Source organism: Phoenix dactylifera, chromosome 14 (genome assembly GCF_051530095.1).
Source record: "Phoenix dactylifera cultivar Ajwa chromosome 14, Ajwa_hap1_PhDact_Kaust_v1.1, whole genome shotgun sequence".
NCBI classification, from domain to species: Eukaryota; Viridiplantae; Streptophyta; class Magnoliopsida; order Arecales; family Arecaceae; genus Phoenix; species Phoenix dactylifera.
Genome location: NC_143203.1, coordinates 16246756 through 16307703, shown reverse-complemented (window position 1 = coordinate 16307703; position 60948 = coordinate 16246756). Strand labels below are relative to the sequence as shown.

General features: G+C 36.7%; 3 protein-coding genes across 9 annotated transcripts; 1 reads left to right on the top strand and 2 right to left on the bottom strand.

Moving 5' to 3' along the window:
- Positions 1-2628: 2628 nt before the first annotated feature.
- Positions 2629-3714, top strand: LOC103723340 (8-hydroxygeraniol dehydrogenase-like). Its single transcript, XM_008814227.5, has 3 exons — positions 2629-2913; positions 3013-3166; positions 3276-3714. The coding sequence occupies exons 1-3, from the start codon at positions 2710-2712 to the stop codon at positions 3476-3478; spliced, it is 561 nt and encodes a 186-aa protein (XP_008812449.2). The 5' UTR covers positions 2629-2709; the 3' UTR covers positions 3479-3714.
- A 12018-nt stretch (positions 3715-15732) lies between these two features.
- Positions 15733-33623, bottom strand: LOC103723339 (GTP-binding family protein). Of its 4 annotated transcripts, none has more exons than XM_026800046.3 (9): positions 33004-33623; positions 30802-30891; positions 28176-28324; positions 23032-23190; positions 22888-22954; positions 17401-17508; positions 17180-17319; positions 16628-16767; positions 15733-16168 (listed from the first exon to the last, which is right to left on the bottom strand). In XM_026800046.3, the coding sequence occupies exons 1-8, from the start codon at positions 33553-33555 to the stop codon at positions 16668-16670; spliced, it is 1365 nt and encodes a 454-aa protein (XP_026655847.2). In that variant the 5' UTR covers positions 33556-33623; the 3' UTR covers positions 15733-16168; positions 16628-16667. The 4 variants fall into 4 exon arrangements, with proteins under 4 accessions (XP_026655847.2, XP_026655848.2, XP_038988493.1 ...); XM_026800047.3 differs by having other exon boundaries at positions 15733-16165; XM_039132565.2 differs by having other exon boundaries at positions 16698-16767.
- A 4990-nt stretch (positions 33624-38613) lies between these two features.
- Positions 38614-57986, bottom strand: LOC103723336 (protein SUPPRESSOR OF FRI 4). 4 transcript variants are annotated; one of them, XR_606610.4, is made up of 8 exons: positions 57582-57986; positions 53021-53118; positions 49067-49193; positions 48478-48902; positions 40167-40324; positions 39994-40047; positions 39015-39252; positions 38614-38889 (listed from the first exon to the last, which is right to left on the bottom strand). XR_606610.4 is itself a non-coding variant. In XM_008814223.3 (7 exons), the coding sequence occupies exons 1-7, from the start codon at positions 57770-57772 to the stop codon at positions 39181-39183; spliced, it is 1125 nt and encodes a 374-aa protein (XP_008812445.1). In that variant the 5' UTR covers positions 57773-57986; the 3' UTR covers positions 38614-39180. The 4 variants fall into 4 exon arrangements, 2 of the variants coding, with proteins under 2 accessions (XP_008812445.1, XP_008812444.1); XR_015973090.1 differs by having other exon boundaries at positions 39015-40047; XM_008814223.3 differs by having other exon boundaries at positions 38614-39252.
- Between the last annotated feature and the right edge of the window lie 2962 nt (positions 57987-60948).

Genomic DNA, 60948 nt, shown 5'->3' with positions numbered 1-60948 from the left:
TTTATTTAGTAGATGTTAATATGTAGGGCCCTATACCTAGGTTAGGAAATATCTTGCTTATTTTATTTTTGAGTTGGGTAATTTGGTTGAGCCCATGGAAATTTGGTTGAGCCCATTGAATATTTGCTTTGAGTAGGTTGTGTGCAGGATAGATTGATCAAGTTGCACTATATTTACTACGTTATGCAACTAATTGTGAAACATAACATCAACACTCCTTGAATTAAATGTTAACTAATCCATGGATCTTTGTAATAACTCAGGACCTTGAATTAATTGTTTTTAATTGTGGACCACCTCATGGATAACTGTATATATATTCTGTTTATTCTTTTAAGGTCCATGTATCCACAGACCGCACCTTAATTTGCTCTGAATTTGGGCTGCCAAATTTAATTCCCATAGTTGAGTTGATGATTGATGGTCTTTGTGACTTTTGGAACCGTAGGACAAAGCTCAGCAAAATCACTGCAGCACAAAAAAGAAATTAGTTTTCCATGATCCTCGTTATTCAGTATTTTATCTGAGTAATGTCTTTAAAAGTTAGTTATTGCAGGTGAAACTCTTTGTTGAAATTTTGGCGACCTTGCCATTTTATTATGTGGCCTACTAAATATTTGAACTGTCAGGAGTTGATGATTTTTAATCTTCCATCAATGTTGTGGTTGCTCACAAATTTGTATTTTTTATGAATGGAACCTCGAATTATATTTAATAAATGTGTGAATGAGTAGTTAATAGTGATATATTTAATGGTCTGCAGGAATAATGGAGATTGTGATGTCACCATTAAGATACTGTTCTGTGGGATCTGCCACTCCGACCTTCACAGCATTAAGAATGAATGGAAAAATACCATCTTCCCAATTATTCCAGGGTATGCAACTTTTAACACCATGAAGCTTTTCATATTTCCAAAGTAATATTGTATTCAGGCTTCTGTGCTGGCTGTTTGTGGCTGAGGACCATGACCACCTGCTGCAAAATATTTCATGTATGTCTGCTTTATGATCCTTTTGCAGCTGGTGATCTTCTGTCCAAAGTTGGTAATTTTTTCTGAACACATTAAAAGAATAACATGGATGACTTTTTAATGAAGAAACTCACTTTCTGATTGGAATTCTATTTGCTATATTTTCAGTTCTGTAGACTTTATTCGCTCTTTACTACTCATGTTACTGTTTTCTCAGGAAAACTGATCAAAAGTTCGCTTGTAGTTTCGGCTGTTATTACTAGCTCCAGGAGCTGGGCGTAAACCTCGTTTTAATTTATAAATTTTACTTCCCATTTGGTCCATGTCCCTACTCATACAAACGCGTAAATCCTGAGTAGTTTACGAGGTGCAGGCAAATTTGACTGCTTGTAAGTTTTTGGTCAGGGAGAACATGACATGACTGAACTCTTTTACTCTTTTTTCCCCTGCCTTGGAACAACAACTGATGGAACTGCATTTTCACGATTACCTTTGGAGTGGGAAGCCTTTTTGTCTGTTTTCTTTTCGGTGAACTCTTTTCTCGTTTTCCTTTTCTCAAACTACGAATGAAAATTTTTAAGGCAGAACTTTTTCATCCGGTTCATGTTTTGATCTAGCCTGCTATTCTCTTATGACTCCTTAAAATGAATTTAAAGAATATAAAAGCCTGCAATTTTGGAACTACTCCCAAAACTGTTAGCATTCTTCTCTTGATGATAAAGTTGCAAGATCTAACTATCTTCTCCAACTTGCTTAAATAATGGAGAAATTATTTATTTACTTACTGCCAGCCTGGTCTTAACCAGTGCTTTCAGCATATTGCTCGAATCTATTGGAAAACTAATTCTAGTGCCAATTCTAACTCAAGGGTTTTTACTGCATGACACAGTGGATAACAAAAGCTTGCTCCGAATTATGTCTCCACAATCCATTATAAAGCAGGATGGTGAAGTGGCTTCTCGGCGATTGTATCTTATTATTACATAAAACATTGTTTTGGCTGTGGACATGCATGGACATCAAACTACTTTTCAATCTTTGCCCAAGAAAATAAGACCTCGAGTGTCAGGAAACAGTAATCATTATTCATTTGTTATCCTAATTCAGGTTGAATACAGTTGGATAGGCTTAGTATTTTTTTCACTTGTTAGTAGGTAATAGTGGTTAATGAGTTTCTCAAACTCTCAGTTCGCTAAATTTGTCAGTTATGAGGCCTAGAAATTAAACCTGAATGACTGGGAAAGTTCTCATCAAAACAGAGTAGTGCTTAGAGGAGCAGAAGTACTCAAAATTGCTTCACTCTCCAACACATTCATGAAGAAGTACAAATCAACTCCCACCAATATATCAAGCAAATTCCTAATATCAGCCATAGCCCTGAAAAGCACGAAGCTTTGGTGGTTTACTATAAAGAACTGCACATGGGTTGTTCTTTTGCGGGCATCATTACTGAGGTAGGGCGCAAGGTGCGGAAGTTCAAGGTCGGAGACAAGGTGGGGGTAGGGTGCATGGTTAATTCTTGCCACTCCTGTGACAGCTGCAAACAGGGATTTGAGAACTACTGTCCTAGAATGATACTTACTTACAATTCCATCGACACTGATGGAACGAAGACATTTGGAGGTTTTTCTGATATGATCGTCGTTAATGAGCACTTCGTCATTCGGTTCCCTGAAAATTTGCCCCTAGACAAGGGTGCACCGCTGCTATGCGCAGGGATCACGGTGTACAGCCCGATGAAATATTTCGGACTCAACGAAGCAGGAAAGCATCTTGGGGTGGTTGGTCTTGGTGGCCTTGGCCATGTGGCTGTGAAGTTTGGTAAGGCCCTTGGGATGAAGGTCACAGTGATCAGCTCATCCCAGCGCAAAGAGAAGGAAGCAATTGAAAGGTTGGGTGCTGACTTTTTCTTGGTCAGCAGTAACACTGAGCAAATGAAGGTATGAAATGAATGCAGACTTAAACATACATGATTTCTCCTGCTGCCTCATGTTCTCCTCTCTATCTGTCATTCATATGTGTTGTCATTGTGCTGTTAGGCTGCTATGGGCACCATGGATGGCATTATCAACACTGTGTCTGCAGACCATTCCCTCATGCCATTGCTCTTACTGCTGAAGGCCCATGGGAAGATGATCATGGTCGGTTTGCCGGAGAAGCCATTGGAGCTACCAATTTTTCCTTTGGTTGGGGGTAAGTATACAAGCCGCCAGCTTCGCTTAAATATGATGCAAGATTACTGGTTTCTTTCGTTTCATCTGATGTGAGTTTGATGAGGGGAATTACGTTGACCTGTGAACAGGTGGGAAGTTCGTGGCAGGCAGTTGCATTGGAGGAATAAAGGATACGCAGGAGATGATAGACTTTGCTGGAAAGAACAATATAACAGCAGAGATTGAGCTCATTGATATGGATTATGTGAATAAGGCAATGGAGCGGCTTGCCAAGGCAGATATCAAATATCGATTCGTCATCAATGTAGCCAACAGCTTAACTGCTGCTTAGTTTTGAGTCCCATGGACTCCTACACCAACATTTGCAACTATGGTTGTCGTTTTATGTTGATTTCCAATAATTGGTCCTTAGATTGTCCAATCCCCGAGTTGTACTCTTTAGGGCATAATTCCAAGTATTTTCTTCTCAGACTTTGAAGAAGCGCTATCAGGTGCTCATCAGTACAAAATATAATATGAGGCTGATGCTCGCCAAAGCATGGAAAATTAAATAATCTTTAAGCATATGCTATATAGTTCAACATGTCTTGATGACCATATAACACATGCTCGGTGGTATATGCAATACCATTAACGGTTGAGTACTAGTATGCGATATGGAAGACATACCGACACTTGGTATGCCGAACTAGTTCTTGTAACAGGTGGAGCACTGACATAGCAACAAAGTGGCACCTATATGGAATCCGATACCGAGAAGGCGTACTTTGGTAATATGTGTTAGATATTGTGGCAGATTTTCCACAAATGAAGCATTGTTTGTGCAGCAAATTGGCTGAACCAGGTTGATTTGTTATAGTTGGTCAAAGTAGATTATCATGAAGTGTCATTAGCAAGAGCAAATTATTGTTACCAATATTATGTCGAGTATCTTTGTTGGAAAAAGATCCAGCTAGCCATTATTGTACTTTATAGTACCAATTGTGTCACCATCCAATGCTTCAATGCCTTATCACTTAAGGCAAGGGGACGGGGTTTAATTCAGAAGAGTGTCATCCCTTGATTCGTCCTCTTATTATGTCACACCTCAAACCCAAACCCATCATCCAGGTCGATCACAATGACTGCACACTCTCTAAGGTAGGACTCTAGAGAATATGTTAGGCCTCAAAATAAAATCAAATACATTAATAGGAAATACACCTATTTATAGTATTCGAAACTTCTAAAAAAAATTTCTTAGCTCACTCCAACAACATGAAAGATAGAAAAATTCTACTCTAATAATTAGCAGCAAAGCTAAAAGTGCTATCATATTTACATCCATATCAAGTTTGAACTTCCAAGTGATTTAAACAACGTATAAACAAATAAACACGTATAACCAACTTAGATTAAACCTTTCTTATCATGATAAGAGATATAAATCATCTAGTCCTTCCGTACTCATCGTATACCAAACCCAATGCATGCATTTTATCACAATGCATGGTGATCATGCACCTAAGCTCAAAATTTATTTCTACTACTTTTGTTATGTCCCAAGTGATCATAATATTAATATTTGATCTATATCTATCACAATCTCCAATAATCTTAAACTCATGCTCCGATACTACTTCTGTCACGCCCCAAACCTGACACTTAGATCAGGCCACGTGACACGACAGCATACTCCTAAGGGCAGGGCCCTAGAAAATCAAAACAAAAAGGGTACAACATGAGGACTTTCTAGGAGGTCACCCATCCTCATACTAATATCGCCCAAGTATGCTTAATTGTCGAGTTCTGATAAGATCCGATGCATAAGAAATAAATATATCATTACTAGTTTCTTAATTTTGAAGCTCTAAGAAGCTCAAAGGGGGTGGTACGAAGTGGTCGTAGAGTCTCCTTCATGTGGCGCGAGATTGGGAGGTACTTGTCGGCTGCGACGGCAAACACCAGATGGTTGATAGGCAATGGGTGGAGTATTGATGTGACCGGCGATCCGTGGGTGGATACCCTTCCCCTGAGGAGTTGGCCGACCATGGTTGATACTGAGGTAGTGGAGGGGCTGCAGGTGTGCGATTGTGATAGCAGTTCGGGGTACATCTTGCTGAGAGGATCCGGTCCCTTCCGGTACCGGGATGCACGGGGCCAGATGTCAGAGTTTGGGGTATCTCGTGCAGGACCAGTGTCAGATTGGAAGATCTCTTCCGTGTTATCCAGCGGGAGCACGAGCCAGGGCTGGACTGCACTTAGATCTAGAGGTCCGAGCTTCACCCAAGGGCAGCACTTTTCTTATGGAAGGTGACGTGGGACCGCCTTCCGACGACAGCAGTGTTGAGCAGACGTGGCTTGGGGATCCTCGCAGAGTGCGGGACGTGTGGGGCAGAGGAGAGCGCAGGATGACTCCGAGGTTTGTTGTTGAGTTCACTCGAGTGCAGGCGACGGAGATCGAGCCCACTTTCTCTTCAGATAGACTTTTGACAGCTCGGGACACCTGGGGTTCCCTCTCTGCTCGGACAGCTCCTCAGACGGTGTTCTTCACCTGGGAGCCCCCATCTCAAGCTTCTTTAAGGTCAACTTTGACGGGTCTATGCTGGATGGAGGTGCGCGAGGAGGTGCGGGCTTTGTTATACGAGACCCGCACTCTAGGATGGTGGCAGCAGGCGGCTGCCAAGTGTTTGACGCATCGGTTTTCGGGATAAAGTTGCGGGCTGCTTAGGCAAGTCTTCGACATGCGCAGCAGGTGTTGCAGGCCAGTTCGATTATCCTAGAGGACGATTCGGCCACGATTATCAAGTAGATTCAGGGGGTCCGAGGGATGAGAGCACGGACCACCCCCTGATCCGGGATATAGAAATGATGACGCGGGTGGGGTAGCCTTCCAAGACATGCATGTATTTAAAGAGGCCAATGGGGCCACTGATTGGGTGGCTGCCTACGCAGCTCACCACTCAGGGTACATCCTATGGTCAGGAGAGGAGGAGCTGCCACGAGCACTCCGGGAGATTGTGTTTTTTGATTTTATTGGGTGTATTCGTACATGCATTGTATGAAAAACCCGCCAAAGCAAAAATAAAATAAAATAAAGATCTAATATCCAAATTACTCTTAAATCTAATATTCCTATCCTACATACTTCGAGATTAAATAAATAATTAAGAAATTAGAGTTCTACCATGATTAAAGAAATAGAGCATAAAATCTTTTTGGGCTTTTTTTTAATCTAGATGACTGCACCCCTATACAAGACCAATGCTGACCATAAAAACAGATTTACATAGAAAGAAAGACAAAGTCATTGGCTGGCACCAGCCAGATTCAGTAAGCATGGTGTATAACAATTCATCTGATCAAGAAAAAAATCGATCTCCAATCAAAGCAAGAGTAAAATGTCAAATTGTTAGATGAGTGACAAAGACCGGAGTGGAAGAAGGATAGGGCCAACCAGGTAGTAACATCTTGGTGTTCGGATGGATCGAATCCGAGCAGTCTTACAAGTCAACTCATGAACAAGAATCGGGCTATAATATAGATAGCTCAATAAAAATTGATGATGATAATGATGATGAAATTCAAACATGCTCAACAAATACCATGGTGGGAGGGGGGCATATATATGCTGCACGGCTACATGGGGCATTCGTAATGTCAGTCCAAGATCTGCCATGGGGTTAACCAAGGAACATGGAGAGGAACAAAGGAGAGGGAGGGATTCTCTATTGGGTCCACTTAGAAGCATACATAGAGAGAGGAAGAAGAGAGAGAAGAGGAAGAGGGAAGAGAAGAGAAGAAAGAGGAGAGAAAGAAGAGAGTGGCTCTCTTCTTCTTCCCCAATATAGGGGAAGAGCCCATCTTTTCCTCCTTTTCTTTGAATCAGGAACGGCAGCAGCTAGGCTGGTCGAGCTCTGGTGGTGGCGGCTAAGGGCGGTCCCTCCACCAAAGCATCATTGGCAACGGTGGTCGGCCGGTGCAGAAAAAAGGAGAGAAAAATCAAGATGAAGCATGGGATATCCACAACAACTCGGCCTAGATCATGGTTCATCTTCCTAACTGACGGCCACTATCTCAGAGATCTTGGGAGACGGTGAAGCTTGGCCTATTCCAACGACCGGCGATGGTGAACAAGGAAGAAGGTGACCGAAACAAGGCACCCCTGCTTCAAGGGGATTCCGGCAACTTGCCGGCTTGAATCAAGATGGATCATCGGCTAGAAAACCAAAAAAAGAAAGAGAAAAAGGCATTGGGTGATTACCTCGGTCCGACGAGGTGGTCTAATGACTATTTCGGCAGAGAATCGAGGGAGAACTCAGAGAAGAATTATTGGGATCGATGATGATTGTTGGAGAAGGATCTTTAATAGATGAGATCCTAGAGCTTATCCAGTGTTTGGATCAGCTTAGGACTCTCAAAGTCCGGCGAGATCGGGGGAAGAAGAAGACTCGGGTTGGGAGTCTTCCCTGCTTCCCTCATGCCACATAGCATAATTGGCCTTGGGCTCCAAGCCTACAAGCCCAATTTCACGAGCATTAAGGAGCATGGGGTGGCTGTAATCCTAGAAATCTAGGAGAAATTAGGGGACTGTTGGAGTCAATATAGTAGAGACATTTACAATCTAAGGCCTATTTGGATGCCAGTTCCCCACATGAGCTATCAAGGGGAAATATGATATTGTGAAAGTGGTTTTTGAGAAATCATAGTGTATATTTAAACACTTTAAATTAGATGACATAAAAAAGACTCTAAACATGCATACTCTTAGGCTAGTTCGCAAGCAGGATAAGAGATTAGGGGATAACTTGTTATCTCCAATAGATGCGGACAGTTTTGGAATGATAATTCAAAATTGCATTTGGAATAAAGTTTTTTAATCCTCATTTGATCATTTCCTAGTATTATAGTACATATGCAATGTTATTATTTATATAAAACGACAACTATGCCATTGTTTTTATTATTTTTGTATTGCACTAACCAAGCATGGATAAAATGTAGGGATAGTGAAATTCTAAGAACCCTAGGGAACCACTAATCCCTGGTTAATTCATAGTTCGCATTGTTGGGGATCCCATAATTTCACTTATTGGGCATTTATCCCAGAGATAAGATAGGATAAATGCCTTATCCCACCTTCTATACATAGTTTCCAAACTAGAAGTAAATTAACATATAACTTGTGCGATGCTCAGGATATGATTTTTTTCTCCTTTGTTTCAGCTGTTCTTGAAATGTAATATAACAATGTTATGGATTATAATAACTAAAAAGCTGTGATAGCTAATTTTTTATAGTATCATTTAATATCAGCTATAACTATAAATAATTCAAATGCTATCAAGTTCTATCAAAGTTCAGCATTTGTATACATGAAAACAAGTATTCTACAACAATAACAAGATCAGCTCTTGATAATGGATTAGATTGAACTAATAGTACCCTATTTTCCCCGTTCAGGATCGAAGTAAAGAATGTCAATATTTGAAACTTTTGATACCATCATATTGTTTTCATAATGTTCTGGTCTCCTTTTTCTAACCCAAGATTTTGAAGTACATAAAAGGTGGTGCCACAATCCTATATGCCTTTGGGAATAAACTCTTTTCATCTATTTTGTAAAGTCAAAGTTAATCTGGTAGAGTGACTCCACTGCTGAATCGATGAAGGGGCTTGAGTATGTTTGTGATTTGTACGAAATAACGGAGAGCAATTTCATGCGTCAAAAATTGCCACTTGATTCAAGCTAATGAACAAGAGTACCTATTTGGTTGATTCTAAGTTTCAGCATATTTGAGATCAGCCATTCCTAATATGCTTGTATTTAGATAAGTGCAATTAGTTTGCCAAATGATTATTAAGAATCATTGCTAATTTATTCTACAAAAAATTTTTTAGTAATGATAAGTTTTATCTTTATCCTTTAGTAGTAATAAGTCTTATCGTTATCTATTAGTAGTGATAAGTCTTATCCTTATCCTTTAGTATTGATAAGTCTTATTTTTTAGTGGATGTTTAATTTGAGTAGTAATCAAACATCCAACTCTATCTAAAAAGAGACCTTTGGTGTGGCTAGAGAAAAAAGAGTGGCTTGAGAAAAGGAGGGTGGTGTGAGAAAAGAGAGAAAAGGAGAGAGTGAGAGTTATTCTTCTTAATGAGGAATGAGAGAGAGCTTTTTCGTGTAGCTATTTTTTTTTAATAAAGTATTTTTTCTCTTTCCTAAGTATTTTTCTTTGAGAGTCTCTTTTTTATTTTTTGTTTGGCATTTGTTCTAAATCTTGGGCCAGCACGGTCGATCTACTCTGCGTAGCCTGCCATTCTACATGGTATCATAGCCAGATTGGATAGTGGTTGAGCAGTTTGCAGCTTCATTCAATTTTTTTCAAAGCTTAGTTTTGGAGCGGCGACTTGATTGTTGGTGGTTCGTGTGTTCGTAACTCAACGTGGTTGAAGATCTTCCAAAAATTCGTTGTGCAGTAGTGCAAGCATATGGACTCTTGTTTGGTGATTCAAAAGATGAATCATTATGGTTGATGCTACTATCTTATCTCTCTATGAGTTCAACATGTTTAACCTAACCAACATTAATATGAAAGCTTTTGCTATTACCACTTCTCTCCATAAATCTAAGAACACCAGTTATCTAATTTGGAAGGCTATTGTCAAGTCTTATTTGAAAGGACAAGATTTATAGGATATCTTGGATGAGTCAAAGATGATGTTGATAGATACTCTAAACGACGAGGTTGCGAGAAGAAAGTAGAATCTGAAATCTAGAAAGGCGATGTGGATTATTCAAATTTCAGTTGATAAAAAAAAATTATCTCTACATCTAGGATATACAAAGAGCCAAAACAAGTGTGAGATATTCTTGCGGTTGTCCACTCCAATTCTAACAAGGTGAGAAATATTATCCAAAAGTTACCTGAAGAGTGGATTTTGGTTCTAGATCTTTCTAAAAATTTGGAAGAAGATCAGAATTGGTTTAAAGATAAAAATTTGAAATAGCAGAAGCTTGATCAGTTAGAGACTGGTTCATATTTTGAAGATTCTAAGCATAGCAAAATTGATCAGTCTGAGGGTCAATCAGGTCTAAAAGAAAATCTAGAATAGGAGCAGCTTGATCACATGGATGCTATATCAAGTTCAGAAGATATCATTATTGAAGTTGCTCAGGAAGAGTCAAAGGATGCTACAGTTGATCCATCTATAGAGATCCATAATGAGAAATCAAATAATGCAGAAGAGTTTTGTGCTGAAGCTATCAAGATATGGATATTTATAGAGATTTAGTTAGCCATGAGGTTGAAAAGCTGACTAATTTTGAAGTAGTTTTAGTGATCAAACAGAAACAAGACATGCTTGGTGGAGATGATTCATGTTATGCCTTGGTACTCGAGAAGATTTTTTTAGTATACCAATGATTTTGAAGCAACTCCAAAGTTCGAGCTTTTAGAAGATTCTATGAATGAAAATTTAATTTTTATGTAAAAGCCAATTGTATGCAGATACTTGAAGCTGCTCGAGTAGAGGTATGTGAATATAGCAAAAGCTTTACTGTTAATTTTACAAGTGTGCAAGTAACAGCCAATGTTTTGGTAAGCAGCGATTATAACTAGCAACCAAATATTCATTTGAATAAGTTGGATGCTCAATAGAATCTTGACATTATGATCGTAGAGTCAATGTTGAAAAGAAGTGTTGGAGGATATCGTCGATTTTGATATATGCATTAAAAATGATGAGCAAGCAAAAAAGTTAATATTCAAGCCAATAAAGGAATTCTACTATTTAATTATTGGTTTGACAAGTTATTACATATTGTTATTGTAGTAATAATAGCAAAGGTGGTTGTGGCATTTCACAACATCAGCAAGCTCAGCATTGTCAACATGGACTTCGCAATAAGGCGGAGTGTTGAGAATCATTGCTAGTTTTATTCTACAAGAATTCTTTAATAGTAATAAGTCTTATCTTTATTCTTTAGTAGTGATAGGTCTTATCCTTATCCTTTAGTAGTGAAAAGTCTTATCATTATCCTTTAGTAGTGATAAGTCTTATCCTTATCCTTTAATAGTGATAAGTCTTATCTTTTAGTGGGTGTTGAATTTGAGTAGTAATCAAACATCCCACTCTACCTAAAGAGATCTTAGGTGTCTCCTTTGGTGTGCCCAGAGAAAAGTAGAGTGGGTGAGAGAGAAGGAGAATGGCGTGAGAAAAGAGAGAAAAAGAGAGAGTGAGAGTTGTTCTTCTTGGTGAGAAGTGAGAGAGAACTTTTTTGTGTAGCTCATTCTTTTTAATTAAATATTTTTTTCTCTCTTCTAATTATTTTTCTTCCAACATCTCTTCTCTGTTTTTCTTGTTTGGTGTTTGTTCTAAATCTGAGGTTGGCACGGTCAATCTACACAGAGTAGATCTACTGTGCCGACCTAAGATCTAAAACAAACACCAAACAAGAAAAATAGAAAAGTGATGCTGGAAGAAAAATAATTAAGAAAAAAAATTTAATTTAAAAAAATTCAATCACACGAAAAGACTCTCTCTCAGTCCTCACCAAGAAGGACAACTCTCACTCCCTCCTTCTCTCTCTTTTCTCACACCATACTAAAAGAAACACCAACGGCTCCTTTAAATAGAGCATCGCTAGGTGGGATGTTTGATTCCTACTCAAATTCAATACCCACTAAAAATAAGACTTATCACTATCAAAAAATAAAGATAACTATCATTCACTAAAAGATAAAAACTTATCACTACTAAAGGATAAGGATAACTATCACCCACTAAAAGATAAGACTTGATAACTACTAAAGGATAAGTATTCTAGTAGAATAAAACTAGGAATAAAATCTTAGAGTCATTAAAACAAATAACCAATTAAACAAGAATTCTAATCGGATTAGGACTTGGCAATGAATCACAACACCCCCCCCCCCCCCCCCACACACACACATTGCGATGTCCATACCAACAATATTGAACCTGTCGATGTCGTGAAACGCCACAACAACCTTTGCCATTATTGTTGCAGTAATAATATGTAATAACTTATCAAACTAATGATTGAATAGTAGAACTCCTTCATTAGCTCGAGCGATAACTTCTTTGTTGGCTCGTCCTTTTCAATGCATATGTCGAAATCGGCGATGTCCTCTGGCATTTTTCTTCAGCATTAACTCTATGGTTATAGTGTCAAGATTCCATAGAATGTCCGGCTTACACCAACAATCATCAAGTTGCCAATTGCAATAAAAGTGAACATCGACCATTACCTCTACTTGAGTAGCTTCAAGTATCTGCATATAATTGCTCCATCATACAAAATCAAATTGTCGTGCATAGAGTCTTCTAATGGTTCGAACTTTGGAGTAGCTTCAAAATCAATTGGTACCCTAAAAATCTTGTTGAGTACCAAGGTATAACATGAATCATCTCCACCAAGCATGTCTTCTTGCTTGATCACTAAAACTACTTTAAAATCAGGGAAGCCTGGAACCAAAATCCACTCTTCAAGCAACTTTTGTTTAAGATATCTCACCTTGCTAGAACTTGAGTGGACAACTACAAGAATATCCTATGCTTGCTTTGGCTCTTGTATATTCTGGATATGAAGATAATTTTTTCTATTAATTGAAACTTGAAAAATCTACATCACCTTTTTAGGTTTTAGAATTTACTTTCTTCTCGCAACCTCGTCGCTGAGAGTATCTATTGGCATCATCTTTGACTCATTCAAGATAGCCCACAAATTTTGTTCTTTCAAATAATACTTGACAATAGCCTTCCAAAATGGATAACAGGTGTTGTTCAACTTACGAAGAGAAGCGGTGGTAGCAAAAGTAGCCATATTGATGTTAGTGAGGTCAGGCATATTAAACTTATTAAGAGAGCAGATAGTAGCATCAGCCATGATGATTCATCTTTTGAATTACTAAAACAAGAGTCCACATGCTTGCACCACTGCACAACGAATTACTGAAAACTCTTCAACTACGCTAAGTTACGAACCCACGAACCACTAACAATCAAGTTGCAGCTCCAAATACTACACTTCGAATAAATCTGATCAAAGTTACAAACCGCTCAACCACTGTTCTAACTTGTCTTTGATACCATGTAGAATGACACGCTACGCGGAGTAGATCAATCGTGCTAGCCCAAGATCTAAAACGAACACCAAGCAAGAAAAATCCAAAAGAGACACTGGAAGGCTCTCTCTCACTTCTCACCAAAAAGGACAACTCTCACTCTCTTCTTCTCTCTCTTTTCTCACGCCATACTAAAGGAAACACCAACAGTCCCTTTAAATAGAGCATCAATGGGTGAGATGTTTAATTCTTACTCAAATTTAACACTCACTAAAAGATAAGACTTATCACTACTAAAGAATAAGGATAACTATCACCCACTAAAAGATATGACTTATCACTACTAAAGAATAAGAATAATTATCACTCACTAAAAGATAAGACTTAATAACTACTAAAAGATATGTATTCTAGTAGAATAAAACTAAGAATAGAATCCTAAAGTCATTAAAACTAATAACCAACTAAACATGAATGCTGATAGAATCTCAACAATGATGACAGCTCTATGTTATTTTACAATTTTTAGTTAATGTCATCATCACTAATTCAATGAGATCTTACATGTCCAGGTATCATACCATAAAGCATATGCACTTTGCCTCTTTTTTTTTTATGGAAATGGTTGCTAAGGTTGCTAAGGCACCATTAGCCACCAAATTCTATTAAAATATAAAAGAAGCCTGTACAAACATGCTTACATGGTAATGAAATTACAGAGAGAAACCAAAACAGTGAAAGCAGTAGCAGAAAATGACCAGTAAGATCAACATACAGGGGTAATAGACAAACGAGAAGTCCCAGATTTGGATCTCGAGAAGTTTAGTGCCCTCCACAAGTCCCAGATGGATCCTTGATCAGAAAAACGAGTGCTACATGGATCATTTATTCATCAGGTATCTGCAGACACATCTAGAAATCAAGTTCACTGATCTGAGTTGCAGAAAAAATCATTAAATCAGGATCCTCCATTGGATCTAGTTGATATTTTAAATCGAAAAAGTTTATCAAATTCCTTTCACGAGCTTCAAATGGATTTCTGATCGCATCAACGGGGAAGGTTCTACAAGCATCTGAATCATCAGCTATCAAGAACTGCAACTGTATCTCAGCTCAAGTGGTCTAATGGATTTGGATGCTGAAAAAGTTTTGACACCAGTCCTTGTCGAGTTAGGTTCGAGCTCTCTACATAATACAAGGTTATTTCAGTAGCAACCGATACATGTTTTATACAGAATTATGAATCGGCGTAAATAAACATAGTCAACGAGCAATCAAGTGAAAAATGTATATTACTTGTTCTAATGCTTTAATGGGGTGAACCATACACAATCACTTAATTAGCTTCAAATCATTGTTATTTCACAGAGAAGAGAAATGAAAACAGAAATAGAAGTATGAAGTTAATGAAAAATTTAAATACCGACCAATAGAAAGATGCATGAAGTAGGAAGCTCTCTTTTAGGTCCCCATAGTATCCATAGAAAGAAAATATCACTAGCAAATTTCATGACTCAAGTTTAACTCCCAACTTCTCTCTGAATTCCAACTTTTGAGGAAAATAACAGAATAGCATGCAACTCCTAAATCTTTCTACTCAAGCTAGCCAACATGAGTTCGTTGCCTGCACCATCTTGCACCGCCATGGATGGCCAGATGGAGCGGAGGGAGATGAAGCCGAGCACCTCCTGCCACGGCCATGGTGGTAAAAGACCTTGATGAAGTTGATGTGTAGGGGTGGCAATGCTTAACACGTTTAACCTGATTCTCTTGTAAGTCGGCTTGGCTGTTTGATAAAATGGTTAGGTTCAAGTTTGGATTTTTGACACATTGAATAAACAGGTCAGGTTCAATTTGATAGATTTTTAACCTATCTTGAATCTGACCCAACCTGTATCTAATTCGACCCGACCCGATTGCCGCTCTTAGATGTGGTCTACGAAACGCACGAAGAAGAGAAGGATTTAACATAGAAAAGAGCTCTCTTGGATTCGCCATGGAGACCGACAGATGTGTGGTTTCTACTCAAAGGAGCTGGCCGAGGTACAAGGATTTACATATTTGGAATGGTTGGGTTTGGATTGGGGCTGTCACATCCACGGAGCCTAGCCCCCATAACTTAAACCAGGCTCAAAGATTTTTCTTCATATATATCCAATTTATATTATTTAGTGGGTGACACTAATTGAGTTTTGATGTAAATCGTGCTGCTTTTTGTTTGTCATTTCTCGGCATGCATCAGTGCATTCTACAAAGCTTTCTTTTCCATAGTGGGGAACACTAATTGAGCACGCATGCATAGTCATAACTATATCATGTCATTTTCCTTGTTCATTCTCTCAAAAACCACTTTCCAACAAATATCACACCTTTCTTTTTTAGCTTGTTCATTCTCCCAAAAGCCATTCTTCCACAAGGAATATCCCACAACCAAATCATGTGTATATTTATTCCCACAAAAGTTCGAGTTAGAGGTTGTAATGTGAAGGTCTTCACCTTTACCAACAGCATAAAGTACATCGAATTCTTTAGTATAAAAATATATCGATCATGCCATGATGAAATACAGCATAGATAACATATTTTCAGCAAATTAATCTGGGACCAGTTCCTGGATCACCATACAAACATGCAATACATCGTAAGAAACACAAAGGCCATATATTATAATAATTAATTGAATGAACATTTGAGAAGATCACTAATCCAAGCCCTCACGCCATCCAAAGCAGGCTATGAGTTCAGAGCTGGAGATTGGACAGAGTAATGTTAAATAGAACCCTTTGGATTGAATGATCATGATTCTTGACTCCAGCAGTGCTCTGATTACAGAGGAGTTGAGGGAGTACATGTGGCTTGCAACATGGCACTAGATTCACCCCATGCAAATATGAGCCATGGTATTGGCATAACTTTGATAAATTCCTCAGTGCAGACCCACTGCCAAACTGCTGCAAGACATAATAACTTGCATAAGCATTTTTGAATTGGTTTGATAAAAAAATAAAATAAGAATTTGATGTTTTATAAGCTGTAATAACATGCATTACATTATTAATTATCATAATTGTCTAATATCACCAAGCCATGTTGCATGAGTCATTTTCAATCATTTGGTTCGCTATCTGCCTTTTGTTCTACTTAGTATTGAATAATCTAGACCATGACCGCAACCAAAAGCACTACTTCTCAGCTTACAATACATGTAGGTGCTAAAAGAAAAACAGGTGATGAAGGCTAGATATAAAATTCATTGATGCACAGGTGGACAGAAATTTTCAGTTCTCCCATGATAAATGTGCAAGGTGAGATTTTTTCTTGGCATGGAGGTTTAAAGAATAATTAAAACAACATAGGAAGTCTTCAATGATATGTAAAACTAACCAGCTAGAGTAAGTATTTTCACTCACTTGGTATCAGGTGTGATACATAGAAATGTCTATGAACAATTCATGCACTCTTTCTTCGAGCAACTCTAACCTGGAGAATGAGATGCACCTGCCTCCTGAATATGGATCTCAACTCTTCATTGGCTTCGATGCCTATTCTCCTGATTATTTAACATAGAAACAAACTTATTACATCAATGAGGTCAACTTTATGCCTATTTAGTATCATTGCCAAATACGCCATTTGGATATCTGGCATCAAACCGGTAATATTAAAAGAGCAGCAAAAGAATAATTCCTGAATAGTTCAAAAATCATACTAGTGATTTCAACATTGTGTACTACAGTAAAGAAAAATGAAAAGGAATATAACTAATATGTCCTCCTATAGGCATGCCCACCCACCACAATGTGTGCGCGCGCGTGCGCCCACACAAACACACAGAGAGAGAGAGAGAGGTTAACGAGCCGCATAGTAAAAATTCACAAAACAACTATGAATTACTAATTTAGAGAATGATGACTGCCTAGAAAACATTAAAAGAGATACATAAACATGGAAGGCCGCGATACCCTATCTTGGAACCATTTTTTCCAACAAGAATTTGGCGCTGGCTGTGTTTTGGAGTGATAAAGTGCTGCTCTATCCTAAGAGAGCCATCTCTTAGTTCCTTCCAATCCATTAATCGATGTTCAATAACATAGGGAATTTCCTGAAATAAATGTTACGTTGGTGCAAGCTCTCTGAGAGGGAAAGAAATCATGCTGATATTAGCAGGGGAATTTGAGTATACCTGATGAATATGATCCAACATCTTCTCTCGAACAACCTCCAAAGCTATGTTTTTCATTATCTCTTCACTCATGATGGTGGGATCTTCATCCCAAGGTCTTTTAACTGCCTACACATAAAGAAGGCAAAAGACTTTCCAAATTAGGTATACAAAAAGCGCAGAGAACTGATTTCTTTGAAAAAACAATATATAAATATAAAAAAATAAAGAAATTCAGGTGTATTGTCTAAACCCCGATGAACAGGTTAAAGTAATGGCTGTTACTTAAATGGCAAATATACTACTTAAAAAATGAATTTTTTAATTCTTGTAATTTTCTATAAATAAAATCCAAAATTAAGGATCTGTTGAATTGCAAAATAAAAAAGTATACTTTTGTACAAGCAAGTTGAACTTGCTAATCACAAAGCAATTTTGCGATGACCCTATTATAATTGTTCATGTTTTATTTTATTAAAAATTTCATTTTGGTTAGAAAATTTATTACAGTATCAATACTAATGTACTAGAAGATACTAGTTTACTATGCAAACAAACACAAAACAAACACAGAGTATGATTTATGGTTAATTATTTCGTTTTTTAATATTCCCAATAAGATTTAATTTCTGATAAATATGTTGATGAAAAGTAATATTCAAACTCCTTTTCTCCTACTTCCATAAATTGATACATTAGTTAACAAGCTCAACATGGAAATATCTAGCAATTGAAACATCTCAGACTATTAAATGATGCAAAGTATCACCAAACAATATACTATAATGAGAATAGCGACATCTTTCTAATTTGCATTTTTTTTATTTTTTTTGGAATCTTTCAACAATTTTCAGTATAATATGTTTCAAACTGGATTTATCTACATATTTCATTATGAGCTTGGATAGAAACTGCATTTCAAACCTTGGCATCCAGGATTTGCTTAAAAAAGAAAATAGCCTTGGCATCAAGCAACAAGGACACTCCTCATTCAAAAAAATTTTGAGTAACCTATCAAATCAAGAAAGTATAGATTGGAGTGCTAACAGAATCATAGATTTGGGGCAAAGACAAATTATTGTGGCTGCAACATAACTGTCTTGTGCATATGAGCAGTGATGAGTGTTCCTGTTAGAATGAATGCAGAGAATAGCAATAATAAAGATTGTAATAAAAAACCCTACAAGAGAAATTGATTATGTCTTGCCATCCTACAAACATATATATATATATATATATATATATATATATATATATATATATATATATACACATATACATACATGAATATATGCATGCATATGTGTGTGTGTAAGTGTGTGCTTTCCAAGACAAATTTTGGAAGTGATGATAAGTATAGAAGAAACACCTCCTAGTCATATGCAGAACCTTAAAACTTAAATGTTAAAAATAGATCATCTCAATTCAATGTATCTACAAAATGTTCATAGCCTGCTGACTTCAACAGCAGGACCATCTCCCTTACGCACTCTATCCACAACCCAGCTCAATTTAACGATTCATCGCCCATTAGTCACAGTCGTACAGATTTTCTCCCCTCAAAAATTAAGCCACAGAATATTAGGTGGTTTGGACTCCTACAGTTTACAAGGTGAAAGGTTGACCATCTAATCTAAGTTCACTTGAGAATGATCTTGCTAGTTAATAACAAATACCATGGAGAGGATTCCCCTTTTAGACATGACTTATTGGACTTAAAGTTGGCATTATTGATTTGCATAATTTAACAAACATATGTTGTTTGAATGTGAAATAGCCATTTCTCTGGGTCTGCCATATGTCATCAATCAGAAACTAAATAAGGGCAAGAACTGAGCTTTGCCATTGGAATAAGCAAGACCTTGATAAGACTGAAAATCGGCTCTCTCTTGTTGCTAATAAGATCCATAAGCTGGAAGAAAAAAGATGCCATTGTTGGTTTACTATTAATGAGGAAATTTGGTTTGTCTGATTACAACCCCTATAATGCTCCCAATGGACGGGTTCATCTCAAGTGGAAACAGAATCAAGATCGAAATGGATGACAGATGGGAATAGAAACACTCACTACCTCCATATGCTTACTCGTATACATAGGAGACTGAATGCAGTTCTTTTCATCGAACTACCTAATCATACTAGGACTGTCGATATTCAACTTATTGAAATGAGTTTGTTAAACTTTATACTGATCTTTGGACTGCTTCTGGTAATGATGATTTTCTTATTGATTGGCCTACTTTGCCTACTTTATCTAATGAGTTTCATGGGGTGTTGCTTAGGCCTTTTTCACCTCAAGGGTTGAAGGACATGCTGTGGTCTCCGGCAACTAACAAAGCACCTAGACCTGATGGCTTTCATGCTGAATTTTACAATAATTATTGGGAAATACTGGATCAGATGAGTGTAAAGCTATTGATTGTTGTCATAGCAATGGCATCTTGCCTCGTGCAGTGTGCAATACTAACATTGTATTGATACCAAAAAGAAGAACACCTGCAGAAAGTTCAAGACTAGAGACCCATTTCACCACGTAATGTTTGCTATAGACTGTTGGCTAATTCTTAGTTAATAGGCTTAAGTCCCAGCCACCCAAGGTTCGCCATCTCAGTACTGGACTCTGTATCGGTGCCACATGAGCACAGTGTCGGTATAGTATGGTACGAAATTTTTTTTGACGTACCGAGTGTCGGTACGCCACCCATACCGATACTGATATCGAACCGGTACGGTATGGTATGTCTCATACCGCCCAGTTCGGGCCGGTTAGGCAAACCTTACTACCAATAATGCTTTGGTAGAGAACAATGTGCCTTTATTGCTGGGAGGGATATTAGTAAAATCCACATTGTTTCATTAGTCCTGCATTTTATGAATGCTTCTAAGGTGGGGAAGCCTATTTATGTAATAGAAGCTTGAAATGGAAAAGGCTTATGATAGCCTTAGTTGGGAAGCAATTCTTCAAGTCCTTACTAGAATGAAATTCTCCAAGTGTGGATTAGCTGGATATGGGCTGGCATTTCACAAGTCTCTTATTCCACTCTCATTAAGGTCAACCATCTAAGTGAATTAATGCTAGTAGGGTATGAGGGAAGGAGATCCTTTATCCCTCTACCTGTTTATTTTATGTTCGCAGGTACTTACTGGACCGTTAAATGAGTAGATGCAGACAGATAGACTAAGGCCCCGTTTGGCAGAGCTTTTGGTAGACAGAAAGTACTTTCTAACCATCCAAAAGTACTTTTGGATGGAATAGAAGTGTTTAGTAAAAAAATCAGAAAGCTATTTTAGCTTTTGCCACAGGTTCTTGAAAGAAGCTCCAAAATGAAGTTTCTCCGAAAAAGCACTTTTAACATGCATCGAAAAGCTGTTTTGATTTATAATTTTTTTTCTTTTTGGGCCAAAATACCCATGATAAAATATTATAATAACAAAAATTGTCCCTTTATATTATAGAAATATGCAAGAGCTCCTAAGAATATTATATTAATAAAATATTAATAATATAATGATAATAATTATAATATTTTATATCTTGATTATTGTATTATACTATAAATATAATATTATATTATATTATATCATAATACATTGATATGTTATGCTATATAATATCAAATTATGTTATATTATTATGCTATAGTATATAATATTATATTACTATATTATAATAATATTATATTACATTACAATAATATTATACTATATCGTATATTAATATATTAATACATATTATATTTTATTATGCTCTTTAGTATAATACTATGCAATGTCCTTTATGGTCATTTTGTTATACCAAAAATAATTTCTCAGTTTGTTTACCAAATACATATTAAAATTACACAGCACTTTAGAAATATAGTTACTAAATAGCAAATAGCTTTTTATAAAAGCTCTACTTCAAAAAGCTCTACTTCAAAAAACTCTACTTCCAAAGCTCTACTTTCAAAAGCTCTACTGTTAACAGCTCTGCCAAACAGGGCTTAAGAGAAATTTAGCTGGCAGTAACACACAATTCTGCCACATCTTTGCGCTGACAATATGGTCATCTTCTCCAAGACATCTTTAGAGGATTGTGATGCAATTAATCAAGTGTTGGACACTAATCAAGCCATCATGGACCAAAAGGTAAATAAGAGTAAGTCGATTCTTGTCCCCCCTATTTTTTTCACCCTCGGTTAAAATGCCTTATTAGTAGAAATGTGAACATGGGAACATCTAAAATTTCCTTCACTTACTTAGGTGTTACTGTGTCAGCTAACTGCATCCTTCAAGAAGATGAGAATGAAATTATGGATGGGATTCAAAGGAAGCTCTCTGGGTGGAGGAAAGCAAATTTGTCTCACGCTAGAAAAATCACTCTGTAATCGGTTCTGAATTCAATTCCTAACTATTGGATGGTCGCAACAAGGGTTCAAGATGGTACATTGGACAGTAATGCAAAAAATAATCTCGAACTTCATCTGGAATAAAGGCGAAAATGGTTGACATAGGCATTATCTGGCTTGGGGCTTCTCATTTTTGAGGAGGGCCTTGGCCTAAGAAACCTAAAGTGGGCCAAACACTCCATGATGGGACTTTATGTAGTTGATGGCTTACAGCACAAGGATTTCCATATGAGTGGTTTGGTTACATTTTTAATTCATTGTAATAGGGCCATGACCATTTTCAATCATATCTGAGCTCATATGGGCTTGGAGCTAGTGGATATAAATTAGTCTTGAGATGGGGTCCGGCCGAACCCAAGCTTTAGGCAAGGACACACAAATGCCTACTGGAGCATGTGTGTAAGGGCTAATGTTTTCTGGCAGCTGCAGAAAGCTAGAAATAAGATGATTTTTGAAGGGGCTCGAATCTTTAACCATCGTTGGCTCGAAGAGCTTGGGTGCCCATGAATATTCGGATAACCAATCCCAACCCATTTGGAACAACAACAATCTTGGGTGAACTGGACCCACCACCGGTGGATATTTGTAAGTTTAACACTTATGGCTCCTTTTCTTTTTTCCTTCTGACAGGCTACAGGAAGCAGGACTTGTGAGTTGTCCCTCTTTGGGTAGACCTCTGTTAGTCAAAGGTTTCCTAGACCCCTAGCTGCAGAGTCTTGGGCCACTAGGGAGGCATTGATCACTGAAAGGCATCAACAGATCCAGCCCTAGATCCTCGAAAATGATTGTCAAGCTCTTCTTCAACTCCTTAGTTTGCAGAGTGAGGTTCCAAGGCACCTCATGGCTGTTACAAATGACTGTAGATCCCTGATTAAGTAGGTCCTTCATGTTCGTCTCCAACATATCTTTAGGGAGACGAACAGTGTGGCAGATCAGGCCACCAACTAGGGAGATCTCATCGTGAGAGCTTTGTATAGGAAGTGTTTTATCCAGCAGAGCTTTGGCAATTTATGATACTTGATGTCTCTGGTGCTCTATCCCAGAAAAAGTTGTAACTGTAGCCCATTTGACTAGATTTGCAGTATTGAAAAAAAACAGATGACTAGTTAAGCAAGCATACCTGGTCCATCAAATACTGAACCAAGTCTTTCACACCTGAACCTTTTAGACCAGATATCATGAAATACCTACAAGTCAAAGAAGAAGTAAGAAACAAAAAACAATCTGAATATCAAAATTCATATCTTACGAAATAATTATTGACCTGTCATATGCTGGAAGATCTTCAAATTCTTTGGCAACTTTCAACAAGTCTTTCTTGTCTTCCACTAGATCAACCTTGTTCATGCATAACACTCGCTTTTGTTTAGGATGAACCTGTGCTCCCAGATTTTTAATTAACTTTATCACCCTGGTGTCAGGCCTAGATGCATGACCAAAAAGTTCAACAGAACTTTCAGTACCAATAATATTAATGCAAAGAAAACATCAAATATGTAATATTTATACATACACATAGGCATATCAAAATCAATCACTTAAAACAATAAAAAGTTCTTCCTTAGTTAAGTCGCATGCATATGCTTTACACGCCCAAATGGGCAAAAAATCGAAAGTCCACCTAAAAAATAAACAGGGAAATCTCCAGAAACACTTTTTTGCGCTCAACCAGAAATGTTGATGTTGAACGTCAGCCACAACAAGCTTGCCGAGCAGAATTTGAGGATGCCAACACAAACTCACCTTGATGAATAAATCCACATATTGGTTTCTATTTTAAGAACAAAAGGCTGAGATGTTCGTAGACAGCAATCTGGAATTAATAAAAATGAACCTCAATAAACTTGGCACATTCATAGTGAAAAAAAGTCAGAGCTATGGGAGTAAACACTGCAGAGCATTCTTGTAATTCTAAAACTAATCTCTATCATCTGTCCATAATGGCATTCAGCCCCTAAATAGTCAGGACCCTGGTTCACCGTACCGGCCCAAACTCAGCCCCTAAAGAGCCGGACCATAGTTCACCGTACCGGCCCGAACCGAGTTTGGGCCAGTATAGGCCGTACCATATCATACCGGTTCAGTACCGATATCCGATACAGATGACGTACCGACATTCGGTACGCCCACAAAATTCCATATCGCAAGGTACTGACACAATGCTAGTGTGACCTGATACGGGATCCGATACTGAGATAGCGAACCTTAGCCAAGACCATGTTTGGTTGACAGGAATTGAGAAATGGGAATGCATAATAGTTTCCATCCACTCTATACCCATGTTTGGTAACTTATTTGGACATTGGAATGCCGATTTCCATGGGCATTGGATTCTCAAAAAAACGAGTAAGACCATACCCCGGGGGTGCTTGGGAATCATTTTATCTACACTTGGATATACGCTTGACTAACAATAAAAAATATTTTACATAATATTTTATTAATATCAATTATTTACTGAAAATATATTACAATAATTTATTATCTATTTGATAATATAGTATTATGGAATATACGATAGTAAGTATTGACATTATTTATTACATAATATTTTTATTTATAATTAACATTACGCATATAGTGTATTCATAATATATATTTTATTGATATTATATTATATTGAATTTCATATTACTAAGATATTATATGTTGTAATATTTTACTAATAATATATTTATCATAATATATTATTTATTATATATTATTCAATTATATTCTTATTGTTATAACATTATTGTAATTATTATATTATTAAATATTTTTAGTCATTTTAACCTTGTATTTAAATTATTATATTATTTATTATATTATCTATTTGCATTACTTTTTAATCATTATAATATTATTAGTAGTAAAATTATTAACATATTATAATAAAACATTATATTAGTAATGTAAAGTGTGTCATATTCTAACAAAAAATTAATATATCACTATACGATTAATATTAATACTAATATATTCATAATGTTGATATTATTAAGTATTTTATATTACATATTTAACATACTAATAATAATACTATAATTATTACGATATGTTGTTATAATTATTATAACATTATGTTTCTATTATTATGTTATATATTATATATTTTATTACTTATATTCACATTGTTTTATATCATTATAATAATACTAATACACAACGTTCGCCGTACCAGACCTTCGGTACGCCACCGGTACCGAACCGGTACGGTACGTCTGATACCATCTAGTTTGGTACGGTACGGCATACTATGCTAATATATCAATATTAATATTATATAATCATACTATTTACAATTCTTTTATTATTAACATTATATAATGTTATGAATAATGATTATCTAAAACTATAATAAATAAATTATAAAACATTACATAATTAAATTATGTATAATATTATATCATTTATAATTATATAAACTATATTATTTTAATAATCTAATTTATTATTTTATTTTGTAATTTTTAATATTATTAAAATATCGATACCAATATTAATCTTATAACAATATTTTAATCTTCTATCAAATTTATATAATTTATGTTAATATATTATCATATCATAATATTAGTAAAATACTAATATTATTAATTACACACTAGCATGTTTGTTTCATTTCCTAGAAATTTATCTGGAATTATCCAAAGAATTGTTTTTCCCTTCCTAATTTCCATTCTAGACAATAAAACATGGCCTAAAAGATAATTTGATGAACATCTTTCCCCTTTCTTTAAGAATAGTGCAGGTCTCATGAAGCAAGCTAATTATTAAATCAATTTCTGATAAGGCAGTGATACGCTCACTTCAATTTTGATCAAAATTAAACTTTTTATCCGCTCCTCCTTAAGAATTGATTTAAAAAGAGAACAAACTCAACAACATCCCTTATATCTGATCTAATTTCCATCTCCCCACCCCACATCTAAAACACAAGACTGACTAACAATAGAGCATTTGGAAATCCTTCAAATGACTTGAAACCCTCTTAACAAACAAGAAATGGAATCATAAATAGACTTAGACAGGGACCCTACACGTACCCAAGTCTTTCATCATGTTGCATGATCTGCAGAACGGAGTTTAATGTTGATGAGGTTTACACAGTAAAAACCTTGACAAGGATTGTCTTCTCCTCGATATTTTCACCTTGTGTTGCAAGTTACTTAAAGATTGCAGCGGCGAAATGTGGAGCCATTCTCCCACACTAGGATACATGGATACTTCAAAACACCAGCAATGTCTATATCAGATACATATCGGATATTGATACTTGTTGGATGCTGTTTCAATACGCAACAAATGCATGTGCTAAGTATCCTAAATACTTCCCAAATATACTCAATATACTTCTTTGATATCTTTGAAAGTGAGAGAGAGGGTGTTTTCTTTCTTTTTCAATGTAAACCTTTTGACGACCAATGGTAAATTTTGGAATCTATGATGTCATATTAAACATGAAGGATCAATTAGAATCTATAGATTGAAATGACAAGATGATGAGGTTACAAAAGTTGATGCTATCGTACAAAGCATGGATTATGTTATTTTGATAATCTACTATGCTCTATCGATGGTTTTTTACATATGTACACACGCAGAAATGTGCATCTATGTGTGCTTGAGCGCGTGGGTGTTTGTATTATATATGTGCGTGTATTTGGTGATGTATCCAAGCCATATCATATCCTACTTTTTCAGGATTTGTTGCATCAAGAATCTGTATTTTCTGGTATCTGTATATTGTATCTATATCCATGCGTCATATAGCTCCCACATGGATAGGGACCCCCATCATATATCCACAATCAGCATGCAGACTGCGTTACCATCATGGGAATGAACTTACATAGTTACTTAAACAACCTCTTGCAGAATGTCAACTATGTACTATTTTAGGCATTACTGAAGTAAACCTCCTGAAGTCCTAGTCAAAGTATAGCATACACCTTGGCAACTTGAGTCTCCTTAGTATCCATCTTTTAACAACCAACATGTGATAATGACACTCTTAAGAAATGGACACAACATTATCTTGCACCCGTGACCATCACCTTTCATCTGTTAGCTCAACTGGATTCAGCAAACAGAACCTCTCTCTTCTTCAGCAGCATCCCCTGGTTCATGTTCATGTCCCTTATCCCCTTTTTAGAAAGGCAGCCAGTAAATAAGTAAGAGCTGTATCCCTGTTATCCCATCTGCAGTTAACAAGGCACATGCATAACCGATAACCCTGATGTTGAATCATGGTGTTCCAATACCAAATTGAAGAAGACAAGTAGAACAGCTTTTTGATCAAAAAGATAAAAAGTTCTAGTTCTGTTTGATTAGATCTGAAAAGATCTTAGATCAAGAACAACTTCAATACATGGTAAATGGTTTCAGGTTGAATTTATGATTCTTATTGAGCAACTTCTCAGCCCATGATGATGAATGAAGGACAGAGAGGAAAAAAGGTTGCCTTTATTTCAAATATTTTTTATGAAAATCAGCCCATAAAAATGATCCATGTGATCCTAAACAGGGGATGAGTATTCAAGAAAAAAAAACAAAAAAGAAAACTTATATATAATTCAAGTATCAAAATGAGAAATAAGGGTTTTCAGCTTCCTTATGGCATGGGACTTCTTAACTCCTCAAGAACTTCAGATCAATTAGCCATGTGATTTTTTCTTCTCTTTTGAACATATGTGGGCCTTATGTAGTATTCGGGAACACTTGAAAAAAAAATTATAGAGAGCGCTGCTGGGGAGGGGAAAAAATGTATCAAAGCACCAAGCAAGCTTATTCTTCAATCATAATTTCACAACTGCTTGCCAAGATTCCACTTATACTAGAAATGTCCACATTTTCCATTAGGCACACCAACAACTGCAACTGAAAAGAGGCATTTTGTTGGCAACCATCCAGGCACTCCCTATTATGGTTATGATTCCAAACTAGGTATCACACATCAGCCTCAGCATTCTCATTCATGTGATCCACATCTTATGTCCTTGGACTCTCTTTATACTTCTGGTTTCACTGATCTGTATATTTTCTTGTTAAAGGATCAAAGGCATCTGATCCGTTTAATATCCATGAAATCTTGACATAAGGCTTCTTGCTCATTCTCTGTTTCTTCCAAATTTAAGAGATGCAAGATGATTAAAACAAACTCTCTCTTGGCCACTTACTTTTATTGGAGCTTCATTTTCAATTATGTCCTGTTGAAGTTATGTTTGACAAACTATATTTTAGTTCCAAAAATCTCAAGATAGCAATCTGCTAATTGTGAAATTAAAATTTTAAGTTATGTATAACTGGGTAAATTGGATTTGCCAGAAATAACGATAAAGAAAAGTAACTAAAAAATAATCTACTCCCTAGCTTATTTAAGATATGAAACCAATATTGAGCAATGTTGGTTAGATAACTGCTTACGCGGAAAGGTGCCTATGGACATCGAATATCACTATCAGCAGATCATAAAGATCGATAGACCTCCAAGCACTTTCGACACGAACTCTAACATCAGCCCTGTAAGGGTATCCATGATGCCCGATCATCAGTCCTGGAGTGTCAAAAAAACACTGTAGAGAAGGTTGTCAGTAAATACGGTTTAAAAAACAAATGCTATACATGTAGAAACAGCACATGCTGTTAATCTATAGTTGTTTTGTGAATGGATATTAAGAAATATATAGAAAGGTAGAAGAGGTTTTAAAGAATGGAGAGGATTCACAATAACAGCATTCGTGAAATGGTTCTTTATGGGCAAAGAACTGATTGATCAGCAGGAAAAAAATGGTATCTCACTTTTTCCAATCAAGTAACTGCATTCTCATAGAATAAATTTTAGAAAAGATTTATGAATTTCCCTGTTACTAATTCAGTAAGAGTTCCTACTTTATCAATGAAAAGAGATTTAAGACAAGGAATGCCATAAAAGAAGATGCACAAGAAGAAATTGCCATAAAAACCATGACCAGTTATGTTTTGATATACAGAAAGAGGAAGTGGCCCTACATTAGCAATATGTTAGCCATGTTCTCCCTTCCACTACTTCGTTCTAATTCTACTGGGTATGAAATTACAAAACTGAAATGGGAGCAGATGTAACAATCTCAGACTAAGGAAGTTATTGCAGGATTTATTTGGTTGAAAAAAAATTTACACAGATTAAAAAGTCAAGTGGTAGAACCAGTTTAGATGTGCCACAGCCATAAAGTTTTTACCAGTTTATAATGATCTAGGCTTTTCAAGAATGGACCAAGCATGTATATTGATCACTGTATTCCTTGCAACATTATTGATCAGGTCACTTGCACATGTATGGATATTTCTGAACTTGAAAATAATTCTTTCAAGATAAAATGTTCCATGCTTCACACTACATATGTTCATATACAAAATGGACTATGCACCTCCTACTTAATTCTTTGATAGTAAGCCAAGTATCTTTGGCTGCATCTTTGCCATAGTTAATTTGTTAGTTGACTCGATTACGGCTAAAAGGAATATGAGATGTTCAGAAAGGATTTTCTTGTTCAATAATGGATTAGAACAGCTGTACAACTAAAGACTAAGTTTACACGTCAAGTACAAACTATTGGTTTAAGGAATAAGTTCTCACAAAATATTTATTGTAGAACTTTAACAGGCATTGGTGAGAGGTTTTTTCCCATGAATTAATGTCTTGGGAAATTACTATTATGGCTTCCTATAAAACCAATCCCAGCACACATATACACCCATATATAGAGATGCACATATGTATAAATGCATTTATAACATACACATAACATATTTATGCACGCACCCATGTGTGTTATTCTTGCTGGCAGGAATCTTCTACCTAGGGCAGCATACCAGCTTTGGGAACTCCCAAGAAAATTGAACACATGCCCAGTTCCCTATTTCAAGTGCTTTGAAATGCCTACTTCCCCTCACCTGTAACCATACCTGATCTAGATTCCGGCAACTAAGGTGTTACCCCAACTCACGATGCAATGCCAAAGGTTTAGATCTCGAAAAACCAGCTATTGAAAATATAGGTTTAATTTTACAATGGTCCTTACACCTTAGATGACCAATATAGACCTTGTTCTTCAGTAAACACTGTAACTAATAGGCACTTGTACATGGTAAAGTCCAAATGAGTTCTCTCCCTATAACCAATTGGACCAAATAATGTAAGGAAATGAACAACAAAGCTATTTAGACTATGTTGTCCTCCTTTCCTTTCCATACCTCTTCTCTTTCTTCCTTCTTTCTCTTTTTTAATTTCTTTCTTCTTCTTTTCTTAATCATAAATGCTAGATAGTGTTTATTTAATTATAGATCTGTAGTATTGCAAACCACCTAGGGCATTGATCCCTTACTCAACTAGATTAACATACTCATTTCTCTCTCAAGTAGATCAATATACTACTCTCAACATCATTGTCAAACTACTCCACTAAATATTTGTTCCAGTTTCCAACTTGGCCACAAGTCCATAATTCAAATAATGTCTGCCTCTAATACACAGTTGTTAACTTAGTACCTAAACAAAAATGGCCCCATCCTTCTAGATAACATCAATCAACATTATCTGGTCAACTTCTAATAGCAAAAAATTACCATATCTTCTCAAAAGCATTAATGTTTCATTGCAATCTTATAATACTCTAGTAATGCATGGAAGGAGTACAAGAACCCCCCTGCAGGGTTCTTTCCCCAAAATTTCACTGCCTTGAGTCTCAAAATAGTCAATACACGAACACAGACAGTTTGTTTTGCTAACACAACATTGCAATTTGATAAATATTTCTCAAGAACCTAGCAACACAGCATATTTCTAAAAATCAATCACACCTCTCCTCTGAGTTATGTCATAAAAAATTATTACAACATCTTACAAAAAAAAGGATCCAAGGAAGCATTGATGTTTTGATTCTAAATATATATCAATTTTATCTGACCATGAAAACAATATGCATGACTATAACTGAACAAATAGCAATAATAGTGAAAACCAGTTAGTTTGCTTTGCACTAATTCAATCACGAACAAGGATGAAACATACTATTTGTCTGTTTCCTTTTGTCATCACTCCTAAGACTTCGTGGGTAGTTGTATTGGTCTTCCTTGAAACAGCAGCAACTTTTGTTCCAACCTGAATCATAAGTAGAGAATAAAAAACTGATCAGATAATTAAAATCCAGGATTCAGGAGAAAGTGACAAAACTATATGAACGATTAATCCTTAATAAAGAAAGGCACATGACATAGCAATATCTAAAGGTTTTTCCCACTTGCATGTAATTACATATTATATCCACTACTTAAGAACCTTGTTTATATCACGACCCTAGCTTCCAACTATATACTTATGAAAGAAAAAAGTTAATCCTAGAGATGCCTAGAGGTGAACATGTTTGAATGGAGAAGCAGAAGTTAAGAAGAAAAATAAAATAAATGAAAGCAGGCTAAAAACAAGTCAAAATAGTTGGAACCAAAGGAACTGAAAATGATACATTTCTCAAAAGAAGATAATATGCCTAGAATGCATAGATAATGGGTTGTGGTCAAGGTTCGCCGTACCGGTACCGAACCCCGTACCGGTGCCGCACTAGTATAGGCGCACCGAGTGTCGGTACGGTACGGTATGCGGTATGCCAGGCGTACCGATACCGGTACCCATCGGTACGGGTACGGTACGTCCGGCACCAACCGGTACAGCATACTATGGTTGCGGTATTGTAATTGGATAACCATTATGCACATAGCTTATATAGCACAATGCAAAGACCAAAGAACGAGCTTGGTGTGTTCGCTAAGGAGAAGAAGAACCCTACAAGCCTGACAAAGGTGTTGAGATGCCCAAAAGCAGGAAAGAGAAAAAAGTAATGATAGACAAAGAATCAAAACAGAACTTATTAGATTTAAGATGTCTAAGATAAAAGCAAGTAAAAACTTCAATCTTACATTGCCTAAGAATGGAAGCACAAGCAGTCCCAAGAACGTGATAAAGGTTGCGCTTAGTCACACTGTTTTGCTCATATGTTTGGAAAACAATAAGGGATAGTAACTCATAAATTCAGACGAGATATTCATTTGCATTCAAAATGAGATGACTTAACAAGTCTCCTAAAACAGGTGCAAACCATTAATGAAGTGAGAAACATCAAGTAGACCATACAAAAAAAAATCTATAATTTAGGAGGATCACCGGACTCGATATGAACCACTCTGGCCACTACGGATGTCTAGAAGAATCATTCAATGTTCATCATTTTGGCCGTTATACGTATCAAGAAGAATCACCAAACTCGATATGAACTACTTTAGCCACTATAAGTAGCTAAACAGGATCCAGGAGCGAGATCCACCACATCGAAAAGCCAGATAGCGAGCCAAATTTTAGGAGGTCATAACTTGTTCATACAACGTTCAATTGAAATGATCTTTGTTTTTTTTAAATTGAGTAACTCTTCGAGATCTACAATTTAAAGCCAATCCACTAGAAAATTGAAACGGGCCAAGATTTCAACATTTGAGCCTCCAAAAAGGCCGGTCAAACCGAATATTTTTTTTTTTGGAAAAGAATTTGACCGAACGTATATTCTAATCCTTGAAAAATTAGATGAAGTAACAGAAAGCAAAGTTGATATAGAAGTCGAGATCTATCTCTTATAGAATTCTATTTTTTTATTATTTTTACTAATTATCTTTATTTTTGGAGATCTGATCCAATTTGAACTAGAAGAGGAATCCAACCTGAATTGTACAAGGGTGCATTCTACTACTATTATAAATAGGAGCTATATACCTCAATTTAAGATATGAATTATCAAGGAAAGAAAAGGGAACATAACCCTACTTTCATAATTTCTTCATCTTTTTTATAGCTTTTTTTTGAGAGATTTAAGAGCAAATTGAGGAAATTCTTTCTTCTTCTCGAACATATCAAAGTTGATATCAAAGCTTCGGTCCGCTATATTTGTAGGGGTCTTTGTTTATGGCCCAGACGTACAAACAAAACAAGCAAACATGAGAAAGGTTATCTATGCTTTAGGTACATTGAAGTACAAAGACGAGAACGGTTGCTCAAATAATTTCTTTGTTTGATTTCTCTAGCCACTACAAAAGGGACGCTGACCACTGACCACTAACCACTATAATCCGTAGGAAACAAAGACCTTACCATTGCTCAAATAACTTCAAGCATGAATAAATAAAGTTAGCAGCAAAACTACTCAGAAACACATAAAGAAACCAACTTTACCATAAAATTCGTCAAGGAAGACTTCCCGGCATTGGGAGCTCCAATGATGCCAACCGAGAGCGACCGCTGGTCTTCCTCCTTCACTACCATATGCTCCTCCTCAACATCATCAGGCGGCTCCAGCGCCGCCTCGAGGAGAACTCTGGCGAGCCTCGCCGCCCTCTCCCTCTCCTCATCCCCCTCCTCCTCCGCCTGCTTCGGGTCGGCCTTCTTCCCTCCGAACAGAGCCTGGTTGGCCCTCGCCCGGTAGGTCTCGTCCCAGGTCGGCTTCTTCTGGTAGGAATTCGCGGAAGATGGGTCGGGAGGGGTAAAATGGAGGGAGAATTCGCTGCTATCGAAGTTGGGAAGGGTGGCGTTGGCGTCGGTGTCTTCGTCCGTAGAGGAGGCGGCGGCGGCGGCGGAGGGGTGGGTTTGGGGCTGGGCGGCGAAGGAGCGAGAGAGGGCGGAAGGAAGGAGACGTGTCCGATTTGTGGTCGAAGAGAAGAGAGTGGAGAGAGAGGAGGAGGAGGAGGAGGAGGAGGTCAGGATTCTAATGACTCTCAAAGCTTTCATCTCTTTCTCGCTCGCTGAAGAGTAGTTTTGCGACTGCTATCGAAGGGGGAACTTAGGGGTTTTAGTTCAGGGTTTTTTATTTATTTATTTGTTTTTCCTAGTAGCCAAAAAAAAAAAAGCACTGGACATTGGGCCGTAGCAGGCCAAGCCAAGTCGGATCATTATCCATCACTCATCCGGCCTTCCCGTTAAATAATTGTTTAATATTCCTAACCATTTGCTTATTCTTTTTCGTCTCTCCTTCAAAAGTTTTTTTCTTTAACATCTCTAGCAAGAACGAGACAGGAGGAGCAAAATAAAAGTGAAGATCCCGGCAATCTCCTCAACCAACTTAAAAAATAATAATTGTAATTATATTTTTACAAAAAAAATAATTTTTATATTTGTGCACCATCTAAATTTTGACATAGTAGCAATTTTTCATAAAAATTTTATTCAGCATCTAATATTCAATACAACTATAGCTTTTGATTATCATCATATATATGTTAGTTTTTCTGTTATTTAATTAAATCTCACGGCGTAGCATGGGTTACTTGCTAGGATAACATTCAAGAGAAACTCATCTTCTAATTGGATCCACTTTATAAGATTTATAGTGCTGGAGAACTAATTATCCAACCATTACCACAAAAGATCGAGATTGGACCAATTTGGGTCTAGGTTACCCAACTGACTCTGATCTTATTTTAAACCAAAACAAAATCAATCCAACAAGGCTAGTTTGGCCTGGTTCTTAGGTCGACCTAAACCTAGTGCACCTTGGTGACATTTGTGTGTACGTATGGACATGGTATATGTATAAATATTTTTCAGTTTTCTAAATCGGCCACTTTTTGCCTCAATCTGGAAATAGGACCATGTCCCTGTTGGATCACATGAAACCCTTGCTAGAGTTACTGTCTATTCTTGTCTCAAAACTTTATAGCTATTCATTTTTTGATATAAGATTTCCAAATTAATAACAACAGAAAAACAGATTGACTCAAAAATACCAATCTATTTATGGTTTATACAACTAGTCATGGAGACTTGAGCAAAGGTTACCTAATTTTTTCCTTTTTGTTGCAGCCTTAAGTTCCCCTTGTAAACATATTTAAGCTTAGAAATTGAGATGTCTGATATTGCTATGTTGAAGTCTCCTTGATACTCATGCAATCATTTGCGAAAGCTGAGCATGCGGATAACTCTATTCCTTACCTTACCTTGTTACGGTGGTCCCAGGTTCCCAACCCTCTTTCCTTCATGCATCATATCACTCTGTTATTTTAATTGATATAATATCTAAACTTGAAAACCATCGATTTGACATTTCAATTAAATTAAGACTGCCCTGGATGGAAGATGATATCACTAGTCATAAATTTTTTTTTCAGATATAGGATTATTTTTTTATTAAAAAAAAGTATGTGTTAAGTAGGGTGCAAATGAGCCGATCGACTCGGCTCGGCTATTACCAAGCTCGAATAGCAAAATACTCGACTCAAGGGCTACGAGACTAGACGAATATATAAATATATATATTATTAATTTAATATTTTTAAATTAAATATTATGTTTTGTTTTGTTTTAATCATACTTTTAATTATGATCAAGACTCGAATTCAAGCTTGAGTATAGCTCAGTTATATCCTAGTCGAGTCCAGTTAATCTTCAATATTATTTTTGTTATCAAGTCGAGTTTGAGCTTGGATATTAAGGCTCGATCGATTTTGAGTCGTATTTTGAATCGAGTGGAGCTCAAGCCCCTAGCTACTAGACTCGGCTCGGCCCAATTGCACCCTTAGTATTAAGCATTGAGTTGGCTTCCTCATGAATTTGCTGTGACCAAGAATAGTATGAATTTGAATTTTGGGGGACATCGAACTCCAATATTAAGATTCTTTTTTTTCCCCAAAAAAACAGAAGTTTAACATAATTTAAACCTTTTAGGAATAAATCTGATTAAAAATATAATGGGAATTGAAAAGTTTGAAATATAAATCATTGTTATATAGTGTTCTTGTTAGGATTAGAATGTATGATTAACAAGTAAAGCCCTAATTAGGTTGATGGATGATACAGATCCATATAAAATAAGATGGACCAAGCGAGTGGCTTAACTTAAGGGGAGAAATTATATCCCACATAGGGCGCACCTTGTGGTGCACGCAGCAAATCACATCCTCTCATTCTTGTGGGCTCTATTTATTAAGTGCTCATCTCAATGCACCGCTATAGGAACAAGCAACTATGATTCGCGGCATGCACCGCCATGTGCATATAATTTCTCGCTTGAGGGTGTTTTTAACTCCACCGAGAGACCTGACCTATTGCTCCCCTACTAAAGATGCTAAGAGGCAGCAGCTGTGGAAATGGTAAACTCCATGATAATTCCACAATAGATAGTTTGTCACATGAATATGTTTTCTTGATAAATGCCTTCAGCCATTCTAAGCTGTTGCAACTTCAATCGTGGTTAAGTTGAACAGCAATGTTTTCTCCTTTGTTTGCGTGATTGTGTGATCCAACCAAACCGAACCCATTGCTTTCGTACAAAACACATCAAGAAGCTGGAGCTACAAAATGGGACGCTTAACTCCATAACAAATAGTTTGCCACATGAAAAGGCTTCATTTTTTTTGGTACATCGGCTGCTCACACTAATCTCGCATGAACATAGCCAGCAGAGTCAAGAGAAAGCAGATGTCTCAATGGTGAAGAAACAACAGTCTGCCGACCCAATCAGCAATCTTGTTCGCCTCTCAGTACATATGCATGGCCTGGAAGGTATCGCACTCCCTTACCAGCCACCGGATGTCACCTAAAAGCAGATGTTCTACTCCCCTCCGCCCTTTCTTTAGAATCCACTCAATCATCACGGCTGAGTCCCCCTTAAGGATGATGCTCCCAGTCCCTAACACCTGTCTTGCATAGGAGATTTTCTCCCATGCTGCTTTGAGCTTCGCCCCAAAAGCTGAAGCCTCGAACAAGCATTGCCCCCTGCAGCAACCAACCTGGAGTCCTGGTCCCTGATCACAAACGCAGCTCCAACTCCATCACCACCAGCAGGCAGGCTACCATCAAAGTTCACCTTGAAATGGCCAGCGGGAGAGGGCTCCGAAGAAATAAGGATAGACCTAGGTACTGTAACAGCAGAGAGGGGTCCCAGATTTTCCTAGCTAACCCAGATAAAGCAGCCATCATAGCCTCAATGACCACAACAGCCTGACAGAGAGCCCTTTCCATAATAAACCTCGTAGGTACCCTCCTATCCTCGAAGACTTTATCATTTTTGTCCAGCCAGATGTGATAGGCCAAATAGGCGCAGGCGATACCCCACCCAGTAGTGCTCGGCGACTGCATGGCTGCCCTCATGTGGCGTAGAAGGTCATATACTGACTCAGTAGACCTCGGTAGTGGAAGCAATGCCCTCCTTCATATTGTGCGGCCCATTGGCATACAAGCAGAGCATGACTAACATACTCCACCGAATCAGGATAGTCCACACACACCGGAGGATCCTAACCCCCCTCCTAGCCAACATACTCCTGGTCGGCAGACAATCTCAAGCCACCTTCCAGATGAACAAAGCTACTCAAAGGTGGACCCGCATCCTCCAAATCCATCCTCCGTCAAGCCACCGGGTAGCCTCACCACCCATCACCGCCTGTAGATCTGTAGAGCGCATGTTGTCCCTCCCTGTGGCCGCCCAGACTAGTCTATCCGCCGAAGCACCTTAAAGTGGCGGGATAGCTAGAATGCTCTCCGCCAAGTGCTCTCCAAAATCCTTCCTGATCCACACCTCGTCCTACCTACCCTCACCAGGAATGAACAGGTCATACTCTAGAACCAGCCAACCTCGCCGCATCAACCATCATCGGCATCCGGCTTAGCGGTTGCTCAATCACTCATCTGTCCTCTAAAGCGTTAGTGGACTGTCCATCTCTGATTACCCACCTAATCACCACGAGTACAGCCGAGACATGTGAGCAGATCTTCCTCCAAGGCTTCCTTGATTTTAACTACTCTGAGCTATCCCAACTTCAATCATGATTAAGTTCAACTGCTGCTTTTTTTGTTTCCATGTGCGTGCGGCAATGTGCATATTTGCCACGCACTGATGGGTGCATTTGGTTCGCATCATAATCAAAATGAGTTGGAATAAAAATTAGAATGGTTATATTTCTCAAAATAGGATATGAATATTAAAATCTAAATAAGAATCAAGATAGGATATGAATATTAAAAAAAGATATGATTGAATTTTAAAGAATTGAGATATTTCTATTCTCTTTGAGAAATAAGAATGAGAATGGAACACTCTAATTAAATAGCTGGAATGAGAATCGCCCATTCTGATTCATATTTCAAAACCCAACTCCCTCCAACTAAATATACCTTAAAAGCATCACTTATAGCAAGTGAGAGGCCCAATCCTAAGCTATGAAAGAGGTCCAAAGGGAAAACATCGCAGATAGACCTGGTTGTACTCTAAGCCAACCAGATAGGAACAGCAAAGCAAGCAAATTAGCCGCACAAACTTAATTCAATTACCAAGAAGCCTAATCAAGTCAAATAATTTTCAAATTTTGTTTTTCTCCTATCCAACAACTGATGATGCTTCGCTTGTCCACTTTAGTAGCACTATTTAAAACATGGTTGGAGAGAGTTAAACTTAAAAATAAAAATAAATAACTTTCAGAATTTCCAAAATCTAATCCCTACTCTTTCTTAGTATTCAAATTTCATTCTAATCTTAATTTTGATTCCCATCATGAACTAAGCAAGATACATTCCGATTCTCATTCTAATCCACTCCAAGTCTGACACCGTTTCCAATTCCGATCACAAACCAAACACGCCCTCAATTAGTTTGGCAAAACCAACCAGCTAATAAACTTTACCAACCACCAAGGGAGAAATTTCATAATTTTGGAACTCAGAACTGTGAAAGGAGATCCATGTTTCGTGAAACCTAATCAAAAACCCCGTACAAAGAGCAGATCCCTCAATCACCACACAGATGTTCACCCAATTCCAGATTTGTGGCATAATAGAACTGCTCAAAACAGAAGATATGTGAAGGAGTCATTAAAGATAGATTCATACAGAGTTATTTTATGCACTAATAAAGTGCAAGCATCAACAGACCTCAATACAACTATGCAGAGCTTCGAATTACATTTACCAATTTGACAGTTTGGCTACCGATACTGTTGAAATATGGTAAGCTTTACTAAATCAGATCAAGGCATCAATCTTATTCGACCATGCCCAGTGACATCACTATAAATATTCGAATGAGTGTATAGCATACGAAATTCAAATCACCGCGGAGAAGATGCATGATCCCTAATAGAAAACAAGAGTAAGTTTCTCAGAATGGAGAGAACCTGTACTGCTAACAGCATATCCTTAAAAAAGAATCACTGTAGAACTCTCCATGCACATAATTATTAAATGAACACTCAACATGCCTCTAAAGAATGGCACCAACACGATCGCAGCCTTCCGCTTTGGAAAGAAAACACCAGGCTATCTGATGACTAATGCCTCCCAAGAAAGAAAAAAGGTTGAAGTGATTTTTCCTATAATTGAAATGATTTGACAGGATTTGGCTGACATCCAGCTTCAGAAAAAGAACTAGAGTGCCATACGACCGGCGAGCTGGCTTTCAGATATCCTTCTGTCTATGGCTGCATCAATGGAGTTCATCTGCAAAAACGGTAGCACCAACAGAGCAATTAGATAGGGACTGTGATCTGTGCTTATTCACCAGATTAAAAGAATTTTCCAAAAGCATTATCTAACTAATGCAAGAGGTAGCAAACTTGCTGGCTGAATGAAAGCTGACCTGTACCAAACTTTCGTCCCACACTGTGATCAAAAACAGATAACAAGATATGCTACGAATTGACAAAAGCCTGCTGGCAAATGTTCTTGTACCAAACAAACCCCCATGCTCGTTAAGAAGCAATAGGGGAGATGAATACTATAATAAGCAACAAAAATTTCAATTAAAGCACAATACATACACATTTTCGCATGGGGCCGTTGCTAGGTTGTGAACCCTCGAGTCATTTGCAGCACAAGCTTGTCAGATTTGTAATATTAACTAGAAGCAAAAATAATGTGAAATACCTAATTGAACCTTTTGATGCCTCAACAAATGGCAGTGTTGCAAGCAAAGCAGCAGATGGGAATAAAAGATCAAAGAAATTTCCCATGAATCACATGGTTTAAACAAGAATATGAAAACAGTTACTCCTAATTTTACAGAGTCAATGCTTTAATTATCTGGTTATACAATCCAGAATGGCATAATCAAATCATAGAAGTACCTTAACGGTAGTACCAAAGAAAACCCTGGAGAGAAATAATAAATTGCCTACCCATCACTGCAAACGAGTTTGCACATCTATCAGAATGAACAAACAAAATGCAGTTATAACTTACCTGGCTAGTTTCATCATGCACCTGATACTTTGGCAGAGACATTCTTCTTTCCTCCTGCACGTTGTGCATATATCATAAACAATCATACAGTAATCCAGAATATTATAAAACATTTGAATGACAATAATCAAAACAAAAGTCAACCAGAAACCAATATAAGTGAAAAAACTAACCATGGACATTGCCTCATCATCCCAAACCAAGTAGACTTCCTTGGCAGCTGGTTGGGTAGCAGGTGTTTTGTTAGATATCGCAGGTGGAGGGCCAATCGAGGGCCCCCCTGTGTTAGGACCAGAAGCATACATATGTGAATTTGTATAGGGCGCACCACCTAGAGCAAAGGAATCCGAAGCATATTTAGCTACATCACTAAGGATGCAAATTAGTTTCACATATCTGAAAAAGTCTGAAGTATAGGAATCCCATAGCATCACTCTTTTTGTATAACAGATATTAGAATTTCCAATGTAGTAAGCAATGAGACAAAATATCATATTTCAAAATTATTGCCCAATTTTTTTGAAACATAACCATGATATCCATATGCTTGACGATGATAACTTGCATAAAAACCTATGCTGGTATGGATCAGTCATAACATTCTTCATATCAAATAAATTGTAGGAGACAAATGTTCCAAGAATATGAATGAAAGTTTTTGTATTTTCCAACACAAGCTGGGAAAAACCAAACATGTCAATGTCAAGGCACAAGCTTAGATTATGTGCCTTATTATCTAACCATAGAGTCATAACTTCAATGAAGAAAAGATGAACATGAATAAATATGCAGAGAGAACAGTTTAGGGCAGAACCATTCCATCAACAAAAAGAGTCTATAATTACTAATAATGCAATCCTCCACAATATACTTTCTCCGATACTAATGGTACCATTCCGATCAAGGTCTGCAATACCGATCATGCCGTACTAGCAAGGATCCGAAATTTGGCTCAGTATATGAGTCAAACCGGTCTGTACTGATTTGAACCACGCGGAACCACCTCGTATCATGTAGTGTTACTTGAAATCTAGGTGCAAAGCATATCATACCAACCCATATTGCCCAGTTTCGGGTTGTACCACGATAAAAAGTGAGAAAAAAAAGGTTAGGAGCTGTCTTGTTAAGGGGTGCACACCATACCATATTGTACCGTACCGAATTGATAATATACTGGTATGGTACCGGTACCAAGATTACTTGGTACTAAAAAATTACACTCATTCAAGCACAAATACCACTTCAAACAGATTTAATTTTTTGGCCAAACAAAAATTCAAAGCATCATGAACTAAACACCCACAATTGTTCAATCTATGAGAAGCTCAGTGTCTTTCTATGCCTACTAACTATTCCATATTATACAGCCATAAGCTTTTCTCAATCCTTCCTCACAACTTCCTTCGTAACAGCAGATTTGAAATTAATTTTCATGGTAATTGATGCACTTCTTTACATGCTGTGAATTATTAGCTAGGGAAGTATAAAAAGTACTCAATAAAAGTGGGGGGCACTTTACATGGAAAAGAAAAGTTGGAGAATTCTTAGCATGTAAGGAACCGGTGACTAAGCATGCATTACCATTCATAGTTTCTACACCATGAGGAAAAAGCCACATTCAATGATGACAACCTTGTCACAAATGTTAAAATGCCTACCACATATCATGAAGCTACCAAGGAGTTTCCTTGACTTCAGAGAGGGATATAACAACATGAAGATGCCCTACAACCAGCTGATAAAGCAACTCTTGATACCAAAAGGGTGCACTATCTCATGCATAAAGCTGATAAATCATTTGGACGTTCTTTGTCACAAATAGGCATAGAAAATGACATGATGATAGGGCTGAAATCGGATCAAATACTAGCACAACCATATCTATATTTGTTTTATTTGACGAATACAGATACGAACACGGATGTTAGTCGGATGCAAACTTTTATATCCTTATTTGTTTAAAACGAATACGGATACAAATCGGATATGAAAAGTATAGATATAAATACAGATATAAATCGAAAAATTAAACTTTATGACAGCAAAATCAAAGATATTACTAAGCAGATGATAAATTAAGTTAATAATATGTTAATGTGGTTATTTATTTTTGTTAAAAGTTCATGAGTTCTATATAAAATTAGATAGAGTTACAAATGAAATCGGATATTCGGTTATGGATCAGATAGTTATCTATCTATATACATATTCATTTTTCTTTGGTGGGTATGGATACGGATACGGATATTAGTCAGATGCTCAAATTTATCTCCATATCCGGATAGATTCGGATAAAAAAATAGATCCGGACGGATATTATCCGATCCACTTTCACCCCTACGTGATGATTATTTTGTGGCTAAGGTATGACTAATGCATCAAACATGTGATAAGATGAGGAAATTTGTTGTTAATCATAAATTGCCACTTGTGGCCTTCTCAACCCAATATTGAAAACTAAAACCTACATGGGCAACACATAGAAGGGACTTTTCCTTGGAATATGACCAGGTTTCTTTCAAAAACTAGTGCAACCAAATATGCAAGTAAAGTTCAATGCCCATTTTTAAAAACCTAATAAGAGCTTCACAGTGTGGATTGAATGCAGAATATCCGCTCTTCACTCATGGCTGCAATTAAGTGAAATACCTCTCCCTTGTCACTCTAAATGCTACTTATGTAATTCACCCAGATCAATTACATTATCATGCCAAATACCAAAAAATGCAACTCCTCTCAAAACTAAATTTATCACAAACCAGAATGAATGATGTCAGCCTTTTATACTAATTACAAATCCATCATGCCATTTGCACTCCTCATTACAAGTCTGTCATGCTAACATGCATTTACTTTCTCCATCAAATAAATGTCACACACTCAGCAAAAAGTTTGGCAAAGAGGCTTCTTAAGGAAATCTACACTCATGCTGTCATTATTATGAACTAAGTGGTGCTTAGGAGAGTCATCCAATATCCTGATTATGAGAATAGGACCCATCACCTCGCTATGACTCATCTCAATAGTACATTGTGTAAATGGAGCATGTCAATTTCTACATGCTCCCATACACTGAAAAGCATATAATTTCATTGTCAATGCATTTTCATAAAAATTTTACTCACGACGAATCTAAATAGCACTCTCCATGTCCTTCAATATAAAGTGATTCATGAAAATCATACCTAAGTTTGATCCTCCCTTTATATGGTAACTTCAAGCATTGATAATACGCCGAGGATATTGCCCTTGCTTGATGGAGCCATGGTCCTCCAAATAATAGATTGATAGCGGCTCTCACCCTTCAATATTAAGTGCTTATATGACTGAAAAATATGTTTTATAACCAATTCTTGCAACAAGGCAACCATATGCCAAAACTTCACTTTGCCAATCCTACAAGGGTATGTTTGGTTGCTTGGAGAAGACTGAAGAACTAATTTTCCAGGAAAATTGAGTTTTGATTAATAGTCTATTTGTTTATATCTGAAAAGTTAAGAAATCATCATATAATAATTGAGAAATTGCAATATAAAAAAAAGGAAAAGCCAATTCCTTGCTGCAGTGGGAAACTATCCCTCGATGAAGAGGGCAATATCCAGTTTTTACAACGTATTTTCCATTCTGAAATCATGATTTATTTTATTATATATGAAACTGTCTGGATGGGGGAAAAGCTAAAGTAGTATAGACATAGGTTTTCCAAACTTTCGAGATATTTTTCTCTTCCTTAGAGAACTATTTTCTTTTCCTTTTCCCTCTCTGAAGTTATCCAAACAACCAAACATACCCATATTTCACCACATGTTGATAAAAAAAGATGCCATTCTTAGAGCTCCAAGATCACATGTCCACGCAGAAAAGCAAATCTTTCAGCATCTATGAGAAACAATACATTTGGGACATCTTTTACCACACACAGAAGCAAAGGACCATTAATTTGCTAGTCCTAAAGTCAGACACTTCTCTTTTAGCCACAGCAATGGCTTAGATGAATCATCTATACCAACAGTATAGATTCACTTCAGCCCAAGGATTGCCGAACCCGGCCATACCGCCCGGTTCGGCCCAAACGGAGACGACCCGATCTCAGACCGAGTCGGTTCACTATAGAAAAATGGTTCCAGCCCCGTAATTCTTAGTTGGTACCAGCTGGAACTGGTAATTTCTAGCCAGTACCGGCCGAAACCAGCCGGAACCAAACAGGATGGTTCCGTCCGATTCGACTCGGACTCAGTGCGAACCGGTCGGTTCGCACCGAACTGGGGCAGTGGCCCGCTGTGGCATTATTTGCATAGGGAGGTATCGCCACTCAACTCATTATGTATGTTTGTTGAACTTTAGAAGTATGTAATTGATTGTATCTTAATTTCAAAATATTTTATGTTGTTCATCTTATTATTTGTATCATTTTAAAGCAATAAGATGCATCATCTAGCTTAAACCAGGATCATAGAAACATCTTAATTAAAAAAATCAAAGAAAATCAAGAAAACATCAAAAAAAACATCAAATTAAACTTAAATTCATAGAAAAAGTGAGAATTCCCCTAAAAAAATTTAGGTTCTATCGGTGCGTGAACAGGCACGCCGCACACCCAACCGGTTCGGTCCGAATTGGTACGGAACCATACCGAGCGTCGACCGGCACAATGCCCGATACCGGTTCGGCGATTCTTGCTTCAGCCAACATTCGCCACTACAAAAACTGAAGTTCCTCAGAAATTGTTTCTTCAGAAACATCAAAGCATACCAAAGTAAAATGCGATTTGTTACTGATGTGGAGATCATTGAAATGTTGGAGAGTGCCCTAAGAAAGCCATGATAAGATGTCTGTGTAAGGCTGAAAATGTGCATAAGCCAGGCCGGGGAGGTAAGAAATTTTAACTTCCAAGTGAGGCACAATAAATTCTAGGTTATTGTTGGCCCAACCAAAAGCCTGAACTAAAGCCCAAAAACCCACAGGTCCAGCCTTTACATATGTGTATTTGTATATATGTATGTTGACACAGGCACAATAAATAGGAACAGGTCCAGCCTGAACTGAAGCCTTTACATATTCTAGGGCTGGGCTCCAGCTAGACACAGGTCCAGCCTTCCAAGGAGATTTTATGCCTAGGCCCATCATGAAGATTGAATAAAACAATTTAGGCTTGGGCATAATCAGTGCTGCTTAAAAAAACATACTTTATGTAAAATTTAGTTAAAAAAGTACTTCCTAAAAAATGTTCTTGGTGATATTACTCAGTAATATTATTTGCTAAGTTCTTCTACAAGAATATAAGTTAAAGAAGCACCCTGGGCAAGAAGTGGCTTTGCCCAAACTCTCCCATTTTCTAGCCCTATGAGATACCTCTGTGAGGCGCTCACCAGTTTATTTTCTCTACAATGCATTTTCAGGAATTATTTATATTCAAATGAGATGACTGGTCCAGATAGATGCTTAAGATTTATAGAGGCATTTCTGACAACTCACTTCATTGTTTTCAATAATCGAATGAAACTAATATTCTAGCAATCTGTTCCTTCAAAAAATCACAATTAGGGATGATGTTAGGATATCCAGGTATATGGCTAACAGCAATACATGAAGACCATAAGATGGCAACAGACTTTCTCAGTTGCTTGAGTAGAGATTTCTTATTAACACTTGGACATTATCTTTCCATTGATACGCTGACCTGGAGGATTTGATTAAAATCACATCAGGCAGCATGGTCTGTGTCTTCATCATGAAATAATATGTCTCCATTAACTTTGAGGGATCCATGTGGAGCAATATAGGCTATAGTCAGTTTCATGGTCAGGTTGCATATACCAACATAGGACTTTATACCTAGTGGTCTATAAGGTGTACATATCTTTTATAAAAGAAAAAGTAGATATCCAACAAATAATCCATTATTTGACCAAGAAGAAAAACTAATTTGGGCAATAAAACTTAATTTGACAATAGAATCCAGAAAATGACTTGTCTGGACAGTTTGATAAGCTACTTTAGCAAAGTGTATTCTTGGAGAAATGGTTTCTCAGATGCCTAAACAAACCATGGACCCTCATGAATGTCTGTATCGGTTATGGGTTAGACAGTGTTACCAATTTTTATCTTCAAGATTGCTACAACTAATTGGATAAAGTGGAGGGGTGCATGTGCAAATGGTTAAAACAACATGATGGAATGCATAAGGGGCTTGTTTCTTATTTCTTGGGGACTCTGTTGTACCGCCACTTTCACAACTTAAGGGTCCCATAAGATGTAACAGGATTGGTTGACTACGTGTCAGTTCATAGCATACCTGATAGCCCTTTGATCAGAATCCTAATTCTAACCTATTTGTGTATTACATTAAGGTTACAGTTGATATGGCTTATTATGAAACTTGTGTTCCATTAGGTTGAATCCTAGAATGGCATCCAAAAGTCAAACGCCTTGCACTAGACCTAGGAGGGCTGTAGAGCTTACGAGATACGGTTATCAGGCCATAGATCATGAGACCTGATTAGGCCCTTATTTGAAGCTCCTCACTTATGTAAAGTGTGTTACGGGGCTGCCATATCAATCCTAATCACATCCATTCTCTTGATACTAACTAGATTAGAAAGGGAAATGTAGCTGACAACTTAAATATTACCTTTTCACTCCTAATAAAATTAGAAGGAGAGCTCTCTTGTCGGGATCTAACATCCTCACTCAAGTAATCCATTTAGGTCTCTCCTCCCTCTCATTCTCTCTTGAAATTCTTCTTTAGTTCTAGGGCTCAGTGAAAGCCCAAAAGGCAGTTTCCTGGGCAAAGCAAACCCAAGTAAGAATCTAATGTGAGTTCAGAAACCGGAGATCGTGCCCCCTCATCTATGAAGATGAGGTTGTAAAAACATCATTAACATACATTGAAAGGACAAAAGCAATTCAATAAAAAACCCTATTCTTGCATGTAGTTTTCTGTGAGAAAAATTTTTGCTTGCATTCCTTGATCCTTGGTCACATGATCTCTTATTTTTCCCATTGTGTTTCAAACTCAAGATTTTGTGAAATTGCTCTTACAGAAATCAACTTCACCAAACAGCCAAGTGTGCAAAAAGAAACATAAATAGAATTTACATGTTGCTTTTGTTAAGACTCCACAGGTAATCTTGAGTGGACCGAAAGCATGTGCCTATTTATACTACAAATATGCTACATGTGATGCATGCGGCATACAGACAAACAAATTCCCAACAGAAGCATCAAGAATCGTTCAAGAGTTTGCTTTTTATAGTAGTCATACACCCTCTATATAAGAATCACATAACTTTATACTTAAAAGAATAAAGACTAAAGGGAAAGCACATAACACTAAGGGTATACCTACCTATCATGTTTACACCATATAACTTTAATTGGTGAGATTATAACCATTCACTAAATGCTCTTTTCTCTTTAACAAGCATGTATTGTATGCCAATTAGTATAAACATACCTACTTAACAATGTTTATCAAAAGAAGCATACTGAACATCCAAAAGATTACCTTCATATATTTCCATCACAATATCATGATAATATGGTAAAATTGTTTAAAAATGTTCATAATACTTAGTTGTATGTTTATAGCAAAGAATATGTATCGAAATATTTATCACATTATTTCTTTAATAATTCTTGATTTTTTTCTCATTTTTTTCAAAATCCCAAAAGTTAGTCTCAATGCCTTGTCATTGCCTTCAGATTGCAAAGTATAGGCTTGAAACTAACAAAAGCATCATGAATGCTATGCTTCATGATTGTAAAACCAATTAAGTAGAAGTCTACCAGACTGATTCGAGCTTCAAAAGCAAAGATATTAGAAAAGATATTGCATCAATGATTCCATATGCAAATTCATATAACTTTACTAAACTAAGTAATAAATAATGGCATAAAAGAGTTAACCAGGGATACACTCACAAGTCAGGTAGACTAGTTGATCAAATCAATTACACTGACAAACAGAATGAAACCTGGAACCAGTTAAAGAAATCATCAAAAATCAAGAAATGTATATATCTAGAATTTCTAACCTTTCAATTCATCGCATGGCCACCAATAACATGTTCTAGCATATCATTTTATTCAAGAACCACAGTTTACAAAAAAACTAATTGTTAGAAAAGATTGTTTGCTTGTGGACCATGATAATAGACCTTGCATGTGATCATAGCACAACAACAATAGCAAACAGGCAGCGATAGAAGAAAAATCTTCGCTTAAAAGTAAAAGATCTTATATATGGCACTCAACAAATAATGATGACTAACATCATCTACCAATACTGCTAGTCAGAATAACTGCATTTTTTTGAAGCTAATATCCATTATAAGTTACCTTGGATATGTAACAGATGCATTTTAGCAACTCAATCTGATTTTAAGAGAGGGTGAACTGTATAATCAGATATCATCCAATAAGATTACCAGACTCCACATGAATATATATATATATATATATAAACCGGAATTTATTTATTACCTTGATTGCCTTGGGAAGGGTATCCACTTGTTGCAAGAGTGTTGGATACAGAATTCACGTCAGTGGCTCCCTTGAACACTGTTGGAGAGCTTGATGCAATTGATGTAGATGGTGTATTTGGCAAAAGAGGGGCACTTTGGGCAGGAACATTACTAGTACTATTGATAGGAAATAATGGTTGGGATACTGAAGGGAGTGTGGATGATGGCAAACCAGGTGGACCAACTTGGAAAGATGAATGAAGTCCAGGAGCAGAAGTGGATGTCAAAGGTGGAGTTATTTTCTGAATAGGAAACAAGGGTGGTTGTGGTGGCAGTACTGTCAGTGCAGGAGGAACTGGAATTGGTGGCTGTGGTGGAAACCAAGACTGTGGCCGAGGTGGAATTGGCCAACTCGGAGGCTGCGCTGGCAATGCTGGATTGTAACTAGTCAAAATGCAAATGAATGTCAGAACATGTGCAAAATCAACAAAAAAGGAAAAAGGAAAAAAGGCAGGCTGATCCAAAAACATCCAAGAACAAAGAAGGAAAGTATAAGCTCTCAAGAAAGTAGAAATTCTTCAAATAAGCGACAGTGAATGAGGTCATACACTGGTGGCACTGCACCATAAGTTGGTGCTGCTGGAAATCCAACACCTAAAGGACCAGGTACAAGGCCACTGACAAGGCTAGTAGATGGTACTTCCACTTTGGCCACCTTTGCTGAGGCATCCTCATCTGCATGGGTAATTTATAACAAAGGGTCAAGTCAGGGAAGAAAGTCTTGGGGACAGGGGAGGTAGGGGCACATATGGAGAATTTATACCTCATTAGGTCTTCATAAGCAAATCTTGAATACCACATGGATATAAAAGTATAAATAACATTCGCAACATATTAAGAAGATATGTCTACATTATACTGTGCAGATACCAAGATACATATTAATTTAGAATACATATATTTCAACAACATTTTTAACACTTTCTATGCATTAAACTACTCTAGATTGCAAGAGCACAATGTTAAAACAAAAGAGGCAAGAACTTTATAAACTTCAGCTGTTGCATTTGAAGCCTTTTCTTAAAGGGTTATCATGAAACTAAAGTTAAAGCCTTAGATTAGACAACTTCTAGATTGACAAATTTACAAACTACTACTGAAAGTTTCATAAACCAAGGTTCGCCAAATTGGCAGTGGAGTGTGTATTGGCCGATGACCAATTTGGCATGGTATAGGTCCATTCAGCATGGTATCGGTCCGTACTGTGTTGTTTTGAGGGCATACCAATATAGGGAGAGCCGGAGAGAGAGAGAGAGAGAGAGGAAGAGGGAGGAGAAGAGGGAGAAAAGGAGAAAAGAATAGAGAGAGGGAGGGAGGGCGAGCAAGGAGGAGGGTGAGGGAAACCCTAACCCGACCTAGGGAGAGGGTGGAAAGAGAGAGTTGGAGGAACTTACCAGATGACTAGGGGGTGTAGAATCAAGAGGAAGAGCCAATTTACTAAGGGTTTAATAGCATGAGGGGGGGTTCGATAGCATGAGGGGGGCAAACCGATTTAATAGCAAAGCAGTGCCGAACCCTAACGGGTTCGGTTCGGTAAACCTTGACATGAACTATGCAAAACAATCAACTGGAAGCAACATTTATAATCTTCATGAACAAATGAGGCTGCAGACATTCAAGCAGACAAGACATTTGAAGCAAATGCAAAGACGAAGTTCGATCTAGCCAAAGCTAGGGCAATCGACAACTGAATTCTTGTTGTACTCTATTAACCCTATGTTTGGTCGGAGTCGTGGGACGAAGGATGGATGGGGTTGGAAGAATGGATGGCCTCCATCCACCGTTTGGTTCAAAAAAATTTAGGAAGAATGGATGAAAATGAAGGATTGCCCAGCCGTTCTAGTCCACCAATTTGCATCCTCCTAAACTGGAAAGATGCAAGGAAGGATAGATAGAGCATGTGAAGGATGGATTTCTACATTGACAAAATTACTCCTCATTAATTTTTTTGACAAAACCTTACCGCTTCTTCACTTTTTCATTCAATTTATTTATATCTTTTTTAGTTTTACCTATACTATTAACCTTGTGCTATTAAATTTTATTACTAATTATTTTAATTTTAGTACAAAATTTCCATAATTATAAGTAAATAATTATAATTGTCTTCTATATTTCTATTTGCATTCACTATTTTTTAGTTAACTATTTATAAAAATTAATTAACTATTTAAATTAAATTATAAATTAATTAGTTATTTGTATAATTAATAGATATAAATAAATTAATTCATATATAATTAATTTCTAAAATCATTTATTTAATTAAATTAAATCAAAATTAAATATTTATATAATTTTTTATATACTTAAATTATAAAGATTATAATTTTATATATTGCCCAACTTTAGTATAAATAAGCATTATAATTGATAATAATAATATTTTTTCAATAAAGGGTAGTATAGTAAAAATGTCCTACAAATATCATCATTCCTCCCTTTCATTCCTCACATACCAAACAGAGAAGTGAATCATTCCCATCCATGTTTCACCAACACATAGGAGGATGGATGGAAGACCCGTCCATCCTCTCCCTCGTCTATCCTTCCCCCCAATCCATCCTTCCTCCAATCCATCCTTTGTACCAAACAGAGGGTAAATGCTGAACACCATGCTCAAAGATATTGTTATATGTATACTTGTAAATATGTGTATGCAAGCCCTTGCCTATATTATAGAAATACTTATGCATATTAATTTATGCTATATTTGCAAATGTTACATGCATTATTATGCAGTTACACATTTGTACATATATACATACACACACACAGCACATTGATATGTTTGCATTTCCCCATGTATGTATGCATGCATGTATATATGCATTATGGTCTAGGCAGGGCTCACCTAGGTGCATGCAACCGCAGCAATCAAAACCTGCTGGGTCATAGGCTACAGATTCCATTATACCCTTGATGTGAGAATGGAGAGGAGGATGGAGAAAATGGGAGATCAAAATGCAGCATGCTGATTTATATTTAATCAATAGCCACACAATTCTCAGACTAGATCTCCCACCTTGCTTTAATAAACCCATTAAACTAGGTCTTCTTCACCACTTTTAGAATTTGAACAAACTTAGTTCAAACCAACCCATGGCCTGACCATACCATGACTAGATGAGGCTTGCAAAACTAATCAGGTCAATATAGGTGATGAGGAGAGCTAGAAAGGAGGGAGGAAGCGCGCGAGTGGTGGAGGTGGGGACCTGAAATATATTGATACCACAATTGATCCTCATTGTTTGCAACCGCCATACCATTCCCCTCCTCCCCATTAACACCCTTGCCTCTGCATCCAACATTATCTTCCCATTGTCAGAAAGCTATCACAGCTTCCATCTAATCCCAACCAAACCCAAAACCTAGCCTTAGCAAGCAATGAATCTAATGTTAAAAGTGAAGGATTGGAAACGAGAACACTAGATGAGATGGAGGCAAAAGAAATGAAGGGCTTAAGGTCAGGGATTAGGTGATAGAAGCTCATGGTTTTAAAAGCCATGGAATGGGCCTTCCATGATCAGTAGTCAACATGGTATGTAACACTGCACCAACCCATGTAGACACATCATGGGCTGGCACACATCTAGCTTTGTAAAATATTGTCAATATACACCAACACAGTTTGCATGGACAACACATCAGCTGGCATGGGCAACACCACAACCACTGGGGTTGATAAGGGAATAGTTTCTTCTTCACAAAAATTCTCACTACATCTAAATAATTTTTAAAGTTTGATTTTTAAAATCTTAAATGGGTTATAAACTAGATCCAACTCAAAGTCACATATGTTTCTCTAACATACATTTTCATCTCCTTGACTAACTAATATTCAATTAAATTCATGTTGAGCATTCTAACTTGACAAAAAAAAAAAGCTCAATTTGAAACTTAATTAACTTGCACGAATGCTTTAATTGCAAGTTAACTAGAATGCCACTCAAAAAAATGTAGATCAAAATTAGTATTTTAAAGCATTTAAAATAACTTATATTTTCAAAGAAATTTCCAAAAGATTATTGTTCGTGCCAAATATCTGTATCTCAAGCATCTGTTTTGAATAGCAATTGAAGTTGCTTAATAATTTCAAAATTGACATTTTTTCATCATTGTTTAGAGTGGTCGCCGCAAACTGCCATGTAAAGGATTTTAATATAATAAGCATCAACTTTATAATTGGGCATCCTTGAAGAATTACAATAATAACTAATACTTATTTTGGGGGGTAGCAGGGATGTTCTTGAGCAAGCTAGTCAAACTCTTACTATATTTGTGTACCAAATCAATGAGAACAAAAATTATAAGCACTCATGCAAACTTTAATTAGACTTACAACTAGACTTACAATACTGTAATTAACAAAAGCAGCCATATACTTAGAGGTGGCAAGAACATTATGCAAAAGAAATTGCAAATAATCTTGCACCAATGCCTGAAAAATAGGATGAATTGGCATATTTATCTATCAGCAAAAGGCGAGCAACAAGTGTTACCTTCTCCATAGTGAGCTGCTAAGATTTCAGGAGGAATTCCTTGCATTCCAAAAATCTCAATATCTGTTGATTCTCTACCCAGTTTAGCGTTAGGAACTCTGGAAAAAGAAATTTAAAATATAAAGCATCAATCGTAGTTGAAAATAAGACATAGATAACTCATATAATAAAACTGAAATCATGCATAACTGGAAAATAAAGCTATAATTAAAAATTAAACACTGTTCTCAAAATATTTAAACAATCAAAATCGCATAGTTTTCATGGTTCAAATGGAAAACATTAGGAATCATGGGAATTACATAACATCATAAGTTGATAAGCATAGATCTTTAACCTAATTCCAACTAATAAAAAACTTTCATTTCAAAACATAAACACAAAGCTTTTGGAATACAATTTAACATCCTAGTCTATTTTTTGCTTGGATTTATAGAGATTTCCTAAAATCCACAACTACTTTATTGGAATTTGACCAAACTATATGATGTCATGGTCAAAGCTCGCTTTCCAATAATTGGAAATTAAGCAAAAAGAGCATCAGAATCATTTGACATGCCAAATGGCTACAATCAAGTTATTGTGAAGCATCAATGTCTAGAGCACTTTTCGTTGGAACATGACTACATTGAATAGGTTTATGTGATTAGGGTTGTTAAAGAAATGAGTTGTTTGCGAGTAGCTTGTGTTTGGCTCGAAATTAAACATAATTTTGTCTTGCCTCAACTTGTAAGTGAGTCGGACACAACTTGTATCTTTGAGCTAGAAACATAATTGAGCTGAATACAAGCTATGACCAGCTTGCCCTTTGCAGCTGATAAAAGCTAGAAATTAAAAATAAATAAATAAAATGTATTTTATTGTTTATAAATAAAATCATTTTGAAACTTACAAAATATTAATTTTATATAAAGAAGCATCCACAATAACTTTTAAATCGCAATCTGATGGCTCTATACTTGCTCATAGATAGATAGCCATTCTAGCCATCAAAACAAAATTTAATTGCTTAAATGAAAGAAATCTTATTTGACCCACCAATGCCTTAAATCCCTAATTTCTTGAACCACTCTTCCAAGACAGTTACAACACCTCTCCTTTCCCTTCTCTTCTTACCCTCTTGATACCTTTCTGCCAAGGAATGTGGAACTATCCTAAACCACCCGATTCGGAGAATACCGAGTCATGCCAACAGTGGACCGGAACAGTTTGAGCATTCAAAATGAGAAACCGGCAAAGGAGAAGATGAGGGAGAAGGAAAAAGAGGAAGAGAGAGAGAGAGAGAAGGGAGGGAGGAAGAGGCCGTTGGAGGGCCGCAGAGTGCCGGGGAGTGGCGCAAAGGGGCAGAGGAGGGGCTCCATTCCTCCAGACCCCTATTTTGAACCAAACAGGGGTCCATCGAGGCCCCTTTTTTATTTTGAAAATTTTATGAAGTCAGCAACCTCCTCCGCCCCACTTCCTGACCCTCCACAAGCCTCCATCTCCCTCCCTCCCTCCCTCTCCCTCCCTCTCTCTCTTTCATTTTCACTCTCACATTCTTCCTCTCCCCCGCCCTCTCTATCATGTTGGGCCATACTTCGCCGGCCTCCACCAACCTTCACCATCTCTCTCCCTCCCTTCTTCCCTCTCCCTATCCCTCCCCCCTCTCTCTTTTCCTCTCTCCCATTCTCCTCTCCCCCTCCCTTTTTGCTGTGTTGGGACAGTTTCGACACAGAACGACTTGGGAGCATACACCAAACAGTGGCCCCAACCGACCGATACGGGCCCTGATACCGGCATAGCGATCCTTGCTTTCCACAAATTGTCTAACGATGAGCCAGCAATACCCGTCTTTCAACCAAATAAGATCTATTGAACTCATAATTTATTAGATACTTTCTATGAATGTTAACTAAGTATCGTAAGTAAATTCTCTTCTTTATTTTCTTTACCCTTTAACCTCTTTTCCTTACCCTCTCATTACCTAATCCTTAGAAGCCTAACCGCACTTCCCTCCATCCTTTCATACTCTCACCATCTTCTCCCCAAATCCTAGAAGCTGGTCCACAACCCCAATTCCTCAAGCCTTCAAAGGTGTTCTCAACTTTCCTTCTTTCCATTCTTCTCCTTGAAGACAATAACTGTCACACCCCAAACCGGCTACTTGCTGGCGAGTGATGTGGCCTTGCATATTTCGTAGGGTCGCCTAGCAGGGACGCCAAGGCTTAAATAGGAGAGTACATGAGGACCATACGGACATGTGTTTAGTCCCACATCGGTTATGCAATTGATAGATCTTAGGTACTTATATAGGGCCAAGGAACCCAAATAATTCATTCTAGCTAGGGGTGCAAATGGATCGGATTGGATCAGGTCATGAATGACCCCGACCCAACCCGGCTTCTTGTTCGACTCCTAATTTTGGACCCAGATCCGACCGATAGAAAATCGGGTCGGGTCGGATTGGGTCTACCACTACAATTTTTGACCCAATGGGTCATCAAGTCCAGTTCGGATCAACCCATTCATGACTTCATTGCTTGCATCTGCACTCCCGTAGACCCAAATAATTTTACAAATTCGGATCAGATCGGATCAGATCGTAAGATTGAGAAACCAAAATTACCCAAATTTCAAATGAGACGGGTCGGGTCGGGTCTGAATTCAGTAAACCCAGACCCGGCCCAAAAAATGGAACTGTTCTAATTTTAGGATCTAACCAAGCCCCACAGGTCCTCTACGGGTCAGGTCGGGTCTAAGCAGGTCAGGTCTAAGCGGGTCGGATCACAGGTCAACCGACCCATTTGCAGCCTTATTTCTAGCTAACATTTTAGGATGAGATATTATTGCTACGATAACAGTGACTAAACCGAGGTTGAAGACAACATTTAGGGTGAGAGTGGGCTGCCATCACTGTTGACAATGATAGGATCTCTAGGGCTCACCTCCGATAGATCCCATCAGCTACCAAGCCAATCTTGCTAAGCATCCCTTCCAGCAGATATAACGAGCCAGCAAGCGAAGCTTGAACTAGCTTGATTATAAATAAGCCAAGCTCAAGCTAAGCATCCTTGGCTCGTGAGTAGCTTGAGCTAAGCCAAGATTACTAATTTGGCTCAGTCACACCCCTATATTTAATGTTGTTCCAATGTCCATAGATCACATTCTACCACAACATTGTTGGAAGGTCAAGCATGACATGTAAAAAAACATAAAACAACTAATTATAATCCTATGAAGCCTGAAGTAACAATGATGTAAGTTGATGAAGTCAAGACTTACACAAAGGATGATATAAGCAAGGATGATGAAATACTGGGACACTATCCAATGTGGGAACATGTTTAGCAACCCTAACAAGCTCCAGGACAAGCTTGCATGCATTGTGACCGAAATTTTAGAGCTTCAAGATTGTTGGAGCTTGTTTTATAACAAGTGTTGCTTTCAATATTAAGTTGTTAATTTATCTATAGTGACACTAAAGGACGGGTGTTCCATTCCTCTTGAGTGTTCGTACAAGTCCTCCTTCCCCTTCCTTCTTTCTCTATAAGACATCTAAGGATAGGCACTAATAAAGAATATTTTCCAGAAAAGTTTAGCATTTTTAAGTAGGTTTTCCAATTTATTGTCCTATGTGGTGTATGAAAGGGAAGTAGTTGTTGGATGACTGAATGGATAGAAGCCTTCATCTCTTGTCTGCTCGACTTTCTTCCTCTTCCTATCACAATCTGCAGATTCCTCATCTACTCTCCACTTTTCTCTTTTCCACCTATACTTTCTCAGTTTGCAGTTTGCAATTGAATTAATTTCAAGTTCAGATCCTTAATTACTATAGCCAGGAAAACTCTAAATCCAGTGCTACTCCTCAAGGAACTATATCAAAGTTGGCATTAGAGCCATTCCATCCAGAAGGTGGAGTTTTGATTTGACAGTTGCCCCTTGATTGAAAAAGATCCAAAACAACCACTCATTCAATATCCCATAAAATATGCACCTAAAGCTTCCTCAAATAGAAACATGTGCTACAGACTTTCACATCTACTAAATTCATCTTGCACATATTAGTCCATGCTTATGGCCCAGCATTATTATCGAGATAGTACAGCCAGCAGGCACAAGATAAAGCCTTGTCTGTATTGTGAAAAATAAGGGTGGCTTTTGATGCAACCCTGTAGTCTGTTTATTGGGTTGGCATGATTAACAACACCAAAAACAAACTTTTGAAAAAAAAAAAAAAAAAAAACTACTTCAGAGCACCAGAAATGGAAATTAAACACTGTACAAGACCAAATTGAATTCAGAACACCTAAAACTTGTTATCAATCATCGATTTTTCCCCTTTTTCACAGCTTTCTGTGGGCTTCAAGAGATAAACACCAGATCCAATGAAAAACACTAGTTTTTGACATCGTTGAAAATTTTCAGAAAAAAAAACATACACACACGTCATCAACAATCTGATTAGATCACAACTTCAATTCCCGGACGGTCCACCGCCAAAAGCTCAAACCAAGAATTAAAAAGAAAATAGAATATATAGAAAAAGATCGAGAGAAATCTAAGGCTTTTTCTTTCTCCTTACTTGGTGACGTTCTCCTTGTGGACCTGGAGGACGTGGATGGCCATCCCCCCGGCGGTGGAGAGCTTCTTGTGGCAGACATGGCACTTGAAGTGCTTCGCCTTCTGGTGCTGCACCAGGATCTTCTCGTCGTCGAATTCCCGGTCGCAGTAGTAGCACCACACTTTCGACGTCCTCTTCTTCTTCTTCCCCATCCCCTCTTCTCCGCGATAGGCGATCAAACTCTAAGATTAGGGTTTTTCTCCTCCTTCTTCCCCTTCCTTCGATCCGACGCCCGTGTGAGAGGACAACGTTTACGATTAGGGTTAGGGTTTGGGAGATATCCTTCTCCGAAAGATGGAGAAGAGAGCCGACCGGACCTTCTCTTCGTTTCTCGATCTCTACGAGGCGAGGGATTTTATTAGAGCGGTCTTGGTATGTTGCCATACACCCACACAGTTAAAAAAGACCAATAGGAATGTGACCAGTCAGCAAGCACCCCATCCCTTCTCTCTCTCTTTTGAACGGAAGGGAGAGAGAAAGCTGGAGCCCTCTCCAAAATTCGGAAAAAAATATTAAAAAAACATAAATCAGGAGAAAAAATCAAAAAAAAAATCCAAGCGTAAATATATTAGCTGAACTTTTTCTTTTTCGATCTCCTGATTGGTGCGAGGAAATCCGTATGAATCTAAGGAAAAAAAAACAATTCAAAAACAAAATTCAAGCACGCCTAAATAAGAAATATACACTCCCTAAAAAAAAAGCTTAAAATATATGATTTCTTTTTTTTTGGAAATATAAAGTTCACATACGTACAAAAAAAGAAAAATTTCCCCGCGCACATCAACATGCAAATTTTTTTTAATAAAATTCCATGCCTAAAAAGAAAATATGGACTCTCTGGAAAAATATAACATGCTTAAAATATATTGTTTCATATTTCTTTTAAAGTTTAAAGAAAAATAAAATTTTGCTACTTATTTATTCCCCTCCATGATGAAAATTTTCAATCCTGCGTATGCTGTTACAGTGATTTGCTACTTATTTATTTTTCTTAATTCACGGGGATAGAAGATAATATGTGACCAAAAAATATTGTCACCTCTATTTGTTCCTTTGATTATTCATTTTTTTCTTATAATTATAATGTTTGAATCAATATAGGTTTAAATTTGAAGCAAGTGAAAAGTGTAACTTGATTGCTGCAGCTATGAACAAATTTTGCTATAGGCACCATGCGATTGTTGATATTATTAATAGAGGTTTGTGTTATTTTATCTTCATCTTGAATTTTTATTTTATAAATATGTCATAGCAATCGAAGATAGCCGAAAACCAAAAAAAGAAAAATCTCAGCTTGATTTTTGCTTGCAATTCCTTTGATTATTTATTTTTTTCATAATAGTAGTATTTGGATTGTTGTAGGATTAAATATGAAGACTAGAACTTGATTGCTTTAAGCAAGAGTAAGTTTTGCCATATATACTATGGTAATGCACATAATATTATTAGAAATTTTTGTTGTTTTATCTTGATCTTAATTTTTTTAAATCATAAATATAAATTTTTCTTTTATATTTATAGTTGTCATGTTATAGATGTAGAAGTTAAATAGTACAGATGTATTTAATCTTTCACCATGTTTATAAATATAATATATAATTATTAAAAAGATTTGTAGATAAAGATTTATTTAATATTTAGATTGATAGAAATATAAAATATTTAGCAAACTCTTAATATTTAATAAATATTAATTTTTACTATTGATTGAAGATAATTTAATATTCCAATTTATGTAAAGAATATTTCATACTTATCAACAAATTAATATTATTGATATAAGTTTAATATATAACTTAATGACATTAATATTAATTTTCATTTAATATAGAAGTTAAATATATGGTTAATATAAAATTTATTAATATTGAAGTTGTTAATATAAAAGTTATTAGTGTAGATTTTTTTTATGTTAATATTATAATTATTATTATTTGTTTAATATTTATTTAATATGGATATTAAAATTAGTATTTACTATATAATTTATTTAATATTTAGTATTACTATCAATTTCATATTATTTATGAATAGACTAAGTATTCATATTAGTATATAAACCTTATATTAAAATTTAATATAGAAATTAAATAAAGATTTTTTTATTTTTAATACTTATTTAATAAAGAGGTTTAATATAAATTTATTAACTAATAATGATATTTATATTAAATATTATTACTAAGCATTAATATTTATAAATAAACTATTGTACTAATATTCTTTTATATAAAATTCATAAATATAATTTTTTGTTTATAAATATAAATTTTATTTTTATGTTATAGTTGCTATGCTATAGAACTTATGATTTCTACAAGTTTAATTTTTAATGGTTTAGCATGTGAAATAATATAGTTGTTATACTAGCGAAGTTAATTTATGTATCATATGATGCATGTATTATTAAAGGAGGGCTTGAATTGTTCGATATATAATTCAATTCATGTGTTAAAATTCACCTCATTTAAAATTAAAATAGAGATCCAATCCTATTAAACTGTTAAGTATTTGATATTCAATTCAATGTCAAAAAAGCATTAATATTTAATGTTAGTGTTGAAATAACATTTAATGATATTGGTAGGCTATTGGATGAACATTCTTAAATATTCAATTAAACTTATTTATCATCGTTGTGGCCTTTGAAAGCCCAAGCAAAAAAAAAAAATCCACATCATCCAAATATGCAAGCAAAGAATTTCAAAGGCATATAGCAAATGATCTTGAATCATGTAGTTATTTATGATCAATCCACTATTCTTCTATATATCTACAACTTCACCATTTTTTTTATAAAAATCAAGATTATATTACCCAAACAAAATAAAACAAGATGTGGTGTTACTAGAGAAGAGTAAATGACAGTTTATTTTAATTATAAATAACTTATACTATCTTCAATTATATATTTTTTAAAATTATTGCATTTTTAGATCCATTATATTAACACTATGTAGACAAATGGCGATAAAATTAGGGGCAATTATATAAGAAAATATTTAACAAAATCAAGTTCTACTGGGCATTGCAAGCAAAGCAACATCTTATAAAGGTACAAATTTAGTGTATTTCTAAAAAAAATTTAACTTGTTTATAAAAATGTTTATAATTGAATATGTGCTAGCCTATCTATCATGGATTGTAGTAGGATTCTGATAAATCTAGACCTTGATGAAGCAAAATAGTTCCCATTCTAATAATTTAATAGTTTATTATGAATATTAAGAATAATGAATAATATACTTATTTGATTTTTTTCGTTTCTCCGGGTTCAAAACATATGGAAAGGCTAAGGCTTCAATACAAAGGTTACGTGCATATGGTT

What these genes read in the sequence shown, in the direction of transcription:
- LOC103723339 (XM_039132565.2), bottom strand. Translation starts at nt 33,555, where the DNA reads ATGAAAGCTTTGAGAGTCATTAGAATCCTGACCTCCTCCTCCTCCTCC. An exon ending in CAAAAGGAAACAGACAAATA is followed by an intron (nt 28,325 to 30,801) that starts GTATGTTTCATC and finishes CCTTCTCTACAG; the next exon opens with TGTTTTTTTGACACTCCAGG. An exon ending in TGTTGGATCATATTCATCAG is followed by an intron (nt 17,320 to 17,400) that starts GTATACTCAAAT and finishes CATTTATTTCAG; the next exon opens with GAAATTCCCTATGTTATTGA.
- LOC103723340 (XM_008814227.5), top strand. Translation starts at nt 2,710, where the DNA reads ATGAAATATTTCGGACTCAACGAAGCAGGAAAGCATCTTGGGGTGGTT. An exon ending in GTAACACTGAGCAAATGAAG is followed by an intron (nt 2,914 to 3,012) that starts GTATGAAATGAA and finishes TTGTGCTGTTAG; the next exon opens with GCTGCTATGGGCACCATGGA. An exon ending in AATTTTTCCTTTGGTTGGGG is followed by an intron (nt 3,167 to 3,275) that starts GTAAGTATACAA and finishes ACCTGTGAACAG; the next exon opens with GTGGGAAGTTCGTGGCAGGC.
- LOC103723336 (XM_008814222.3), bottom strand. Translation starts at nt 57,772, where the DNA reads ATGGGGAAGAAGAAGAAGAGGACGTCGAAAGTGTGGTGCTACTACTGC. An exon ending in AGCAGCTCACTATGGAGAAG is followed by an intron (nt 49,194 to 53,020) that starts GTAACACTTGTT and finishes TTACCCATGCAG; the next exon opens with ATGAGGATGCCTCAGCAAAG. An exon ending in ATGATGAGGCAATGTCCATG is followed by an intron (nt 40,048 to 40,166) that starts GTTAGTTTTTTC and finishes CACAACGTGCAG; the next exon opens with GAGGAAAGAAGAATGTCTCT.